The 72,089-nt window shown below is 44.5% G+C and overlaps 1 protein-coding gene across 4 annotated transcripts; it reads left to right on the top strand.

The window, feature by feature from the left end:
- Positions 1 to 30,843: 30,843 nt before the first annotated feature.
- Positions 30,844 to 48,897, top strand: AP1B1 (adaptor related protein complex 1 subunit beta 1). Of its 4 annotated transcripts, none has more exons than XM_072148455.1 (23): positions 30,844 to 31,002; positions 35,972 to 36,033; positions 36,123 to 36,228; positions 36,598 to 36,733; positions 38,125 to 38,370; positions 38,581 to 38,771; positions 38,847 to 39,068; positions 39,146 to 39,266; positions 39,352 to 39,447; positions 39,651 to 39,766; positions 39,995 to 40,160; positions 40,531 to 40,629; positions 40,802 to 41,061; positions 41,616 to 41,817; positions 42,193 to 42,213; positions 42,445 to 42,474; positions 42,646 to 42,780; positions 42,945 to 43,090; positions 43,339 to 43,468; positions 43,563 to 43,647; positions 45,557 to 45,643; positions 46,872 to 47,026; positions 48,441 to 48,897. In XM_072148455.1, exons 2-23 carry the CDS (start codon positions 35,997 to 35,999, stop codon positions 48,513 to 48,515), a joined length of 2,862 nt encoding a protein of 953 aa, XP_072004556.1. In that variant the 5' UTR covers positions 30,844 to 31,002; positions 35,972 to 35,996; the 3' UTR covers positions 48,516 to 48,897. The 4 variants fall into 4 exon arrangements, with proteins under 4 accessions (XP_072004556.1, XP_072004541.1, XP_072004564.1 ...); XM_072148440.1 differs by having other exon boundaries at positions 41,613 to 41,817; XM_072148448.1 differs by lacking the exon at positions 30,844 to 31,002 and adding an exon at positions 31,179 to 31,304 and having other exon boundaries at positions 41,613 to 41,817.
- The last annotated feature ends 23,192 nt before the right edge of the window (positions 48,898 to 72,089 follow it).

Below are 72,089 nucleotides of genomic sequence, written 5' to 3'. Positions count from 1 at the left end.
ATCGCTCCTACCAAATACTGCAATACTTCTGTATTGCAATATATGGCATTTTTGCGGCACATTCATTTCAATGAGCCACTCGCTCATTGTAACGAATCTGCAGAGGCCATGTAGCCTCGTGTCAAAAGAAGACCCGAGGCTACCATGGCAACCGATCGCCGCCCCCCGATGACGTTCGGGGGCACGGCGATCGAATTAAAGATGGCGGCGCCCTCGCGCCGCCGTTTTTTAAACGCCGCCGGTGACTTTGCTGGCGGCAATCACATGGTTAATGGCCGCGATCGGTGCAAGCACCGACTGCGGTTATTAACGGTGGGGGTTTTCTGCAAAATGCAAAAACCCCCACCTCAGCCAGTGAGCCCTCTTCATACATCCCTTACACCTCTGCGCCGTAGAGCTACAGCGCAGAGCGTTAAGGGGTTAAAGCAGGACTGTGCAATATTAAGAGGGGCCTGTGCTATATGAAGGTGCCTGTGCTATATTAAAGGGGGGCTGTGCTATATGCAGGGGGCTGTGCTATATTAAGGCAGGACTGTGCTATATTAAGAGGGGCCTGTGCTATATGAAGGTGCCTGTGCTATATTAAAGGGGGGCTGTGCTATATGCAGGTGGATGTGCTATATTTAGGGGGGATGTGCTACATTAAAGGTATGAGGTCTGAGCTTTATTAAAGGGGTTTGCCCACAAAAGAAAATTCTCAATTTTCAATCCCCTAGTGATTTTTTCTTTGTTTTATTGCAGTTTTAGCTCCTATCATTATCACAGTGATGGTCATTAAAAAATTCCAGAGTGAGGGTGGGGACTCTCTAAGCAGACCGTCATTATACCTCTGTGCTATGAAATGCTGTGTGCTGACAGTGTGATTAGATTATCAGGGTACAGGTTTATATACACCTTCATCTGGCTTCTGAACATTGTACTAGTATCAGACACATAGAAAGAGAGTTGAGATAGATCAGAGATGATGAGATTCATGAGATGCCTATTACACACAATGACAGTCTGCTATTCCACAACACACTACATCTGATGTGCCTTACTACCCCTCCCCAGATAAAGAATTTATCTGCCTGTAGCTTGTATTGTAGCTCTCCTCATGCTATGTGATGTGTTGTTTGCCTGCAGGAAGTCAGTGGGACACAATTACTTAGCCGGAGTTCACGAAAATGCCCTGTGCCGCGATTCACTACGATCGTGAGCCCGATATCCTGCATGTGTCGCTTTCCCGCTCAGGTCTGACAGAGTTCACCTTCTTCTTCCTGGTGTATGTAACGCCCCCCTCCCCCATTTTGTGTCGCATGAAAGCCTGTGCAGCTGCGCAAAAATATGATGCGTGCGACACAATCCCAGTGCAGCCACCTGTTAAATACCTGTCTTAGCTACACAAATCCCAAAAACCGTGAATAGTCCCACGAAAGTAAGATCCGCGACCCTTAGTTTTATTATTTTACCTAGTACGGTATATAGTTATTATAGGGGGATTGCATATAGTTATTATGTGGGTGGTGTAAATAGTTACTATAGGGGGCTGTATACAGGCAGTCCCCGGGTTACATACAAGTTCTGTAGGTTTGTTCTTAAGTTGAGTTTGTATGTAAGTCGCAACCGTATAATTTATTGTTGCAACCCCAGTCAACATTTTTTTGGTCTCTGTGACCACCAGATTTTAAAAATGTTGGATTCTCATTAGCACCAGGATTAACAATAAAGCTTCATTACAGACACCTGTAATAACTGTTAAAGTTGTTTATTGTAGCCTAGGACTATCCTAAGTACAGTAAATTACCAAAATCCAGAGGTCCGTTTGTAACTAGGGGTCGTATGTAAGTCAGGTGTTCTTAAGTAGGGGACCGCCTGTATACAGTTATTATAGGGCAACTGTTCAAAGTTATTATAGGGGACTGTATATAGTTATTATAGGAGGCTGTACAGGCGGTCCCCTACTTAAGAACACTCGACTTACATACGACCCCTAGTTACAAACGGACCCCTGGATATTGGTAATTTACTGTACTTTAGTCCTAGGCTACAATAAACAACTGTAACAGTTATCAGAGATGTCTGTAATGAAGATTTAGTGTTAATATTGATTCTTATGACAACCCAACATTTTTAAAATCCAATTGTCACAAAGACCAAAAAAGTTCTGGTTGGGATTACAATGATAAAATATACAGTTCCGACTTACATACAAACTCAACTTAAGAACAAACCTACAGACCCTATCTTGTATGTAACCCGGGGACTGCCTGTATATAGTTATTATAGGTGGGCTGTATATAATCATTGTAGGGTGCTGTATATAGTTATCATAGGGGCTGTGTAAAGTTATTATAGAGAGGCTGTATATAGTTTTAGGGGGTGTATATAGTTATTATGGGGGTCCAATATATAGTTATAAAGTTATATGGGGACTGTATATAGTTATTATAGGGGGACTGTATATAGTTATAGGGGGCTTTATATAGTTATAGGGGACTGCTTATAGTTATAATGGGAAGCTGTATATAGTTATTATGGGGGGTTTATATAGTTATTATGGGGGGTTTATATAGTTATTATAGGGAGGCTGTATTTAGTTTTTATAGGGGGCTGTATATAGTTATTGCGGGGGGGCTGTGCCTAGTGATTAGTGTATGGCTGTATTTAGTGATTGCTGGGGATCTGTATATAGTTATTGCTGGGGGGCTGTATATAGTGATTGCTGGGGGGCTGTATATAGTGATTTCTGGGGAGCTGTATATACTGATTACATGGAGCTGTATATAGTTATTGCTGGGGGGCTGTATATAGTGGATGCTGGGGGAGCTGTATATAGTGATTACTAGAAGCTGTATATATTGATTGCTGGAGGAGGTATATACAGTGATCGCTGGGGGAGTTGTATATAGTGATTACTGGGACCTGTATATAGTGATTGCTGGTATAGTGGTTTCTCGGGGAGCTCTATATAGTGGTTGCTGGGGGCTGTATATAGTGATTACTGGTAACTGTATATAGTGATTACTGGGAGCTGTATATAGTGATTGCTGGGGGGGGCTGTATATAGTGATTGCTGGGGGAGCTGTATACAGTGATTGCTGGGGGAGCTGTATACAGTGATTGCTGGGGGAGCTGTATACAGTGATTGCTGGGGGAGCTGTATATAATGATTACTGTGAGCTGTGTATAGTGATTACTGGGGGAGCTGTATATAGTGGTTTCTCGGGGAGCTCTATATAGTGGTTGCTGGGGAAGCTGTATACAGTGTTTACTGGGGGGCTGTACGCAGTGATTACTGGGAGCTGTATAGTGATTTCTTTGGGGCTGTATATAGTGATCGCTGGGGGAGATGTATATAGTGATTACTGGTAGCTGTATATAGTGATTGCTGTGGGGCTGTATATAGTTATTGCTGGGGGAGCTGTATATAATGATTACTGGGAGCTGTATATAGTGATTGCTGGTGGGGCTGTATATAGTGATCGCTGGGGGAACTGTATACAGTGATTGCTGGGGGAGCTGTATATAGTGATTACTGTGAGCTGTATATAGTGATTACTGGGGAGGCTGTATTTAATGGTTGCTGGGGTCTGTATATAGTGATTACTGGTAGCTGTATATAGTGATTACTGGGAACTGTATATAGTGATTGACGGGGGAGCTGTATATAGTGATTATGTGATTATAGTGATATCTAGTGGCATATTTATTCTATCAATTTGTAAGCAGCTTTACTGATATTGCTGATATTTTTTGTATTTTTTAGTTTAATATGCCATATTCATTCATTCAGCACAGTGTAAAAGTAAACTGCTACTTAAATAAAGACCTGCATTGTCCCTTTCCTCAATCTGTTTGAGTTTCTGTAGATTTTTGCTTGCTTACATCTATCATGTTGTATTGACTTTAAAGAACACCTGTCACCTGGCTGCAGGGGGCGTGGCTGCCAGCACCAGTAAGCACATGGAGGATACATTACACCATTATACTTCACATCATTATACAGGCTGTCAGTCAAGCATGGGGGTGTGGCTGTACCTCTCACTCATGCATTAGTTGGACAGCTTGAATATGATAATGACTCATTGGACATCTCACAGGTCATTTGCATACAGCTCTAGGACCTCATTGCTTAAGTTTACAGGCATGTAGAGGGACAATGAAGGGATAGAGCAATGTTTTTTAATGGCAGTTTATGAAAATATATTTAGTTTAGGGGGTAATTTTCCTGACGGGTTCTCTTTAAATGTCTTCAAACAAGTGCACGCCAGTCACATCATGGCTGCACTGTGTATTTCCACTCTTATAGTCTTTGCTCACCTTGCAAATCCTCCACAGCACTGTTTCCTGAAACTACTTGGTCCAGACAAAGAAACTGACTAACTACTTTTTATTAAATACTATATGGACAAAAGTATCAGGACTTCTAAGCACCATTTACAATAAATCAGGTATTTTGGGACATGGATATACCTACTGTGCCATGATGAAGAGTGGCAACCCTGAACACATTGGGCACATTTACTTACAAGGTCACTTGAGTTCACTGAAAGTGCATTGTCCGTCTATAATGCAGCACGGCGATTCACTAAAATCGTGCACCAGAAATCATGAATATGTCGCTTCCCTGCACTGGTCCGACAGAGTTCACCACCTTTTCTGTGGTGCATCTTTAATATAGGTCTGGACACAATTTAAAAGTAAAATACGACGCTTGGTCCGAATCAGTCGGACTGTCAGATGGCACACCCTCCAATTTGTGTAGCATGGAAGCCAGCGCAGCTGCACCACAGAAGGGTCACTTATGACACAATCTCAGTGCACACACTTGTGCAAGCAGCAGTCTCCAGAAGCAGGTCATTACAAAGAGGACAAATGCAGTACAGAAATGCAAGGCAGAGGGATAGTCTGAATAAAGGCAGACGGTCAAGATACCAGAATACAGAGATCAGAAATGAGCTGGCAGATTAGTCACTGGTAAAAAGAGATTTGTGGAAAACATTGTGAATCTGGAGGGGTAAAAGTGGGAGGTAAATGTAACCTGTAAGACACTGGATTAATGATTTATGTTATAGAATATATGACAAAAAAACATGGAGTTAACATCCCAGATGGAACATTGAGGCGCGGGTTCTTGGTAGACAACCATACCTGCTCTTCCAAAACATACTCACGAATGGCAGAATATTTTTCATTTGTCTGACATGTTTGTCTGTTTTGGGCTTTAGCTAGGTTCCAATAAGCCTGTTTGCACGGATGCTGATGATATCTTATGTTAACTTTTCTATTCTCTTTCAATTCAGCTCCTTGGCACAAGTCACTGCAGGTCCCTGATTGCATACAGAAGCTGCAGCGCAGATGTCACCAATGGTGTCACTTGAATGCTGCATCCTTAACCAATGAATAAGGAACTATAGCAACATAGAAAAGTTAGGAACATATTCTAAAGTTGAGGATTGAAGTTTGGTTGTCAGGAAATATAAACTCAAGTACAGACAAGTGTATAACATTTGCAAGAAATAACAAGATAGGGTGGATAATTGCCAGGGAGACTCCTCATAATGCATATTAAAGACATGCACATCCGCATATAATGGGTCGTAATTAACAGATCCATAATTTGTTATTCGCTGTGCCATTACCTCCTGTGTCATCGGCCCACTAACACGCGGGCGAATGTGGGCAGGAATAGGACCTTTTGCGTTACAGAAAGTTTGCTCATATACAAGGCTGTGAAACACCGGTTGTTGTCCCCAAACAATGTTTGTGAGCATGAGGCCAGATTTATACAAGAATTATGCAAGTTAATTTATAAATTAGAATACTTAATTGGCCCTGTCCTTGGGTACAGTCAGGGGGATCAAATCTCTTTCTAGGCTGCCAGCAGAATTATTAATGAAACTTGTGCTGGAAGTTTAGAAATACTTCACATAAGCTGCATTGACATGCTTTATGGTATGTATGTTCAAGGTCATACACTAAAATGAAGTTATCTTTCAATATAAGTCTTAAGGGTCATTACTCAGATTTGTGATCTGTCCAGTATAGTAGTCATTCATATAAAGACTTTTTACTTCTGCAGAAGATTCTTCAGTACTAATTCCTTAGTGACTATGCAAAGTCACTCAATGATTTATAAGGCACATGGCCAAGGGAATAGCAATTCTTTTCATGATTCTATTTTAAGATTCTTGTCTCTACCTAATCCATTCACATACCCTGACTTGTAAGGTGCTGTGATGCATAATACACGTCCTCCTCCCCTAATCCTGCAGCTGTCCGGTTCTCTGCATCACCACTGCAGCATTCTCATCACATACACACCCTTGCTGCATCCTGGCTCCTCATCTCACAGGAGCAGCTCTTGTTCTCAACCATCAAAAGATGATTTGCATCACTTAATCTTGTTACACTAATGAGGAAAACCTCGTCGCATACAACAAGGATGTGCCTGCCTTTTATGCAATAATAGCACAAAAGATACATCTTTATTTTTTCTCAGAATAACTCCATTGCTTTCAAAGATTTGTTTTAAAGGGGTTATCCGGGTTTGAAAATCTTTTTATGGCTGGGCTGGGGAGGGATGGTTAAACATAATAAACATGGACTTACCTCCTCCGGCGCCCTGTAAACAAACAGGGGCACGGAAGCCGCGCACAGGGAGCTTCCGGTCCGCGTTGTGGACGACTCCTCCCATCCGTCCCTATCTCTCAGCGTTGTAAGCGCTGGGAGATGGTGCGCGTGGGAGCATCCGGCCGGCCGGAAGCTCCCTGTGCGCCGGTGTAATGAAACCGGCGCACGGAGAAGACGGGCCGCGGCGCGGGACATCGGCAGCACCGGAGGAGGTAAGTACATGTTTATTATGTTTAAATAGCCCTCCCCAGCCCGGCCATAAAAAAAATTTTAAACCCGGATAACCCCTTTAAAGGAAACCTACCACTTGAAGTGGCAGGTTTCAGATGGAAATACCGAGCTCAGGGTGAGCTGGTGCCGGAGCTTATTTTTGTTAGTGTCTTAAACCGCGGTATCGTGGTTTAAAACACTTTTTAAACTTTATAGCCAGCGCAGGGAGGTACGCGCTCGGCGCTTACCATGCGCGCGGCTCTCCTTCACTTCCTATGTAGCCGCGCGCATGGTGTTAAAAAGTGTTTTAACCCCTTAAGGACGCAGGGTTTTTCGGCCGATTTCTCGCTCTCCAACTTCAAAAATCCATAACTTTTTCATTTTTCCGTGTAGAGACCTGTGTGAGGGCTTATTTTGTGCGTAACAAATTTTACTTTCCCGTGATGTTATTTATTTTAACATGCCGTGTACTGCGTAGCTGAAAAAAAATTCCAAATGTGGAAAAATTGAAAAAAAACGTCACGTGCGTCACGTTCTTGTGGGCTCAGTTTTTACGACTTTCACTCTTCGCTCCAAATAACACGCCTACTTTATTCTCTGGTTCGGTGCGATCGCGGTGATACCAAATTTATACAGGTTTTATTGTGTTTTAATACATTTTCAAAAATTAAACGAATGTGTACAAAAAAGAAAAAAAATTTTTGGCCATCTTCTGACGCTAATAACTTTTTCATACTTTGGCGCACAGAGATGTGTGAGGGGTCATTTTTTGCGAAATGAGGCGACGTTTTCATTGCTACCATTTTGAGGTCTGTGCGATATTTTGATCATTTTTTATTTCATTTTTTATGTTATGTAAAAAGGTGTAAAAGTCGCATTTCGGACATTTGGGCGCCATTTCCCGTCTCGGAGGTCACCGCCGGCCGTAACCGTTTTTATATTTTGATAGATCGGGCATTTTGGGACGCGGCGATACCTAATATGTTTGTGATTTTTACTGTTTATTATGTTTTATATCCGTTCTAGGGAAAGGGGGGTGATTTGAACTTTTAATATTTTATTAATTTTTTTTATTTTTTAAACTTTTTTTTTTCTTTTTTTTTTCACTATCTTTTAGACCATCTAGGGTACATTAACCCTAGATGGTCAGATCGCTGCTACCATATACTGCAATACTTCTGTATTGCAATATATGGCATTTTTGCAGCACATTCATTACAATGAGCCACTGGCTCATTGTAACGAATCTGCAGCTGCCAGATAGCCTCGTGTCAAAAGAAGACACGAGGCTACCATGGCAACCGATCGCCGCCCCCTGATGACGTTCGGGGGCGTGGCGATCGAAAAAAAGATGGCGGCGCCCGCGCGCCGCCGTCTTTTAAATGCCGCCGGCGACTTTGCCGGCGGCAACGGGGGGGTTAATAGCCGCGATCGGTGCTAGCACCGACCGCGGTTATTAGCGGTGGGGGTTTTATGCATTTTGCAAAAACCCCCACCTTTGTATGAAGAGGACTCAGCCCGTGAGCCCTCTTCATACACTCCTTATACCTCTGCGCCGTAGAGCTACGGCGCAGAGCGTTAAGGAGTTAAACCACGATACCGCGGTTTAAAACACTAACAAAAACAAGCTATGGCACCAGCTCAGCCTGAACTGGTGCCCGGTATTTCCATCTGAAACCTGCCACTTCAAGTGGTAGGTTACCTTTAAAGGAAAACTACGGTACCATCTGGAATCAACACAAGTAGATTCCCCAGTACGACTTAATGCAGGATCTGTGCTTTAAATTCACACATTCACATTTTTTCTATGTCCTTTAAATAGAGTTTTAAAATATGCAAATGAACTGTAAGTGCTTCAGAGGACATAACCAGAGCACCTGCAAGCCCTGGGGGAGGGGGGCTCTGGTTTTCACATGTCCCCCTGGAGGACTGCTTACATGCCCCCTTCCACATTCTTGATTCCTTCTAAAGCCGTTATCACTGGCCATGCATGCGCAGTATCTCCCATTCCATTGCTGGCAGAGTCTCCTTGAAGCCAGAGGCATAACGGAAGCTACTGTACATCACACAGGAAGATCTTGCACATTGACACATGAAGTGTTTTGATTTTGCTGTGACTATCCTGGAAACCTTCATGCAAATGGCCCAAATGGGTGTTCCCAGATGGTTTTGTGCAAGTTCCCACATGGTTGGTACAGGTTTCAAATTGCAAGACATTAGTCAGTTAAATATAGTTCAAAATTCAGAGAGATGAAGCAACTGGATACGCATATAGGATGGAGGAATGGGAGAGATATGTGCTTTCAAAAGAAATTAACCTTTTGGATTTAATGTTTAGATATCTCTGTTTTAAAGGGTTTTGCCCATAAAAGAAAATTCTCAAATCTCAGTCCACTAGTGATGTTTACATAATACAGATCTTTTTTCTCAATTGTATTGCTGCTTTAGCTCCTATAACTCAGTGATGGTCAGTGTAAGATTCCAGAGTGTGAGCGGAGACTCTCTAAGCAGACACATTATGATCCCTCTAGTTCTGTGTGCTAATTTAGCTTCTGAACATTGTACTAGTATCTGACACATAGAAAGAAAGATGATGAAATCCATGAGATGGTTTTACACATAATGACACTCTCAGCTATGCTGACTCACCTATAACACACACAGTTCTGCTATATACCTTTCTCCCCCTCCCCTGGATAAAGATCTTATCTGTATGCAGCTTGTAGCTTTAGGGCTCATTCACATGGCAAATTTGCAGCCACATGTATGTCCCCATAGATGGCAATAGCGGAACAGCACAGGCACCGATCCGGGCCGCACACCGCTAAAAAAATAGAGCATGCTCTATCTTTCTGTGTGTGTGCGGCCGTGTGCCGCTATTCTCTACGGAGGGAGGAGGGGTCACCTCCTCCTCCTCTCCAGCACACGGCGGTATGCCCGCACGGCAGGCATAACGCGTGTGAATGCATCCTTACTCTGCTCAAGCTGTCTTGTTGGGTATACCCCTTGAAGGAGCCTCTCCTTGAGAATGATGCACGATTTATGGGTTTTTAATTGATTTTCTTGTAATTATTATGGATTTGGATGGGATTTGACATTCATATTGTAACATTTTTGTAAGAGAAAATGATAAAACATAAAACATAAAAAGTATAATCAAAGCAGAGGAAAGATAGGTAAACTATAAGAGGTTGCCATTCTGGAGAACGTGCTGGAGCCCAACAATGATAGAGCTAGGGCAGATGCACAGGACAGTGAAAAATTTCTGTGTTACATCCATTGTTTAAACAGAGGCACACAGCCGTGATAATCGTAATGTATTTTCATGTATCACTGCTCATGGTCGTTATTAGTCTTAGACAAAACCAATTTTTCATAGATCACTCACAGACTTTATTGTATAGGGTTCCATGATAAATGGATGCCAAATTGATGCAAATTGGCAGTGAAAAAAAAACAGACAATGTGGTTTGTTATTCTTGGCTGATTTTTGCTTGACATACATGGTTTCCTTAGGGGCAGTACATATTTGCTTTCTCTATTAGACCACGCATATAAATTAGCATTTTTGTGTAAAAATATGGGTGTTCAGCTCAAAGTGGATTGACGATTTAAATGAACTAGTCTGAGATGGATATTTACTGAAAAAATACTTTCTCCAAGTCTTTGTCAATAAAGGTGACATTGCAGCCTGCAGCTACATATCTTGTAGAATACAGTACACTAAATCAATGTGTCACATTTGATTTTTTTTTTTCCCTTTTAGATCAGCTGAAATCGACCACTAATAAATAATTCAGCAGGACAATGCAATTGGTTAAATGACGTCGGAATAGCAGGTAAAACCTCTTGACAACGGCAGTCCCTGTCATTCAGAGATTTTCAAGGTTGTGGAAAAGTGAAAAGGCATTACATAAATACATTCAATTTTCAATGACTTAAGGGGGTGTTCCCATAAAGACGAGATTCTTAAATATACTCAGGATAACAAAATAACACATTCTCTAATTCACTGTTATCAACAGAAATACAGCATTTCACAGATAAAATTCCGACCTGTCGCTATCAGTCCTGGTGTTTACCAGGACCAACTGTAAATCTTCTGACTAGGGTAGAGCAGGGAGGATTCTTCTCATGAGTAGCTTCTCTTTTCTGCACACTACAGTGATCTCTGCCTCTAGCCCATCCTCCCTGCATTACAAGAGCAGCTCAGACACCACGAAATGACAGGAGCGTCCAGTTCATCTCAAGGGTGCTGATGGAGATTGCCAAGTACGTCACTCGACTATCTCCGTCAGCTCCATAGAGATGAATTGGGCAGCCTGCCATGCGCAACCTGCTGCTTCGGTCATCTGTGGTGTGACGAGGAGCATCGGACCTCTGTTCTTGTGATCCCTTCCATCACTGAGACACCCACCGATCAGAAAGTGGATAGTGCCAAAATTACTATGATGGGACAACCAGGTAATAGGCAATTCATTATTTCTAAGCAATATATAATAAAATTATCATATGAAACATATATTTAGAAGTATAAAATATGATATTCATTCCTTCAGGACTCATTCTTGCAAGAGCCATACTTTGTTTTCCTTTTCTGTCGACGTAGACAGGGGCGGACTGGCCATAGACTTTACTGGGAGACTTCCCGGTGGGCCCTTGCTCTGAGCAGCTGATGGGGTCGTTCTCTTCCTTCTCTTTACATTCACTTCTTATGCTCAGGCTCCTGCACTGCCCTCCCTCCCTGATGCATCCATATGATAAACTAACCTTATGATATGGATGCACAGCAGGGGTGGCAGTGCAGGAGCCTGTTCTCTCCTGCAGATGTCAGCCCTAGCACTGGGCTCCTCCCAGGCCCTGCCCATTACACAGGAGGCTACGGCCCCACAGCACAGCCCGGGCCGAGCAGCATGGAGGAAGAGGTTAGTGCTAGAGGGGTGTGTATGGGAGATGGGGCTGGTGCCTGCTGTGTGTGTGTATGGGAGATCGGGCTGGTGCCTGCTGTGTGTGTGTATGGGAGAGGGGGCTGGTGCCTGCTGTGTGTGTATGGGAGATCGGGCTGGTGCCTGCTGTGTGTGTGTATGGGAGAGGGGGCTGGTGCATGCTGTATGTGTGTATCGGAGATGGGGCTGGTGCCTGCTGTGTGTGTGTATGGGAGATGGGGCTGGTGCCTGCTGTATGTGTGTATGGGAGATCGGGCTGGTGCCTGCTGTGTGTGTGTATGGGAGATGGGGCTGGCGCCTGCTGTGTGTGTGTATGGGAGATGGGGCTGGCGCCTGCTGTGTGTGTGTATAGGAGATGGGGCTGGTGCATGCTGTGTGAGTATGGGAGATGGGGCTGGTGCCTGCTGTGTGTGTGTGTGGGGGAAGATGGGGCTGGTGCCTGCTGTGTGTGTGTATGGGAGATGGGGCTGGTGCATGCTGTGTGTGTGTATGGGAGATGGGGCTGGCGCCTGCTGTGTGTGTGGAGAGATGGGGCTGGTGCCTGCTGTGTGTGTGGGGAGATGGAGCTGGCGCCTGCTGTGTGTGTGTGTGGGAGATGGGGCTGGCACCTGCTGTGTGTGTGGGGAGATGGGGCTGGTGCCTGTTGTTTGTGTGTATGGGAGATGGGGGTGGCGCCTGCTGTGTGTGTGTGTGTGTGGGAGATGGGGCTGGCGCCTGCTGTGTGTGTGTGTGGGAGAGGTGGCTGGTGCATGCTGTGTGTGTGCATGGGAGATGGGGATGGTGCCTGCTGTATGTGTGTATGGGAGATGGGGCTGGTGTCTGCTGTGTGTGTGTATGGGAGATCGGGCTGGTGCCTGCTGTGTGTGTGTATGGGAGAGGGGGCTGGTGCATGCTGTGTGTGTATGGGAGAGGGGGCTGGTGCCTTCTGTGTGTGTGCATGGGAGATGGGGCTGGTGCCTGCTGTGTGTGTGTATGGGAGATGGGGCTGGTGCCTGCTGTGTGTGTATGGGAGATGGGACTGGTGCATGCTGTGTGTGTGTATGGGAGATGGGGCTGGCACCTGCTGTGTGTATGGGGAGATGGGGCTGGTGCCTGCTGTTTGTGTGTGTGGGGAGATGGGGCTGGTGCCTGCTGTGTGTGTATGGGAGATGGAGCTGGCGCCTGCTGTGTGTGTGTATGGGAGAGGTGGCTGGTGCATGCTGTGTGTGTGCATGGGAGATGGGGATGGTGCCTGCTGTATGTGTGTATGGGAGATGGGGCTGGTGTCTGCTGTGTGTGTGTATGGGAGATCGGGCTGGTGCCTGCTGTGTGTGTGTATGGGAGAGGGGGCTGGTGCATGCTGTGTGTGTATGGGAGAGGGGGCTGGTGCCTTCTGTGTGTGTGCATGGGAGATGGGGCTGGTGCCTGCTGTGTGTGTGTATGGGAGATGGGGCTGGTGCCTGCTGTGTGTGTATGGGAGATGGGACTGGTGCATGCTGTGTGTGTGTATGGGAGATGGGGCTGGCACCTGCTGTGTGTATGGGGAGATGGGGCTGGTGCCTGCTGTTTGTGTGTGTGGGGAGATGGGGCTGGTGCCTGCTGTGTGTGTATGGGAGATGGAGCTGGCGCCTGCTGTGTGTGTGTATGGGAGATGGGGCTGGCGCCTGCTGTGTGTGTGGGGAGAAGGGGCTGGTGCCTGCTGTGTATGTGTATGGGAGATGGGGCTGGCTCCTGCTGTGTGTGTGTAGGGGAGATGGGGCTGGCGCCTGCTGTGTGTGTGTGTGGGGAGATGGGGCTGGTGCCTGCTGTGTGTGTGTATGGGAGATGGGGCTGGCGCCTGCTGTGTGTGTGTGTGTGGGGAGATGGGGCTGGTGCCTGCTGTGTGTGTGTATGGGAGATGGGGCTGGCGCCTGCTGTGTGTATGGGAGATGGGGCTGGCGCCTGCTGTGTGTATGGGGAGATGGGGCTGGTGCATTCTGTGTGTTTGGGGCGATGGGGCTAGTGCCTGCTGTTTGTGTGCATGGGAGATGGGGCTGGTGCCTGCTGTGTGTGTGGGGAGATGGGGCTGGTGCCTGCTGTGTGTGTGTATGGGAGATGGGGCTGACGCCTGCTGTGTGTGGGGGGGGGAATGGGGGCTGGCGCATGCTTTGTGTGAGGGTGCGTTCACACGTTACGTTTTGGCCTGAGTTTTCATTGTGTTTGAAACGCATTACAACATGTAAACAGGTGATTTGCCTAATTACATTACTGTTTACATTTGTAAACGCAAATGCTAACAGTAACCTCCTCCTCAGCTGTTGTAATATGTTTCAAACGCAATGAAAACCCAGGCCAACACGCAACGTGTGAATGCGCCCTTAGCGTTTTAAATCCGTTTTGTAACTGAATCAAAACGCATCGGTGGCCCGCATTGTGATGCATGCATTTACATACAAAACACATATGCGATCGGCCGCTGGCCACCCCAGTGCGTCTTGATTCAGTTACAAAACGGAATCAAAACGCTAATGTGTGGCATCACCCTTGTTGTCGCTTATGGTTAGTTTACTCCGCCTACTTGTGATGGCCACGCCTAAAGTAAATTGTCCCCGCCTATATCATGGGACCATTTTTAATCTTTTTCCAGGGCCACTTTAAATTCCCAGTCCGCCCCTGGACATAGACATTTGAAGGCAAGTATGGATTCAGCAATATCATATGCTACATTATACAGTTCATTATGCATTATATATAATATTGTATTTTTTATGTTTTATTACTTACTGTATAAAAAAATATATAGTATATATAAAGTATATAGTAAAAATAATGTTTGTGTGTGTGAAGTGCTGTAGTTTCTATTTTATTACATTTTTAGGTAGTGAGGTGACCAAAAGATGATGTTTTATTTTTTGTCATTATGGTGTGTACTATACAGTATGTGATGCGTTCTCTTATATATTATAAGCCCTCAGCTTATAATATATATATATATATAATGGCAAAAGAGTCTGTTAGTTTTTTTTATGTTTTGAACAGAAAACTTGAACATTCGATCATTTGATTGCTGTACAATATAGTGCAATTATTTTGCAAATTTTCTTCTCTTCTTTAATATGCTGCTTTATGGCTTGTATGGAAATGACTGGGAGCTTTTATTAGTTTTTTAGTCATTTTTAACCCCCTTACTTCACACTTTTACTGTGTTTTAGCTCCTATCACTCAGTGATGGTCAGTGCAATATTCTAGATTGTGGGCAGAGACTTTCTATGAAGACACATTGGGATTGATTTACTTACCCGGCCCTGTCGCGATCCCACTGTGCGTTGTCCGACGAGGATTCGGGTCCGGCGTGATTCACTAAGACCATTCGTCCGAGTTCCTGCATGTGTCGCTTCTGCCCCGATGTCCGCTGGAGTTCATATGCTTCTTCCTGGTGCATGTGAGTGCTTGATCTTGCAACACATTTCCTTTTTTAAATTCCGCGGCTTTTCCGAATCCCCCGGCTTGTCCAATGGCCACGGCCCCGTTTTCTGTGGCATGCAAGCCAGTGCCGATGCGCCACAATCCGATCGTGTGCGCCAAAAACCCAGGGCAATTCAGGGCAAAAGAGAGATATTCGGGAAACCCGACGAAACCCGACGTTCAGACCCTTAGTAAATGAGCCCCATTATGATCCATCTAGTTCTGAGTTAAAATAACTGGTTAGATCATCAGGGTACAGGTTTATATACACTTTAATTTAGTATCTGAACTAGTATCTGACACATAGAAAAAAAAATGAGACAGATCAGAGATGATGAGATCCGTTATACGACTTTTACACACAATGACACAAGTCTCCCGTATCTCTGCTATACACAATTCTGGATCTAATGTGCCTTCCTGCTGTGCCTCCCCAGATCAATAACTTATCTTCCTGTAACTTTACACTCCTTACGCTGCTGTCAGCAGGAACTCAGTGTCTGTGTATCAAAGCAGGAAGTCAGTGTCTGTGAGCACTGTCCTGGAATAGGAAGGACTAGAGTGCAGAAAGTTGGAGACAGAAATCGGCAGTCCCCAATCCTAAGTCAGAAGTTATAGGGTCGTGTCTAGGGACAGCTGAAATTGTACACCAGGACTGATAGACACAGGTTGGTATTAAATATGTGAAATGCTGTATTTTTGTTAATAACAGTTATATATAGAATTAGAGAATGTGATATTTTGTTATCCTGAGTACATTTAAGAAACTTGTCTTTGTGGTAATACCCCTTTAAAAAAAAATGAATGGTGCCCTGGTAAAAAGACAGCATACTCTTAGATACCCCAGTCACATGTTGACAGGGGTTAACAGCTATGATTATCCATCGCTTATCATTGTGCACATCATGAGTAACAGTTAGCTAATAAATGATGCACTCTTTCCTCTGTGGCCCTGTATATGATGTGAGCAGCTCATTGTTTATGTGCTTTGACACTTTCATAATCTACTAACTCCAAGAATCCCCCTCCCTCCGGTATCTTACCCTGTTCACTCTCTTCCTTTCAGTCTGTCACAAAGGAAGAAGTGAGCAGGCTACTTTGCACTGCTCTCCCCACGACCTATATCAGTGACCCCATCCCTACACATATGGTACAGTCCCTAACCCAGTAAGCACTTCCACACCGTGCCCTCCACTGAAACTGCACTTTCCAAAGTCCCCAATGATGTCCTCACTGCTAAATCCAAAGATGATTATTCTCTTTCATTCTTCTGTATCTCTCTGCAGTATTTAAAGATGCTTCACTCCATTGGCCTTAAGGACGCTGCACTCTATTGGTTTTCTTTCTATGTCTCTGACCGCGCTTCTCTTCTTCCTCTTGCAGTCGGGGGTTCCTCAGGGCCCAGTCCTAGGCCTCTTCTCTTTTCCCGCTATACTGCCCCCCATTGAAAAAACCATAAACAGTTTTGGTTTTCAGTTTCATCCTTATCCTGATGATATCCAACTCTTTTTTTCTGAATGCACCATTACCCCAGCCTTAAGGCAGAAACAAGTGACTGGGGCTCATTTACTAAGGGTCGCGCTCACACTTTTGTCTGACTGTGCACAGTTCTCAGGGCTAAAACGGCTTGCCCAGGTATTTAAGTAGTGGGTGCGCTACAATTGTGGCGCATTTGAACCTCTTTGTGGTTCAGCAGCGCTGGCTTCCATGCAACACAAATTAGGGGGCGTGCCATCGGACAGTGTCGCAAGCCCTAGCACTTAGATGCACCACTAAAGAGATGGTGAACTCAGACCTGATGTCGAACCTGAGCGGGCAAGCGACACATGTATGATATCATGCGCACCATCTTAGTGAATCACTGACACTCCATACTAATTGGTCTTACTAAACTTTCTCCTTTACAGTCTATTCTTAATGCAGCAGCCAGAATTGCCTTTTAGTCCGGACGTTAACATGATGCCTCAAGTGTGTGCCATTCACTGCACTGGTTGCCTGTTTCCTTCTGAATACATCTCAAACTAATCACCCTCTTGCACAAAGCTCTCCATGGCCCTACCACTCCTCCCTCATCTCTTTCTACTGTCCACCTCTGCTCTGTGATCTGCCAGCAATCTAGGATTATTTTCCCTTCAGGACCCCTCCTGAGGGGCACCAATTCACTGGATTGCCCTAACCTGACTATCAGACTAATATCCAACCACCAAAACTTCAAACATGGTCTTAAATCTCATCGTCTATGTAATCCAGCAAACACTACATACCATTATACATTATACTATTCTGTAGTCCTATTCACCTTGGACTCTGTGTATGAGATGGCAGCTGATGAATTGTTCAAGCAGCAACATTAATTATTGATTTATTTATAGAATTATTTTATTTACTCAGATCCCTTATAAAGAATGTGTGGGCCATTATACAAGCATTGATACCTCATTTTCCCCTTTCCACATTTTAGGTGGGGAACTCTTGTGAGCAGGGGTCTCACTCCTATTGTTTCATATGACTATGCTATTACTCTGTAATGTCTTATTTTAATTGGATATGTACTATATGATCTGTGAAGTGCTATATTAATAAAGATTTATTATTATTTTTTCTTCTAATACAGGCCCTGGGAACATACATGTGACACAGACAGTAGGCCCTAATGCCCAGATGTCCATTCGTATTGTTTGTTACCTCCCTATGCCAAAGTCCAGCATGAAACAAGACACAATCAAACATGTCAACAACCCCGTCACAGCAGAGATAGCATGATAAAGAACCAAACTGGCGAAAAAGAAGAGTGATCTGAAGAATAGCCTAGATCAAAATACCAGAATTACAGCAAATAAGGCTCTCTCACAAGCAAAGAAGCAGGTCAATATAAACTTAAGCTGAATTTGAACCAAATAATCATACGGCTTCAGAACCTCTGCTCCAGGTGATTGGAACAGAGCTCCGTCAGTCACAGCAGTCAACTGTTGCTGGAATAGAGCAGATTACAGGAGGTTAAGGGTGTGGTGTGTGTATTCAAACATGCAAATAACATAAAGTGACAATAGTGTCTCCTTAGTCCTGCGGACCACTGTCCATGACCACTCCAGTAACCAGAATCTGATGTTAATCATTTTTGGGGCTGTTGCCTGCTGTTTGAGGTTCAAATAAGAGCTGTTAGTTGATTTGCACAACGTTGCCTCTGTCAGATCCCTGGATACGGCTGCTTACCACCATGGGCTTCACCCTCCACGGACATTTGTGGACATTTTCATATTTCCCCTATACAAAGTTAGCAACTTCTAACTTTATTTCACATACTGCACGATGATGTACTGTGTCTATATAAAACTGTATAAAGGGTTTAGGCTGGGTTCACACCACTTTTTATGTATGCACTAAGTGTATACGTTGGGAAAGCACCCGACATATACGCTTAGCCTATACAAATAGTGGTAGACCAAAGCACAGTTGTGCTATACCTCCTGTGTGCCAAAAAAAAAACAGGATGGAAAGACGAAGCAGGCTAGGTCTTTTTAACCTGCAGCCTGCAGCAATGCATGTGCTCAGCAGAGGTAAAGTACGGCTATCGGGAGTGGATGCAGCATATTGCACCTCTCCCCACAGCCCCCCTGAGCGACATATGCTCGATGATGTCATTGTCCATATTAGGACAGTGACATCACTGGGGTGACACCACGTTCATTGGCAGTAGCCAATCGCTGTCTGGTGCTGATGTACACTCTTCCCCCATCATTTAGGGAGGAGAGGCAACGTATTCAACTGTATAGGCATACTTTGGGAAATGTCTGTGCCATACGTTGTAGGGGCTTATCGGAATTCTCCTGATGGCAAAAAATGTGATGTGAACCCAGCCTAATGAACATTTGGTTACGTTTCTGACTTTATATCTGTAACTAAAGGCATGCTGATAAATAAAGTTTTTTTTTCTACAGGTAAAATAACATAATTTCTGCTTAGGTGAAGTAGCTACAGACGCTAGAATGTTTTTTTTTCTTTTTTATTATTTATTTATTTTATATTTTTATTACTGTCCCAATAGGGGACCAACACTAGGGATACCTTGATCCCTTATACAATATATTGCAGTACTTCTATACTGCAATGTATTCTGTCAGTATTACAGACTTCCATACATAGCAGTTACATAGGTCTTGTTTAGGACGTGCATGCTCGGCCTAATGCAGCAATGGCCTGCTAATTAGGACTAGCATTTTCGCCCTGTGTCACTAGGCAGTTCAATATGTGCACAAATACGCCCTAATGTTTCACGAATGAAGCAGCACTACTCTTTTTTTCATAAGCATACTTCCCAACCAAACCAAATTTAGCAAGATAATCCACAAGCAATCAACACAGATAGAATTCATAGCAATGATGCTGCCGAGAGCTATTACCTGTGGCCTAAACACCATCAAGCCAGCCTCTCCAGTCCTAGCCTTCAGCTGCATGCGCATACTGTTGTCCCCAGTGGGCCCAACAGTGAATCATGATACAATAATGCATAATACATTCCCAACAGTGAAACATGGTGGTGGCACCACTGTGCTATAGGGGTGTTTTTCAGCTGGAAATATGTATGCGGCCAAGTACAGAGATATTGCGGGTGAAAAAACCTCTTCCAGAGTGCTCTAGGCCTCAGACTGGGCCGAAGGTTCACCTTACAACTAGACAATGACCGTAAGCACACAGCTAAAATAGCAAAGCAGTGGCTTCACAATAACTCTGTGACCATTTTTGACTGGCCCAGCAAGAGCCTGACCTAAACCGGAGCATCTAGACTTGAAAATGGATTCACCATCTTACCATCAACTTTCACCATCCTACCTGAGGGAACCCAAAAAACTTGTTGCATGATTCCCAGAAGACAAAAGAAGACTTTTGCTGTCAAGATGAGGTGCAGAATGTACACTAATGAGCAGGGTCGGCCCCAGGTTTAAGTAGACCCCTAAGCGACAGAGCCTTGTTGCCGCCTTTGCAGTGAAGTGGCAGCATTAAAAATTTAGAAACAGTCTCCTGTTCCCTAAAATATTCCATAGTTTATCATCCCAAACAGCCCCCTCATGGTTATTTTAAGTAAACCCCCCTCACTCCATATGGATTCATTAGGTACACCCCCTCACCCCAAGAATTCCTTATGTACAGCCTTATGTGGGCTGCCCCAGCAGCTCTGGGCACCGGAACTTTCCCAGGTATGCCCAGTGCTGGCACCTGCCCTACTAATGAGCAAAAAAATAACTTTTTTGATCTTACCAATTGGCTGCAATGAAACAAAGAGTGAAAAATTTAAAGGGTTCTGTATACTTTCCGTACCCAAGGTAAATGGTAATTGAGGGGACCACAATATGAGGGGGAGCTGGGGTGGCTTGCAATGTCTGAGCCAATAGGTGTTCAATTTGGGGAGGAGCAGAATGTGGACCTTAGGGGCACAATGTAAGGGGAATAAAAGTTCACAGTCCGAAAAATTGGGGGGCATAGCTAAGGTCATTTTTGCTTTCCCAGTACATTTGTATTTCTAGTTATCCCTATGGAAGAAACTGTAACATACCTCCATTAAAGGACATCTACTGCACGGATTGCAAACCAAGCATTCTGACATACTGGTGTTCTTTTAGCTTCTTATACCCTTTTTTAAGTGTTTAAAATTATGTAAATAAGCATGAGGGGTTTTGGGCTTCATAGGTGTTAATGGAGCCTGGAGCTCCTCAGGCTCATTTGCTTAATGTTTAATTTAACCTACCATGTGGAATCTACCCTCAGAAGTAGATGTGATGGAAGATTCCTCTTGTCTGCCTCTGCCCTAATCTGTGATTTAATAATCCTGGAACCTCACCCGATTGTTAAAAACTTTATTTTCGTTTTATGCACATTAACTGCAGAGGCTAATGTGGCGTGTACTAGCCTGGCCGGGCAATGGGAGCTAAGGCTACTCCACACCCCAGTAGCCTCTGCAGTTAATTTACATATTACTAAAAAAAGTTTTTAACAAGTTAGGTGAGGTTCCAGGATTATTAAATTACAGATTAGGGCAGAGGCAGGAGGAATCTACCATCTACTTCTGATAGTAGATTCATCTTGAAAGGTTTCCTTTAAAACCTTTTAAAAAAAAAAACATAAAAAGAAGCATAAAGTAGAGCAGATGCTGCAGAGGGGACACACAGCAGTATGTCAGTGTGCTTGGTCTACAATCCTTGATACTGGTGGTAAATTTTCTTCAAAGTAAATGGAAAGGTATTGCATGATTTCCTTAATCAGAAGAAAATCTGTAAAGAAGCCATAGTGTTTAATTATAATGTGGCTTCTTTAACTATAATATACTAGATGTATATACTTTGTAAAGAACTGCTTGTGTTCTAGTGTGGAACTCTCTTTATACAAATATAAAGCCTTTCCTTATATCACAGGGTAAGAACATCACTACACAGAGACACAGACAGGGCTCTACGAGTGTCACAGGTCTGGAGCTATGGGTCCCTCTATAGGACAAGAGCTGAAAAGCCTAGAAAAGGATTAGGTACAAAATATAATAGACTGCTCAAATAATAAGCCCTTACGCCCCTTCTACACCCGCGAGTGTGATGCGATGAACTTGCATCACACTCGCAATGCATGGGCATCATGCGTTGCGAGTGTGATGCGAGTTCATCGCATCACACTCGCCAGTGTAGAAGGGGCCTAACTAACCCGAAGCTGGATTGGCCCCTTTTATACCACATAGTCCAAATATAAATAACCACACAGAAAACAATTGCTTAACCGTTCTGAATTGCGGGTTGACTTGGGGTCTGCCACAGATTTATTGAAACCATTAATAATTTAAGCATTTCTTTACATAATAACACCCTTTATGCCTTCCTTCTCTAAGGTCATGTAGTGCAGCCCTGAAAAACAGCCCGCTGAGACAAAAGTAAATGGAAAACAATATAAAAAGGTAGGGAAAACCGATGAAGAAAAGGGTGACTCTCTACTGTTTAGAGTATTTAAGCATGTGCTCACCTCCTGTATCGCCCACGTTACTAGCCCCGCCCACAGAACATGTCCCTCCCATTCATGAAGATGAGAGAGGGAAGAGCAACCTCGAATTTACGGGGGGCTCACACACTTTATTGTATTCTGACTGCTAGCCACCTTTGAGCAGTCATTAGCCCAACAGCTATATGCCTAAGGGCTATCAAAAACTAGCACACTGGGGTTGAAATAAAATAGACAACACAATAGGCAAAGTGCTTAAACAATGCATAAAATGTAAACAAAATTAAGATTGCCCTTACAAGGGCAATGTCCTTAGAGTTGAAATAAGGGAAATAGATGTACACATTACACAGCAACAAAGGGGCTGTCGTATCTATCTTGTAGAGGCCAACATGGATATCATTGTTAAGTACAGGGTATTCAGCCCATATGGCATTCAGGGGCTGGTGTGGTCCCCACAGATATCTATGCAGGCATCTTCTCCAATGGCAACTCCAATGCCACTTCTGCTGCCAGTGGAAGGATGTTCACCAAACAGTGCTGTCTTCTTAGTAGTAGGTACTGGATCTTCCACGGTCTGTGAGCTTCTTAGTTGAGCTTTTAAGCAGGAGGAGGGGATCAGGGGACAGAAGGCCTACTTGCCGCTTGGGTTGACACTTGCAGACGCACTGACCCCGCTGAAGCAATGCAGGACTTCCACTGGCCAAGGAAACAGAGATAAGGTATTGTAGCAAAATTTGAATCTTAGGGTTTCGTTGAATATCTTAACTCTTCACATTGTCTAGTGCCTATATGAGGCATTTACAGGTTAAATATTAAGCGCATCTGGTACATCATAATGTTTGATATCTCTTTTTTATTCTGGGACCTGTTATGTCAGTCCTCTTCATACATCCTTAATGGCACAGTGATGTACTATTCTGTCATGTGTCAAGTTGTGTTGGAGTTAAAATGTGTCACAGAGGTCACCAAAACAGTAATGTCCAAAAAGTGCAAGATTATTTAAACAAAGTCAATCAACAGCTTTCTTAAACATGGTGAAAAATGAATGCACAACATAAAGCTAAACCTCTTAGCTAATAAATGCAAGGTAACCCCTTCACTTGATACATGGGAGTAGTCAGACCACCCAACTCTCTGACTACTCCACTAAACAGGCCAACATCAAATGCATACAAGCAGCTACTCTACCACTGAATAAGTGTCAGAAACCTGAGGTTATTGACATAGATTACCAGCTTATTTCCCCAAGGCCAGGCAACTTGGTGACACGTATTGGTCGTCAGCCACGATAACGTGTGCCATGTCACATACCCCCTCATTTGCACTGGGCACCTTCAACCATCAAACAGTGCATTTCCATGTACTTTACCTAGTCTGTGTTCCAAATAAATCCTTAAACGCTGTAACGCATGAAACAAGCAAGTTATCCTGGCGTTATTCTTTTTTTTCCGTTTTCATCTGCAACACCCTCGCCGATGCAATGGCGAGGTAGGGTTTGCGAATAAGCCCCATAACATGTCACCACATCACACAGGGGACATTGCAGTGGTTAATCCTGCCTGGCAAAGCAGAAGTTAAATCTGTATATGATGTAGAAGTCCAGTGTCCAATGATCTGTGTTACATCCTGTGCTCTGTAAGCTGAGATGTGATTGGAGGAGCAGCCACCACCTGACCAAAGGGAGGTAATAAAACCTCTGGCCAGGAATGTTCTGGAGGTCTTTCTAGGGGGTTCTCTCAGAGAGATTCATGAGAAGACTAGAAGCCCTTGTAGACTTAGTGAGTGAGTGAGTAATCTCAGTCTAGCCCATACCAGAGCAGGAAGAGCCTAGCCCCTGCCTCTGAAGAGTGGAGCAAGAAGACTAGAGTTAGTGTAGTGAGGAAAAGGGGTATCATCTTACCTTTAAAGGTGATACCTGAAGCCCTACAGGACAAGCTGAAGCTTCCTACCAGGACACAGCTGCCTCCCAGCCTGCCCTCTACATCCAGGCTGGTGAACTATCTCCTGAGGCTCCCTCCAACTCACATCTCGGCACTCCATCTACCTGTTAAAGGCACGTTGCTGCGGTTCCTGCGGTTCAAATAAAGAACTGTAAGTTGTTTTCTTCAACTTCTGTCTCCGTCTGGTCCCTGCTAATACGGCTGCCTTCATCACCGGCACCCTGTCCATCACCCAGAGACTCACACTCGGGACATTAAGGGGTTGCCCCAGGGAGATCCGCTACAGCAGCCTCTCCCTCATCATTTCTTGCCAACACCACCCTGCTGGAGACCTTCCAGGCTAAAGGACAGCCCTCTGGTTCCCCCGTACCAAGCACCGTGACAATAGCGTGCTTAGGCCGCAACCGCCAGCCACTCCGGTACCGCGGGCCCCGGCTGTCTCCAGGCCTCACCTCAAGGGCTAGGCCCCGGTGGGGGATGTTGCACATCCACTTCAGTGGGGCACGATCAGAGACCAATTTGACCCTTTTGGTCAGTAGGCACTGTATGACCAGACAATCCTTTCCCACAATTGAATATTTTTTTTTGCTGGGAAAAGCTTCTGAATTAAATACATTACCGGGTGCTGTTCTCCATTTATATCCTGTATTGCAACCAACCCTACATTAGAAGCGTCTGTCTGCACTACACATTGGGTGTTACTGGCAGTCTATACAGGGCAAGTTTAAGCTTGATCACTTAACGATAACTGGGCAGCAATAGTGGCAAAGTCAGGGACTAACTGCTGTAACAGCCCCAAGAGTGCCCTCATTTGCTTTTTCAATAGGGAGTGTGGCCAACTTTGTTTATCTGGGGTTTAATTAACCCCTTCAGTACTCAGCTTATTTTGGCCTCTAGGACACAGGCTAATTTTTCAAATCTGCTCTGTGTCACTGTAAGTGGTTATAGCTTTGGAACGATATAAAATATCCAGGGGATTTTGAGATTGTTTTCTCATCACACATTGTACTTAAAATTAGTATAAAAATTTGGATGATATCTTTTGTGATTAGTTATGAAAAAAAATGAAATTTGGCAAGAATTAGGAAAATATGAAGGGTTTTATTAAGAGAGGGAGTAGTGGGCAGCGTCGGACTGGCCCACCGATTCCCGACACTTACACAAGTTGTGCCTGTGGTCAAGCGCTGGCAGACGCTGTTTCCGCCAGCACCAGATGACAGCGTACTGCCGATGTTGTCATGCTCGGCAGCGGCATCAGTTTGTGTAACGCTGGGAAGTGTGTAAAGAAGCATGCTGTACTATCGGAACGGGACAGTCAGCATCGGCAGGTAAGCAGAGGAACCCTGTAATGGAAGCGGTGCATGCGGGGGGGGGGTGTGGGCAGGTGTGTGCGGGCGGGTGGGTTGCTGTTGTGCGTGCAGGGGGGGGGGCCTGGAACGGATGCTGTGGGGAGAGGGGGACCCTGGCATGGATGCTGTGGTGGGAGGGGGACCCTGGAATGGATGCTGTGGGGGAGGGGGACCCTGGAATGGATGCTGTGGGGGGAGGGGGGCCCTGGAATGGCTACTGTGGGGGAAGGGGCCTCAGGGGGGCCCTTGAATGGTTACTGTGGGGAGAGCGGGGCCCTGGAATGGCTACTGTGGGGGGAGGGGGCTTTTGAATGGCTACTGTGGGGGGAGGGGGGCTCTGGAATGGCTACTGTGGGGGGAGGAGGGCCCTGGAATGGCTACTGTGGGGGGAGGAGGGCCCTGGAATGGCTACTGTGGGGGGAGGAGGGCCCTGGAATGGCTACTGTGGGGGGAGGAGGGCCCTGGAATGGCTACTGTGGGGGGAGGAGGGCCCTGTAATGGCTACTGTGGGTGGAGGGGGGCCCTGGAATGGCTACTGTGGGTGGAGGGGGGCCTGGAATGGCTACTGTAAGGGGGGGTGTCCTGGAATGGCTACTGTGGGGGGAAGGGGGGCCCTGGAATGGCTACTGTGGGGGAGAGGGCTTTGGAATGGCTACTGTGGTGGGTGGGGGTTGGGGAAGAAGAGGGAACCCTGTAATGGATTCTGTGAGGAGAGGGGGGCCCTAGAATGGATGCTTTTGGGGGTGGGGGAAGTAGCAGGACCCTGTAATGGGTTCTGTGGGGGAGGGAGACCCTGTAATGGATGCTGTGGGGGATGTGGGCCTTGTAATGGATGCTATGGATGGAGGGGGTTCTGGAATGGATGTGGCGGGGGCAGCGGAAGGGGAAAGTGCGGGCAGCTGGGGGGACCGGGGCTGTCGGGGGCCCTGGAATGGATTCTGTGGGTGGATGCGGCGGGGGAGTGGGGGCAGCCGTGGGGGCCGTGGAATAGATACTGTGGGGGGAGGGGGAAGGGAAGCCCTGGAATGGCTACTGTGGGGGTGTGGGAAGGGGATGGGACCCTGTAATGGATACTGTGGAGGAGGGGGTCCATGTAATGGATACTGTGGGGGAGGGGGTCCCTTTAATGGATACTGTGGGGGAGGGGGTCCCTGTAATGGATGCTGTGGGGGGAGGTGTAGCCCTGGATGGTAGCTGCAATGGGAAAGGGGCCCTGGAATGGATGCTGTGGGGGAGAGAGGGTCCTGGATGGAAGCTGTTGTGGGGCAGACTATAATGGCTGCAGTGTGGGGAAGGGGCCCTAAGACTTAAATGGCCTCTGTGGGGGTGATTTGACAATAATGGTTGCTGTGGGGGGATCTGCGACTATATTTGTTACTAAGGGGATCCTTGGCTATCTTGGCTACTTTGGGGGCACTGTTAAAGTTTTCACTTCTGTGGAAAAACTGTTACTATAGTGGCTACATTGGGGGCACTGTTATGTAATTGGCTACTGTTCGATACCTTATGTCCATAATGGTTATTTTGAGCTACAGCCGCAGCATATAGCCATACATGGCGCTACAGCCGCAGTACACAGCCCTACATGGAGCTACGGCTGCAGAACACAGCCATACATGGAGATACAGCAGCAGTACACAGCCATACATGGAGATACAGCAGCAATACACAGCCATACATGGAGATACAGCAGCAGTACACAGCCATACATGGAGATACAGCAGCAATACACAGCCATACATGGCGATACAGCAGCAGTACACAGCCATACATGGAGCTACAGCCACAGTACATAGCCATACATGGAGCTACAGCCACAGTACACAGCCGTACATGGAGATACAGCAGCAGTATACAGCCATACATGGAGCTACAGCCACAGTACACAGCCATAAGTGGAGATACAGCCACAGTACACAGCCATACATGGAGCAACGGCCGCAGTACACAGCCACACATGGAGTTACAGCACAGTACACAGCCATACATGGAGCTACAGCCACAGTACACAGCCATACATGGAGCTACAGCAGCAGTACACAGCCATACATGGAGATACAGCAGCAATACACAGCCATACATGGCGATACAGCAGCAGTACACAGCCATACATGGAGCTACAGCCACAGTACATAGCCATACATGGAGCTACAGCCACAGTACACAGCCATACACGGAGCTACAGCCACAGTACACAGCCATACATGGAGCTACAGCAGCAGTATACAGCCATACATGGAGCTACAGCCACAGTACACAGCCATATGTGGAGATACAGCCACAGTACACAGCCATACGTGGAGCAACGGTCGCAGTACACAGCCGCACATGGAGTTACAGCACAGTACACAGCCATACATGGAGCTACAGCCGCAGTACACAGCCATACATGGAGCTATAGCACAGTACACAGCCATACATGGAGCTACAGCAGCAGTACACAGCCATACATGGAGCTACAGCACAGTACACAGCCATACATGGAGCTACAGCACAGTACACAGCATGGAGTTCCAATCAGTACCTGTTTCAAAAGTGACCCATGATCAGGCGTATTTTTTATGTAATCTAAACCAAATAAAAGAAGGTGCAAATTTGTACAAAAAGGCCTTATACTACAACACATTTATCATCCAGATTTGTACATCGCGAAGCTGGATGACACCTGGTGCAGTATAAATCTGTCCGTCTACGCTGTCTACTTTGTAATGCTTCTGATAAATCTGCACCAACGTGACTCGGGTTCTGTAGTATTCTCTCTATTTATATGAAAGGTGGGCCCCCAAAAAGATTTTCTCTGGTGGGCCCAGGGTTCTCCAGTCCGACACTGGTGGTGGGACACAATATTGGGGTTTTTTGGGGACACGGTTACTATGTTGGCCACAGTGGGGGCACCATTAATGTTTTGGCTACTGTATGCACACTATTACTACAATGACTACTGTGATGGCATCATTATTACTGTGGGGACACAGTTACTATATTGGCGATGCTACTGTGAGGCCCCGTGCTTATATTGGCTATTGTTAGAGCACTGTTACCTTTACACCACTACAATACCCAATACAGTGGGGTCAGCATTTTAAAGTTTCCTACATTAAGTGAAGAACCTAAAATTGTTGTGTTTCTTAGACTGCAGAGACAAGTTGTGTCTGGTAGGAGCTGACATGGTGGTCTAGTTCAAAGTAGTAGATGAAAGAGAACTCCTCCAATTAGATGTCACCCGTAAGTCACCTGATGCTTTTATTAACCAGGAGCTGACAATTCTGCAGAATCTGTCCTGTGACCTTCATATATATCGCTACAGCCACATTACACAACCACAAATGGAGCTACTGTCACTACACAAGTCATTCATGTGGCCACAACCACACTTGGAGCTACAGCCACAGTACACAGCCATACATGGAGCTACCGCCACAGTATACAGCCATACATGGAGCTACAGCCACAGTACACAGCCATACATGGAGCTACAGCCACAGTACACAGCCATACATGGAGCTACAGCCACAGTACACAGCCATACATGGAGCTACAGCCACAGTACACAGCCATACATGGAGCTACAGCCACAGTACACAGCCATACATGGAGCTACAGCCACAGTACACAGCCATACATGGAGCTACAGCCACAGTACACAGCCATACATGGAGCTACAGCTGCAGTACACAGCCATACAGGGAGCTACAGCTGCAGTACACAGCCATACATGGAGCTAAGGCCACAGTACATGACCAATACATGGAGCTACAGCCACAGTACACAGCCTTACATGGAGATACAGCCACAGTACACAGCCATACATTGAGCTACAGCCACAGTACACAGCCATACATGGAGATACAGCTGCAGTACACAGCCCTACATGGAGCTACGGCTGCAGAACACAGCCATACATGGAGATACAGCAGCAGTACACAGCCATACATGGAGATACAGCAGCAATACACAGCCATACATGGAGATACAGCAGCAATACACAGCCATACATGGAGATACAGCAGCAGTACACAGCCATACATGGAGCTACAGGCACAGTACATAGCCATACATGGAGCTACAGCCACAGTACACAGCCATACATGGAGCTACAGCCACAGTACACAGCCATACATGGAGCTACAGCCACAGTACACAGCCATACATGGAGCTACAGCCACAGTACACAGCCATACATGGAGCTACAGCCACAGTACACAGCCATACATGGAGCTACAGCCTCAGTATACAGCCATACATGGAGCTACAGCTGCAGTACCCAGCCATACATGGAGCTACAGCCACAGTACACAGCCTTACATGGAGATACAGCCACAGTACACAGCCATACATTGAGCTACAGCCACAGTACACAGCCATACATGGAGATACAGCTGCAGTACACAGCCCTACATGGAGCTACGGCTGCAGAACACAGCCATACATGGAGATACAGCAGCAGTACACAGCCATACATGGAGATACAACAGCAATACACAGCCATACATGGAGATACAACAGCAATACACAGCCATACATGGAGATACAGCAGCAGTACACAGCCATACATGGAGCTACAGCCACAGTACACAGCCAGTAATCTAAACCAAATAAAAGAAGGTGCAAATTTGTACAAAAAGGCCTTATACTACAACACATTTATCATCCAGATTTGTACATCGCGAAGCTGGATGACACCTGGTGCAGTATAAATCTGTCCGTCTACGCTGTCTACTTTGTAATGCTTCTGATAAATCTGCACCAACGTGACTCGGGTTCTGTAGTATTCTCTCTATTTATATGAAAGGTGGGCCCCCAAAAAGATTTTCTCTGGTGGGCCCAGGGTTCTCCAGTCCGACACTAGTGGTGGGACACAATATTGGGGGGGGGGGGGGTTTACAATGTGAGGGTGCACAATAATGGGGAGCTGCTGGGGAGACACAATATCAGGTGTGCTAAATTGTAGTGGGAAGATGGGGGCACATTATCAGCAGGCTACAATGTGAGGAGTAGGGGACTACTATGTGACAGGGAGCTGGGGAAATACAACACGAGATGGAAGGCGCTTTAAGGTGCAAATTATACTGAGAATGCTCAAAGAGGCAGAAGTTTTGGAGGGAATGTACATAATGCGCTATGTGCACAGCATTTTCTGTCCCTCTTTGGCTGCTATGAAGGTTGGGAGGTATGTATTATTTCTTCTCCAGCCTCTTTCATCACATAAGTTGGAAAGTATACAAGAGCCTGCACACGTGGCCATTATGGCTGAGGTGTAACACACTGGTTGCCTATAATCATGGCTGGTAGCTATAGGCGGCCTCTACTATGCACCCTGGCACTGCATGTCATCTGCTCCTCCTTCATAATTCAGTTTCCAGGTTTCCATAGAAACTGCAGCTCTCAGACGTGGTAACCGGAAGTCCCCCTCATCGTCACTTCCGGGTGCAGGTGACAGCCATCTTTGCGGTGATCTCCCGGGAGGAGGAAGAAGATCCGCATACGCCTGACATCCAAGCAGCCCGGAGCCTTGGAGCGGTCACCGCGTCCTTTACACAGGTCAGGATCTCCGTTTAAGTACTTGTTTCGCGCTCCGCACATCTGCTCGCAGCGGGGCCGGAAGTGGGCGAGCAGCTGATGAATGAGGGGTGTGATTAACCCTCCCCGGGCTTCCGGGAAAAGAAGGGGTTAATGGCCCGTCACTGCGGACGTTGTCGGGTGCCGGAGCGGCTAGTGACATTGCCCTCTATAGACAGATGTGAGGGCGGCCATCTGCCACCTGTTGTCACCCTGCAACTGTCATTCTGCTGAGCTAGAGGACAAGCAATGCTGGGAGTTGTAGTGCTCTGAAGAGTAGACCTGTCAGTCATGTATTAATAATTGGCTGATCCATGTATCTGGCAGGACTTCGCATATCTAAACAGCAGTGCCCCATTGTCACTAGCACACAGGGCTTCAGTACTGTGATCTGTGCTGGTGTGAGTAGTGGCCCTAGGATCCCCAGTACTGGTTATTATACTGTTATCCCTGGGTTGTGACTATACTCTATATTACTCGTCATCTAGCGTCCGGAGGCAGCGGAGAGGAAAAACGGAAGAATCAGGGGTGTAACTTGAGGGGGTGCAGAGGTTGCGATCGCAATCGGGCCCTGGAGGCTTAGGGGCCCATAAGGTGTCACTTTCCCATATGAGAAGACTAGTACTATAAACCATACATTATAGTCGGGGGGCCTGGCACAGACTTTGCACTGGGGTTCTTCAGCTTCTAGTTACACCACTGGGAAGAATATAGGCGGAATGTATAGTCTCCATGTAGTCACTGGACTTCCTATCAAAGCAGTCCACAATGATGAGTCCTCCAAAGTTCCAATGCTTGTGAGATGTTTCATTACCTAAGTTTTGGGAAGATTTACCTGCTAAAGTTTTTGTATATAAGACAAAAGGAACTGCACACTCCTCAGCTTTAGTGGTGCTCAATGTGGGATTCTCAATCCAGTTTCATCCATTCAGAAGACATGGCACACACAAAATTGTTTCTTTCTTCTGTTTTATTTAAGTGATAATTTCACATGATATATCTTTCACTAAAAATATAAGATATGTGAGAATAAATGTAACAGATCAAAATTACATATATTACTTGCTAAAGTTGTCATACATTTTGAAACCATTTTGTGTGGACCTGGGTTTGCAGAATGATGGGTGTGTCCATATGTGTGAGACACACACAAGTAGATTCTGTAAAGTTAGATTAGAAAGTATTAGGTTAAAAACAAAACATATGTATGTGGTGGCCAGTTTCCAGAGACCGGACTCCAAGCATCACAGTGATATATGATGGACGGAGTTTCTGCTTCTCTGTGGAAGAATGATGTGCAGCTATGATGCTTGGAGTCCCGTATCCAGCACAGTGTTCAGTCCTTCAAATTTTAACACCCCACTGTCCGGAATTCACAAAAGAGCACTTTCATAATTTCCTATATTTTGCAGTAAACTGAGTGAAACCAACCAGAGATTTAAATAAATCCAGATCCTTATAGAACTGTCTAGTCTAACTTTGTTCTGTGTAACTTTTAGAGCAGGGACTGTGGAGTTGGCAAGCCAAACTTCTGACTCCATCTTTACAGCTCCAACTGGTCATTCTAGCAGATGTAAGATAAGTGCTGGCATTCCATCCAAGTGCTTTATTCCTATGATCTGTAACAGAGGGGCTTCACTACTGAGCATGTACATAAAGTGCAGCCACATCTGCACCCTGCTGACAGTCAAATGAGCACTTCCATATCTGATGCAGGCGCTCATTGGTGCAGGAGGTCAGGTAACGGTTAGTGCAGCTGAGAAGTCCTCACTGCTCTCAGGTCCTCTCCTGCTCCACTCTGTGCCCTGTTTCCTGATGCTGGTTGTATGCATGGGGTTACGGACTTAAAGCAGAATGGACCCAGGAGTGGTCAGTACTTGTCCTCTTCTCTTTACCCAGTTCTGCTCCATACCAGAGCAGCACATGGAGGAAAGAAGAAGCTGCAGTGGTGTGCAGGGAGTATAAAAGCCAGGAAAGGAGAGGATATATTTATTTTTCTCTGCTCTGGGGGTCTCCAGTATTTGTTGTTGTATTGTAGTTGTTGGTGCTTTTAGAGTACTGGTTAACAATGCGGAATGCAGACCCTTAAAGTTTGACCTTTGGACCAATTAATGTTCAACCCTTTCCTGAATTCTTAGATCAGGAATAGAACAGAATTTTTTTTAAAAAAGGCATAATTTTTATAATTTGCTATTTTAGAATGCATTAATAAATCTACCCCTATGTATCCAAATACAAAATACATGTAATTGTTTTAATCCTGAAGAAGAGCTTGGATAATGTTTCATATTCCATTAACACAATTGAGAGTTCTGTAAGAACCTTCAGCTGCCCTGCAGAATGTAACTTTTCAGTGTACAATGCAGCGCTAGGTATAAGGAACAAATACAGGCTCAGTATTATCTAAGTTACCGTATATACTCGAGTATAAGCCGACCCGAGTATAAGCCGAGGCCCCTAATTTTACCACAAAATACTGGGAAAACCTATTGACTCGAGTATAAGCCGAGGGTGGGAAATGCATTGGTCACACTCTCCCCAGTATATAGCCAGCCAGGCTCTGCCCCAGTGTATATAGCCAGCCAGGCTCTGCCCCAGTGTATATAGCCAGCCAGGCTCTGCCCCAGTGTATATAGCCAGCCAGCCCCTGCCCCAGTGTATATAGCCTGCCAGACCCTGCCCCAGTGTATATAGCCTGCCGCCCCTTCCAGACAGATCGCACAGAAGATATACAGGGGTCACCGGAAAGGTGAGTTTAGATATATTTATTTTTTTGACTCGAGTATAAGCCGAGTTTGGGGTTTTCAGCACATTTTTTGTGCTGAAAAACTAGGCTTATACTCGAGTATATAAGGTACTCAGGATTTTCTTTTTTTTTTTTTTTAATTAAATATTTTTATTAATTCAACATATCTTACAAAAATTGATTACATAATTAAATGCCTTTATCCCCACATTGCCTATCCAACCACCCCCTCCCCTCCAGCCAGGTCCAAAAAAATAAATAAATTAAAAATAAAAATAATAATTATATAAATAAATAAAAGGACCAACTAAAAAAACAAACTCACTCCTTTTCTAATAGCCATCTCCTATTCCATATCTGCCTTTTCCCCATATCAACATATTTGATCTCTTCAAATTTTTTAATGCATTCTAAATGTCTTTCCCACTCCTTTACATTTGGTGGTTCTTTAAGGATCCATTTTCTGACTATTCCATACCTTGCTGTAAATAACGCCCTTGCTAACCATTTGATTTCATATTGGTTCCCTTTTACTCCAGTTGAGTTACTCAATATCATTACATCCAGAGTATCTGGTATATCGATCTGGATGAGCTCTCTTATCTTTACATACACTGCTTCCCAAAAGGCTATAATCGGCTTACAATTCCAGAACATATGCAGCAGATCTACATTTTTCTCCTTACATTTACTACAATCTATTTATATCCCTTTTTTAAATTTACTAATCATCTTTGGACTATAATAGAGTCTGTAAACTATCTTGATCTGTATCAATTTAAAGGACTCTGGAAGTCCATCCAATTCTATATTACTATAACTATTATCCCATTGTGCCACATTCAGTGTACCCATTTCTTTCATCCACTTAGATTTGCTTATGTGTTCATTTGTAGTGTTCGACGATCTTATTATTCAATCTGTTCATGTTCCCCCATAGTAGTAATGGGAGTATATTTATTTAATGGTTATGATGCCAGTGAGAATGAAAATGTCTGTGACAAAGTTTTACAATACTCCAAATTTAACCTCCTCCTCAACATCTTCCGTTTATGTATCTTAGATTTGGCCGTATCACAGCCTGCACATTCAACCAGCCCAGGGATTGTGGGTAGATGGAGGGTGCTCTCAACAACCCCATTATTAAAGGCGGGGCAGAAAAAACTAAAATTGATTAACTGGTGGAAAACCTGTAGGGCAGGTATCACCACTTGTTTATGTGTACTCTATAGGAGTGTATACTAGGGTGGGCAATGGGCTTGGTCACTTGTTAAAAATGATGTCCCTTATGTTGGCAAGTTTGTAGCATTGTTTTGGGAGTATGAGTTGCCATTATTATAGCAGCTGTCCCTATGGAAACATTTATGGTTTATTCATCAAAAGACTTTTCCAACATTTTGGGAGTTTTAATTTGAGAGGCTGAATATTAGTATGAATTATATATTGGTTTGGAAGACCAATATCTATTTTGCAGTTTCCTAATGGTTAATAAATATGAACCGTTTTATTCATTTTTATACTATTTATTCTGAAAGTATTGTAAAAGCACATGTAGATAGATGTGAATTGCAACAGGGAACTTTTACCATGAGAACAGTGTGATGAAAGTTATACAGTGCTCCAGTGGCTCATTACTACACCAGGTTCAATGTGATTTAGAAGTGTCTCAAGTAAGAGTAAGTGACAGGAGAATACATTGGGTTTTTTTTTCTTTCTTTGCCTTTGCCCCAGCCGATTTGCACATACAGATTATAGTTCTCCCCTATAAGGTGACCTACTGTACATTTTACCTCCTAAGCTGCTACCAGTTACTTAGAACATAATGGGAATTTCATTTTAACTACACACGGTCTGTGTGTAATATATTCCACAGCTTTGTAATTATATTTTAATCCAATCGGTCAAGGTCCAGAGCAGGACTCTCCATCTAATATCTATAAATAGGACATGTACAATATCAGGCTCACAGTTAGGAAGACAGTTAATGCCTCAATCAGTAAGAACATTGATATTCTCCAACCTGGAATTGACGTACAATAAAATTTGGTGTTGGCTCATTCCTCCCCTCTGACCTTCCCCTTGTTTTCTTTCCTGTTGGATGTGGGGGTGGTGCAGTGTTGTTCCTTCCTGCAGCCTCAGCTGATATTTTGGTGGAAATATTCCCTATTTATCCGCTGACCCATTCTCTATCTCTTCTCCTAACAGCTAAGAGAGAAATCCCTGTGCCGATATGACGGACTCAAAGTATTTCACCACCACCAAGAAAGGTAAGATGTGGGGATCAGGGCACTCAGTCTTGTCTTGCTGCCTTGTCTGTAGCTGCTGCTAGAGCTATTTTTGTCCTTCACACCTACAGGTGAGATCTTTGAGCTAAAAGCAGAACTGAACAGCGATAAGAAGGAGAAGAAGAAGGAAGCTGTGAAGAAAGTCATTGCATCCATGACCGTTGGGAAGGATGTCAGGTGAGCGGGGGTGTAGGTTTTCACTTTGCCATGAAGCTGACAATAGCTGATGTGTGCGATTTTTGTTTGGTCCAGCAAAAAAATAAAATATACAGACCGAATAAGTAGAAAATTGGAAGGCTTTCACATCCTAACAAGCTGACTCTGCTATAATTCATATCAGGAAGCCATCCGCAATTGTGCTAAATCAGCTCTTTTTAAACACCCCTGTGACCTGCAGAAAGCATTTTCCTTTATAAGTTCTTGCTTATATATAAAAAGTGTGGCAATTTACAGCAGGCAGGGCGTAAGTGTATAATAATGGACTTCTCAGGTGAATGCATGGTATTGGATGTCACCACGTAACCGAATCTCTTCTTTTGGTTACAGTGCCCTGTTTCCTGATGTGGTGAACTGTATGCAGACTGATAACCTAGAACTGAAGAAGCTTGTCTATTTGTACCTGATGAACTATGCCAAGAGCCAGCCGGACATGGCCATCATGGCTGTAAACACGTTTGTCAAGGTGTGTGAAAGAGCAGCTCTGTTCACAGTTAATCTTCAAGCTTTGATTTGTTCAACAGGATTAAGTTTTTCTTAACTGTCTTCCTTTTATATGATCTATTGAATAACAAGGATTGTCGTTTAGTCGAGCCAACTGCATATTTCTTTGAGTGGGGAATTTGGCAGTTGCCTTGTTCACAAGAATGCCATGGATCACAAGAATGGGGGTCCGTTGTACGCCAGCTGGTCGGCCATGCACCCTGCTGCTCTACTCATCTCTATGGGTCTGACGGTGACAGCTGAGCGCTGTACACGGCTATCTCCCTCACAGTGAATGGAGCGGTAGCTTGCATGTTTGACCTACTGCTCCATTCTTTTGGGGTCCATTCTGCCCCCATTCTTGAGATCCATGGGGATGCCACCACTGAGTTCCCACCACGATCAGAAAGTAAGATGGGGGCTAACTTTTTGTGACTTGAAAACTTCTTTAAAAATCTTCTTTAATTCACTAATGTTGTCGGCTGTTTGACCTTATCGATCTCAGCTTTGTAGCCTTAAAAAAAACTTCTGTAAGACAATTTTATATCACAAGTATTCTGGTATTGTTCAGTAGCCTACAACATCTCTGTACATGCTTCATAGTAAAGAGCCCCCCGCTAAACAGTGAACATCTTAGATCTGTATTTGTTGTTACTTTTCTGTTATTTCCAGTCCAAATGTTGCTGATGTAGCATTTTTCACAATGGAAATAACATAAACATTCACTTCCTCCTTAACTTAAAGTTCTATAGAAGAAAAATATTTTGTTACACAGGCACTAGTTACCAATGTAGGACAGATGTCTCTGAGGATTTGTATAACTTGTATAATTGCTGAAAATGTGATTACTATAGACTGTAGTGGAAGTGAAGGGAGTAGTCACTAAGTAGATTTTGTATAGTGACTGTTTAACTTGACAGGTTCCAGGGTCCTTGGTTATGGAGCCTTGATGTAAGTTACTAGTTTTCCCTAGATCAAACGTTATGTGCTACATATCATCAAACATCAGCAGGGTTTCTTGTATGTTATCAATATAAAACATACCATAAAGACGTAATACTTTAGCACTGTACTGTATCCACCCTGAAATACTGATAACAGTAGTTTTATTTTTGTTTTATAACTGTGGTTATATTATATTTGTAGGCAAGAAATTGAACCTTAAAAATAGTTAGAAAATTTCCACTTATATAGAAGTAAAAAAAACAAACATAATTACCTCAGGGATCACCTACCACTTAATTCTCAGCACCAGCGCATTCACCTCCTGATCCATCTATTGCATCCTGATCGCTGATTGGCCACAGTCTCCTTTATTTCACACTTGTGATAGATTTCATTACTTTTCTTTTTTTTTTTTTTTTCTTCCCTCAGGACTGTGAAGACCCAAATCCACTGATCCGTGCACTAGCAGTGCGCACCATGGGCTGTATTCGCGTGGACAAAATCACAGAGTATCTATGTGAACCTTTGCGCAAGTGCTTGAAGGATGAGGACCCATATGTGCGCAAGACAGCGGCCGTGTGTGTTGCCAAACTGCATGACATAAATGCTCAGTTGGTGGAAGATCAAGGATTTCTTGATACGTTAAAAGACTTGATTTCTGACTCCAATCCTATGGTAAGGATATGAGCTTGTAGATTAATATATGAGGGGAAGTGTACTAGAAGAGAGAGCAGAGCGTTTACTATAGATTCTGGAAGTGGCCTCCATGCCTCTATTACTGTCAAAAGCCTTTTGAATTTTATGAATGTTACTTAGATGTGTAAAGCAATGAAGATTGTGGAGTGTTACTACTGACTGTAAATGTCTCGTAACTTTTCTCCCTAGGTTGTGGCTAATGCTGTAGCAGCTCTATCAGAGATTGCAGAGTCCCATCCGAGTAGTAACCTCCTAGACTTGAACCCACAGTCAATTAATAAGCTGCTGACTGCTCTGAATGAGTGCACCGAGTGGGGTCAGATCTTCATCCTGGATTGTTTGGCCAATTATGTTCCCAAAGATGATCGGGAAGCTCAAAGGTAAGCTGAAGGGGACTTTATTTATGAGTATTAAATTTTATCACACTGTACTTTGATACACTTGTCTCTCCATAGTGTATGTGAACGTGTTACACCACGACTTTCACATGCCAATTCAGCTGTGGTCCTCTCTGCGGTCAAGGTTCTTATGAAACTCATGGAACTTCTATCAAAAGATCTGGATTATTATGGGACATTGTTAAAGAAGTTGGCACCCCCTCTTGTCACATTGCTGTCTGCTGAACCGGAATTGCAGTATGTGGCCCTGCGCAACATTAACTTAATTGTGCAAAAACGGTAAGACTGTCATCCTAACCACAATTACAGATGCTTTACTATAGACATTCTGGTGCTTACTCTGTTCTGTCTTCCAGACCAGAGATCTTGAAGCATGAGATGAAAGTCTTCTTTGTTAAATATAATGATCCGATCTATGTTAAACTGGAGAAACTTGATATCATGATCAGACTGGCATCGCCTGCAAATATTGCCCAGGTTAGTGACTGTATTATGTGCATGTGACTTTTGTTTGGGGACTGAAATTCTTCTAGTTAATAAATATAATTTTGCTATTATTTAGGTTTTGGCTGAACTTAAGGAATACGCCACAGAGGTGGATGTGGATTTTGTGCGGAAGGCAGTAAGAGCAATTGGACGCTGTGCTATTAAAGTGGAGGTATGAATTGACTTTTGTCAAACATGCACTTTGGCAGCAAAATTATTTAATAGCTATTCATTGTTTATGTGATAATTGGTATATTTTTAGGGGTATGATTTATAGAATCTGCACCAACGATCAGACCTCCCTTTGAGTAGCAGTGCCCCCTGTAGGCACTGAGAAACAGACTTTAAATTGCGATTTATTACCTTCCCTTTCAGCAATCTGCAGAGCGCTGTGTCAGCACCCTGCTGGATCTTATTCAGACCAAGGTGAACTATGTGGTTCAGGAAGCCATTGTGGTGATAAAAGACATTTTCAGAAAATACCCAAACAAGTAGGTATTACTAAATGTTGTTGCATAAAGTCCAGATAGTATTGTCTTATTGCAGACTATTGTGTGTTTTATAATGTGTGTTCTTTTTTTTAATTATTATTTATTTTTCACTTTTTATGAGCAATGACTTAGAAGGAAGAAGGATAATACTTACTGTCCATATTGCCCTTACATTCACACACACAGGTAAAGCAATCGAAAATGAGATATTCTTTAATCTTTGCTTAGATACGAGAGCGTCATCTCCACACTATGTGAGAACTTGGATTCTCTGGACGAACCCGAGGCGAGGGCTGCCATGATTTGGATAGTAGGAGAGTATGCGGAGAGAATTGACAATGCTGATGAGCTGCTGGAGAGCTTCTTAGAAGGATTCCATGATGAGAGCACGCAGGTGAGTGACGCCCGGGCCACCTAAAACATAAGAAGCATAGATAATCTGTGCAAGCTACTCATGCATACATAATCTAATGATAAAGGCATTGTGCAGGCATGGGTGTGAAGAGAACATATTAGGTGGTCAGGTTATCTGGCCCATTGTGAGGATGTGCACACATCCTTTAATAAGAATTGGACATGTGCAGGAAATTCACTGGGTGTCATACAGTTTATCTTAAATATCTTAAAACTATTTTAATGCTACAGGCTCCGCTATAGAGGGATACGGTCAATATAGCTTGACATGATTGGAGTTGGAATAGACTGCACATGTGTGAAACCCCTTTTAATAGTATGAGCTGCTCAAATATTCATTTTTGTTTTAGGTCCAACTACAACTGCTTACAGCTATTGTGAAGCTGTTCTTAAAGAAACCAACAGAGACACAAGAGCTAGTACAGCAGGTTCTGAGCTTGGCAACTCAGGTTAGTATAATACAGATCTTATGGTCCATATGGTTACATTGCACTATTGTGGAGATCTTTTGTGTAATCATTATTACATGGCTGTCGAGATATGAAGAATTGGTCATGTTATGCAGCACAACTATTTACTGCTGTATTTATATAGTTATGTCCATCTCGCACTTTATCACAGGATTCGGACAATCCAGATCTTAGAGATCGTGGCTACATATACTGGCGCCTGCTCTCTACAGATCCTGTTGCTGCCAAAGAGGTGGTCCTGGCAGAAAAACCTTTAATCTCCGAAGAAACTGACCTCATTGAGCCCACTTTGCTGGAGGAACTGATCTGTTACATTGGTACATTGGCTTCGGTCTACCACAAGCCACCAAATGCTTTTGTAGAGGGAAGTCGTGGTGTTGTTCCCAAAAGGTTACCACCTCGGACTGGCTCGTGAGTATTGATAGCTTGACAAGTTTGTAAACGCTGGATGCACAGAATTTCTAAGGGGTGACTATTTTCATAGTGTAGATTTGAGGCATTTCTAGTATATAATGTTTCCTTTAATTTTAAGCTAACAAAGACCTGAGAAGGGTGGTCTTCATGATGTCACAGTGTGTGCCATACTGGCAAAATTTTAGTGCAGAGTAAGCCAAACCGTTTCTGGTGTAAACCTAGACCAGACCAATATCCTCAAGCATCATCCGTCACTAAAACAATAAAAACAGAAGCTTCAGTGGACTTTAAATGACTTCCCTTAGAGTGCATTTTTATCGCTTTGGTTTTCAGAGAAAATTGTACAGGAAAAGCAGCCAGACAATATATAATGTTCCCAAAGTACAAGTACATTTAAAAGACTAATAGAAGGTTTCAGTACCTTTCTAAGCTTGAATGAAAGCAACATTGTATATGGGAACTTATTAGAAGAAATTGTAATGCATACTATAGGGAATAGAATATTGAATATCAGTTCTATTACTAATTTACTTTCTCTTTGTGTACAGCAGTGAGAGTGCAGAGAGTCCAGATACAGTTACCACAGTACAGCCCCAGGTGGAAACGCACCCTTCAGTCATCCCATCTCAGGGAGATCTGCTGGGTGACCTCCTAAACCTTGATTTAGCACCACCAGTCAGTGGACCTCCGCTCACTACAAGTTCTGTACCCCTGGGCGGAGTGGATCTCTTGAGCGGTGGATTGGACACTTTGGTATGTTAATTATATGCAATCTTGTACTTGTACTTATATATTCATAGTACGGGACAGAATTGTGCGATAATTTTGATATGGTCTTAATGGGAGTGCGATTATCAGGGACACATCATGCACTGAGCGCATCCTCCTCTCTTTAAAAGATGTTATTATTAGCAGTCCCTTGCGCTTTGCTGTGGGTTTGTAATATTAAAGTAATTCATCTATCTTCCATAGTGATTGGGCTGATCATTTAATTTAATTTCTTTCTCTTTCTATCTATCAATGTTCTTCCCTGTGCTGCTCCTGCCTGCTGTTCTCCGGCTTTTATGTGTGTCTGCCTTTCTGGTTGCCTGTGCTCTGCCTCCCCTCCCATCTGCTTCAACTCCAAAGATTGTGGAAGACACAGAAGGGGTATGCTAGGGAGAACTACACAACTATACTGCATGGATTATTGGGGGTTGTTTTGAACCCCATAGGCCACCATTAGAATCGTCACCTAGTGTGGAGAATTACATTCATGGGACACACTTGCTAGGAATCATGGTCACATCTAGGGACTGGTAGTTCTGTGGACACCATTCAAGTGTGAATGTTTACATCAGAACTGTTCTTGTTTTTAAATAATTCTCTCTTGTGTTACAGCTTGGTGGTGACACTGGCCCAAACCTTTCTGTAAGTGTAATACTCTATCCCTTTATAACTAATGAACATTTTATATATCATTTGACTGATTGTTCTTCTTTTTTTCTTGTTCTATTGCCTGTATTTTATATTTTTCATGTAGTCATATAATTGCCAGATACTGTCTTATAAATAAATGTTTTGTCCGTTTCTCTCTTGCAGCTGCCTACTGGATTTATGGCTCCTCCAGTGGCCCCTGCCTCCCTTGGCCCACCACTCTCTGGAGGACTTGGTGACCTCTTTGACTTAGGGGGTGGTACAGGTGCAATTTTAGGGTCTTATGTGGCTCCAAAATCAGTAAGTGATGCATTTTCATCTGTTTTTCTTGCAATCAACCAAAATAAAATGGCAAATATTTCCACAAGGCTATTGGGCAAACTTTATGAATTGTATTCAAATTACCAATGGCAATCTCCTCGCCCTGCGTAGCTATTGACCACTCTTTTATTTTCTTATGACAGGTATGGTTACATGCAATGAAAGGCAAAGGCCTAGAAATTAGTGGTACATTTGCCAGAAGATCTGGTGCAGTTTTCATGGATTTGCAGTTTACCAATCGAGCCCTCCAGGTCATGACTGACTTTGCTATACAGTTCAATCGTAACAGGTATACTGCTGCACTAAAGCTGTATTTGCTAAACTGTTGCTTTTCTAATTTACTGTTGTTCCATGTGGTCATCGATCAAAGCGATGTACATAGGGTACCCAAAAGGGTTTTTGTTGCAAAACAATGCACTATATGTATAATGACATGTTTTTTTTCTCTATACATACAACAGTTTTTTTTGGTTATTAACCTATTTTTTTTTTGTATGTGCTACTAACCTTTTTTTCTTTTTTTTATTTTAATACAAGTTTTGGGCTGGCACCAGCTGCTCCACTACAGATTCTTACTCCCTTAGCCCCCAACCAGTCTACAGAAGTATCTCTTCCTTTAAATACAGTTGGATCTGTCATGAAAATGGAACCTCTAAATAATTTGCAGGTAAATAACCAGCAATTCCTGTTGGCCATTTTGTATATATCCGTTTTTCTGTGCCGTTTCAGTGGTGTGATGCAATGTATCTGTTTCCCTGCAGGTGGCAGTAAAGAACAACATTGATGTATTTTATTTCAGTGTTGTGTATCCTCTCCACATTCTGTTTGTGGAAGATGGAAAAATGGGTGAGTGTGCTCAGGGTCCGCTGTATATTACTTTCTCAGCCCAGCAGCCATGAATTAAGTCAATATGTTTTTTTTCCCCTACATTATACACAACACTGTCTGTGCCCTATCCATTATAGGGAGAGAGGATTGTAATTTTTTTTTAGGATTTTTTTTATACTGCTTCTGTATTTGTTGGCAAAAACCATATTGCCTACAAAATCTAAACACGATGATGACGGCCACTTTTTGTTTACAAGGATTATTTCTATGTAGTTACCCCCAACCAGAGATCGCGATAACGCCTCTACAAGCGTCTATGACGCTTGTAGAGGCCGATTTACCCTTCCAAAAAACCGCCAAGCGTATAAATACGCTTAGTGGTTATCTGCCGGCTGGGTGCTTGGCTGCCGGCGCTTGCTGCCCAGGATCGCAGCTCACGCCGCAACACTGGGCAACACCCACAATATAGTGCCGTCCCTCCTCTCCTGCCCAGCTATCTTGCGGCTCCGATGGAAAGTCATGTGACCGGAGCACAGGTCACATGACGTTCTACATCGGCCGCGGGCTGAAGCAGTGAGTAGCTCCGCCCATCCCCCCCATGGCCGTGTGCGACCGTGCACACAGAGTTATGAACAAGATTGGGCTGTCTATGTGACAGCCCAATCTTGTAGCCAGAGCAGCCCCTGTATACAGTGAGAGGCTGCAGGGAAGGTGCTATATGCATCCTCCCTGCATAACTCTGTATACAGATCACTGATAACAGTGATCCAATAGACTGTTACCATTAGGTCACTGTTATCTGTGATCTATATATAAGTTTAGCAGGGAACACATGCGACCTTGTAAAAAAAAAAAAAAAATGTAATTAAAAAAAAAACCAAAAAAATTACATTAAAAGTAAAAATTAAACAGTTTTAAAAAAGCGATATGTCCCCACGCCCCCCCCCCCCCCCCAAAAAAAATTTAATAAGTTTAGCGGTGTCACGCATCAGCCAGGTCTATGGGGGAGGGGGTCCTGGGGGTGGAGTGTCTGCGGCCAGCGTCAGCCCTGGCCCACTTTGTGGGTGGTGGGGTCTTGGGCCGGCGTCGGCTCTGGCCCTCTCTGTGGGTGGGGTCTGGGGCTCAGTGTCAGTGCAGGGCCGCTCTTTGGGTGGTGGGGGGATCTGGGGCCAGAGTGTGCCCTGGCCCGCTCTGTGGGTGGAGGGTTCTTGGGCCGGCATCAGCTCTGGCCCGCTCTGTGGGTGATGGTAGGGGTCTGGGGCTCAACGTCAACCCTGGCCCGCTCTGTGGGTGGTGGTGGGGGTCTGGGGCCAGCGTCAGCTCTGGCCCACTTTATGGGTGGAGGGGTCTTGGGCGGGCGTCAGCTCTGGCCCTCTCTGTGGGTGGGGTCTGGGGCGCAGCTTCAGCCTTGGGCAACTCTGTGGGTGGTTGGGGGTCTGGGGTCGGCCCCAAATAGTACTATAATTGTCCCAAGAAGCTACAAAAACAGGGGCTGTAACAAATTTTCTTCTATAAATAGACATCTACAATAATAATAATAATCTTTATTTATATAGCGCCATCATATTCTGTAGCGCTTTACAAATCATAGGGGACAAATACAAATATATTACATTACAAAGAACAAACAGTCATATGGAACAAAAGTTTATTAACACTATATACGACTAGGAGTTATATATTTGTATTACTGAAAATTTCATACTCCTCCTCGGCTGAGATTACTCCTCAAAAATGTTGAGAGGAGTATTATTACCCTTCTGGAAAAATGTTAGTGCGACCTCTGCCCCCAACCATGCTAAGTGTTCCTTTTCATATAGATAAAATAAAAACACAAAGAAGGCTATATTCCAGACTGTGTTTACGTAGAGGAAGGGCCAGGTTCTGGGCAGAGGGCAGAAACTCACTAGTTTCTTTTTATGAACAGAGAGACAGATGTTTTTGGCTACATGGAAAGACATCCCTAATGAGAATGAGGCCCAGTTCCAGGTCAGAGATTGTCCTCCAAGTCCAGGTAAGGGTTATCAAAGCTTATCAAACAAAAAGCACTGGTTTACTCAGTTTTCAAGAGACTGCGCTCTGTGGTTTCTCCAGGAACCCAGGGGTGTTAAAAAGAGAATGGCATCCCTGTTGCGGCTCCCACAGGTTTTCCAGAATACCTGAATTCCTGCAAAACCTCTTAAGGTCGCCTGCCCCTGAAAATGAAAAACACATTGGGGCAGATTTATCAAGCGTCTGAAAGTCAGAATATTTCTAGTTGCCCATGGCAACCAATCACAGCTCAGCTTTCATTTTACCAGTGCTCATGAATATTTTAAAGGGGAGCTGTGTTTGGTTGCCATGGGCAACTAGAAATATTCTGACTTTCAGACAGCTTGATAAATCTGCCCCATTGTGAGGAATTTATCATACGCAGGTGCTATGTGCGCCAGCATATGTTGCGAGCACCATCAGATACATCTGGAGTCTCCGGCCTCCTGATGTGTCCGGTGGCTGACTTGTGCTGGCAAACAATTCTATGCCAGGCTTAGCCTAGTGGTGGAATTGCGCCATAACCTGCAAACATTCAGCCATAAATGGTCACAGGTCAGCTCCACAACCACTTGGCGTGGAGTTTTGTTAAAGAGTGCCTGTGTCTTATAGTTCGAAGTTTAGGAGGATCCGGCACTGCTAGACCCTCCTGACCACTAACATGGAGATCGGGCGAAATGCCATGTTACCGCTTCACCCGAACTCCTATAGAGAAGTGCTTCCTGGTGTCCTGACTAACGCACAAGACCTGGAGTGATGTCAAAAGCATGTGACTGGTCACATGCTTCCTGCTGCACTCAAGGTCCTCATGCTGCCAGGAATGGGGCAAAAAAAGTTGCTGGCTGACAAAGGGTAAGAAGAAGAGGGATGTGTTCCTGTCTCTGTGTATGGCAGTGTCCAGTGTGTTTTTGTCTCTGTGTATGGCTGTGCCCAGTGTTTGGATGGCTAAATCTGGGCTGTGTCTTATTGTAAGGTTCGTCTTTATTGTCCCAAAAATACGGTAATCACGATCACTGGCGGATCACTAGTTAGTGTGAATACTTTAGGGCATTTATGCCAGAAAATTGACGTACAAGCCCCAAAGAATAGTACTTTATAAACAATTGGTCAGGATGTCTGCTACATTTTAATATTGGAGGGCCAGTATTTTAATTGTCATTGGTAAAGGATCTTTTACCATATTTTACAATCCATATTTTACAATTTCACAGACGCCGTCAGCAACAAGCTGCAGGCCAGCAATGTCTTCACAGTGGCGCGACGTACAGTGGAAGGTCAGGACATGTTGTACCAGTCTGTGAAACTCACAAATGGAATCTGGGTACTAGCAGAACTGAGGATGCAGCCTGGAAGCTCTAGTTGTGCAGTAAGTATTTGGTATTATGTCACAAGGTGATTTGTAAATTGTTCTTCGTTCTCTTAGCATGGGATAATAAGTAGATGACTGCTTTCCTATGAATATTCATTGTTGGGCACTGCCCTGTGTAAATATGCTGGTGAACATCCAGTATATGTGCACACATCTATAAAGCAGTTATAAAGATTATTGGTAAACGGCAGCTGGTGACAGTAATGTAAACTGTAGGGAATGATTGAGCATAATGATTATTGGTCTCCATAAAGTGCAGTTTTTCCATATCTTAAAAGTATAAATTATTGTCAGTCAACGTGTCAATATAGGTGATCAGTGCTTCTTACAGGAGAAAAGATATAATGTGGATTCCATATTATTATTTACTGGCTTCCATATTACTGATTTTTATCTAATTGTATTAAGTATTCATAACCTGAGTCTTATAGGAAGTTCTTTTCTTGTAAAGGCACTAAGTATTTTCAGTTAATCGACTCTCCAAGGCTTTTACGTACATAGTGAGCATGGCGCTGAATGCACGGACCACACTGTAAATCCTATATCAAAGACCAATTATCTTAAAGATATTTCTTTTACTGACAACTGCAGCCAAAAATGGGATAGTGACCAATCATTATTATACATAAATACTAAATGGCTCCTTTCTGCAAAGTGCCTCCTGCTGGCAGCACATTATAGAGCAAGATTAGCAGATTGTACATAGTATTGTAGCTGCATGTTGTATGTTATAGAGCAGAAGAAGCAGAGGACATATATCTGCTCTTTGACTTGCAGAGCGGTCGCTATCTTCTCAGCACCTCCTCTTCTATAATATTCTGACTATAGATTTCACATGGTGTCCTAACTAATCTGTACCTTTTCCTATTGCACACCGCTTGCAGATTATTTTCATGGTGACCAGTTTCCTTTAACTTGATGGTGATATTTCATGTACTTAGGCTTAACACCAGGCCTGGCATGTGGTTATTAATTGCAAAACATGGTTAAGCTGGATAGTCTCTTAAGTTTTGCAATAAGATTCCATTTCAACTAACAAGCTAGGCTAGTCTCCTGGTACCAGCTGATATTGATGACCTACCCTGTGAATAGATTTTCAATATCATTATCAAATCTTAAAACCCTTTAAGATAAGATAATCCTTTAATAGTCCCACAGTGAGGAAATTTACAGTGTTACAGCAGCAGGGAGAGAACAGAGAGTGCAGTTCAAACAATGACAGAACAATAATATTAGGTTTTATTTTTTCTATTGATCCAAATTCAATCTGCATTCGCTATTCCTAAGCCTCCAGAGCTGAAATCTACCTCTTCTTGACTCACTCAGCCTGTGAACAGTGTTTTGTAGAGCTCTGTGCAGTAGCAATCTGAATTACCGTCATGAATACATCTGTATTTGTTTCTGTTCACAGCTATCTCTGAAGTGTCGGGCACCTGAAGTCTCCCCATTCATCTTCCAAGCCATTGAGCTAGTGCTGAAGAACTGAGCCTCCCTCTGCACCAGCTGTATGACGATCACCAGCCTTCCTGTACAAGGCTTGGCATACGGGAAAGAGGCCTTGTGCGCATGTGTCTGCTACTTTTATAATCGGGATAAATGAATATGGACCAAAAAAAATAAATAGTGTTGATTTTATTCTCTTACTCCCAAAGTTGCTCCTATCCTGCCTTCGTTTTAAACCCTCTGCTGCCATGTGGGCAGCACAAGGGTTAAACTGTTAACTCCTTTCATGAGTATGTGGGTAGGTGCTACCCCTTTTTATGGTAGGTGCTGTAGTGGTTCTGCTGGATCCTGTTAATTTAAACAATAAAGACCTTGGATAAAAATGTACATACGGTAATAAAAACTTTGATATGTGTGAGCCTCAACATTATGGAGGATTTGTTCTCTTGTTTGTGAAACCACCTAATAAGGGCAAAGTAATGGGTTAATGGATTCTATATTTACTATTAACAAGCAGAGGTCATCCAATTATGCTACTGTTTTTATTGTTACGAGAAATCCATCAAGCAGTTGTCTATTACCAGTTATCGTTTCATCTATCACATCCTAACCATCATTTTACTACTGAAAGGGGTGTGTTTTTTACAGTAGGGGTTCTACATTTCCCCCAGTGTTTGTTGTGTTTTTTCTATCACATTGTAAAACACATTGTGGGGAATTTATTCCCATCCACTGGTGCATGGCATTATGGATCTAAGATGCTCCGATCTCTTAATAGATCTGGATTGAATATCCACCAACTTGGGCCTGTTTACACCTGATTTGACCTATTGAAGATTTCAGCTATAGTATAGTAAATGCAGCAGACAGGCCTGGGTGTCAACACTGGGGTCAAACATGATCTACACAGGTCTAACTTAGTAGATCCGAATTGGATTTCCACCAAGAAGCCATAGCATCTTGGTCCCGCACCCTTAAACTGGCGGGGATGGGACTTTGTAAATTTCGTGTAGTGCTCTCTGTTTAGTGTGAGGCTTCTTTGTAGCAACAATTAGCTCTGAATGATGAGCTATCATAAATATCCTGTAGACTATAGTGGGGCAGTTTATGCAAACTCATACAACCCCTTTATAAAAAGATATATATTTTTTACACTACCAAACAGTGGGGTCTGTGGTACCAAACCCAGGGCCAACTGGAGCTTCTCTTAAAGTGACATAAATGGGAAATGACAAATATGCTATTTTGGCTTTGGTTACCACATATTACTAGCTGCTCTTCTACCTAAATATTTTCAGCCATGAACACGTGTAGGCAGCTGGCAGCCTGTCCCTAGCCTGGAGCAATGTACTTTTTAGACTTGTGACCCTCCCTTTCATCATCATGACAGTAATTATAATGGATGTATTACATATGTCTCTGCTTGTTTACTGCACATTATATAACATGGATTAGATCAGTTCTGTTTTTATCCCATTAAAGGTAACCAGGTCACTTTCCCTTACTGAAACTTGGAGCTGTAGTCTCTTTGGCCAAACTAATAATGGAGCAAAATCACTATATATTTTAGCTTTTTAATTTACTGGGCACTTGGATGGCACCTATGAGGAATACAGGGTAGAGATTGAAGGGAACAAGACTGTTCTTAAAGGGAACCAAGAACAGGCATGATAAACCCAACCACACACACATTGCCTTTCTTGAAAACTGCAGTGCAGGCATCTCTGCTTAGATCTCCGTCCTCCTACTAGTTAAATTGTTCTCCAAACTTTTTCTGCCTTTGCCTGTGATGGTGAGAAGACCTGCAGTTTCCCCACACAGTGCTCACTGCTATATACAACTTTCAATTAGAGGGACAGCATTCTGGTAAGAACGGGGAGAGGACTTCTGCTATACTCAAGCCAAGATTTGAAAAGACACTGAGCTGTCACTCAAAAAAGAAGGTGTGGTTCATTGGCAGCTTGGAGAAAACTTGACTCTTCTTTTCAGAATTTGACTCTTCTCTACTCATTTCAGAAAAACAGCTGTTATTAAGGTACAGTGTCCCAGTGGCTGATACATTTAGGTGATATGTACCTGTATATGCAATAACTGTTACATACAGACATTAAAGGAGTTGGCCCAGGAAAGAAAATTCTCAAATTTCAATCCCCTAGTGATGTTTACATAATAAAGATAATTTTAACCCCTTAGCGCTCTGCGCCGTAGCTGTACTGCGCTGAGTCCCGCGAATAGCGCTCAGCGCAGTACAGCTACTGCGCAGAGACGATGCCGGTTCAGCGCTGTATAGCAGCCGAACCGGCATCGTTAGCCACGGGATTTCAACGGTAATCTGCCGTTGACATCCCCGGCTAACACCCGCGGTCGGAGTGGGCTCCGATCGCGGGTGTTTAACCCGTTAAATGCCGCGGTCAACGCAACCGCGGCATTTAACATGCCTTCTGGGGGTCTTTACCCCACGATCGCCCCCCCCCCGCACCGTTTTCGGGGGGGCCGATCGCTGTTTTGGCACCTCTGGGGTCCGATCGGGACCCCAGAGAAGCCTGGAGGGTTTACCTTTAAGATGGCGTCTGTGACGTCATCTTAAAGGCAAAGTGTCAGCCTATGCATCTGCATAGGCTGGCACTGATAATACCCTGCAATACATTAGTATTGCAGAGTATTATCAAGAACAAGCAATCAGATGATTGCTTGTTCATATCCCATGGTGGATCATGTAAAAAAATGTAAAAAAAATGTTTTTCAATAAAAAAATACCTTTATAAATCACTAAAAATGCCCATAAACCCCAAAACACATAAAGAGACATATAACACTCAAAAAAGTCTAAATCATAACACAAACCCCACATATATAGTATCACCGCGTCCGTAACAATCCATAGAATAAAACTAAATAACTATCGAACCCATATGATGAACGCCGTAAAAAAAAAACGTTAAAAACCCGCCAAAAATTATGATTTTTACCTATTATATCCCACTAAAAATGCAATAAAAAGTGATCAACAAAACATATGTACTCCAGAATGATATTATTGCAAAGAACAACATGTCCCTCAAAAAACAAGCCATCAACCAGCTCTGTAGCCAAAAACGTAATAATGTTATGCCACTTGGAAGACGGCGATGCAAAAATGATAGATTTTTCCCCACATTAGGGTTTTATTTGGCAAATTTAGTAAAACATAAGAAAAAATATTCATGTCTGGTATCCCTGTAATCGTATCGACCCATAGAATAAAGATAACAGGATTATTAGGCTATACGGTGAACACAAAAAAAAAAAAAAGTAAAAAATCCAGTACAGAATTGATGCTTTTCTACTCATGACCTCAAAAAAAGTTCCAAAATTTTCAACAATAGGTGATACCAACCCCAAAATGGTAACACTGGAAAAAGCATCTCGTCCCGCAAAAAAAATGCCGTCACATGGCCCAAATAACGGAAAAGCGAAAATGTTATAGCCTTCAAAAGGGGGCAACGAGAAAACTAAAATCCTGGCAGCTGCAGGGTGCTCCTTCCCTTCTGCGCCTTGCTGTGCCCCCATAACACAAGTAATGTCCACATGTGGGGGGTCGCTGCACTCAGGAGAAATTGTAGAACAAATTTTATGGTGAGTTTTCTCTTTTTATCTTTTGGAAATGTGTAAATTTTAGGGCTAAATGAACGTATAACCGACAAAATTTGACCATTCTAAATTTCACCGCCATTTTGATTCAATTACTATGAAGATCTCAAGGGGTTAACAATCTTTGTAAATGCTGTTTCTGATAGTTTGAGGGGTGCAGATTTGAAAATGGGTTGGTTATATAGGGGTTTTTGTTGCTAAATATGTAAAATTTGATTTCAAACAGTATTTATCCCCAAAATAGTCAATTCCGAAAATACGGAAAATCGCTATTTGATTTGTAGGCCGCGTGACATCAAAATAAATTATCCAAACATTTCAAAAATTATGAAAATGTAAAGTAGACAAATGGGAAATGTTATTCTGCAAGTTATTTAGGTGGTAAATTTATCTGCCTGAAAACGCGGTGATTTTGAATTTCGAAAATGGCAAATTTTTCTAAAAATTCATCATTTTTTTCTTTTTTTTGTAAATAAACGCAAAACGTATCAGCCAAAATTTACCACTAAAATGAAGTACAACATGTGGGGAAAAAACAATCTCAGAATCGCTTTGATAAGTAACAGTGTTCAAAAGTTATAACCATATAAAGAGAGTCAAATTTCAAAAAAAAGTTGCGAGCCTTAACCTGCAAACAGGCTGCGTCCTTAAGGGGTTAAACCCCTTTACTCTAAGCAGACACTTCATGATATCTCTAGTTCTGTGAGCTGACAATGTGGTTCGATTATCAGGGTAAAGGTTTATATACACTTTCATTTACCTTCTGAACATTCACTAGTAACTGACACACTAGTAATTCACTAGTAACAAGATAAAGATACATGAGATGCATATTATACATGACATTCTCAGCTGTACTATTGCAGGCATAACATACTCCGCGCTGCTATATCTCATCTATAATACATACTGTCAGATATTCTGTGCCTACCCCAGATAAAGATTTTCTGTGTTTCGCTTTACTCTCCTCATGCGTTGGCAGGAAGTGTGTGTGTGTAGGTTAAAATTAGATCTGTGAAATGCTGTATTTTTGTTAATAACAGTGAATTAAAGAATGTGTTATTTTGTTGTCCTGAGGACATTTAAAAACCCCTTACCGACATGCGTAATACTACATCACATGCCGGGTGAGGGTACATGGAGAGGGCATAGACTAAGCAGTGGGGATGTGCATGAAAATGGCCAAAAAAGAATAATCATGAAATATACTATCAAATAACTTCTTACCTTATTGAAATATAGTAGCACTATCATAAAAACATTTAAAAACATATGGCCACATGTGCCATACCGCAATGCATAGGTACATCGAATACACGTAGTATGCTAACAACCCCCTCATGGGCTGAGCCCTTTCCATAGCCGGTAAGTCTGGCGAAGCTGGCGGCAGTTTCAAAAAGCGGCGATCTGTTGCCATGACAGCCTTGGGTCTTCCAAAGACCCAAGGCTGCTTCGTGTTAACCCTTTCATTACAATGTGCTATCAGCACATTGGAATGAATGAGGAGCAAAATCCCCATATACTGCCATACTGTAGTATGGCAGTATATGGAAGGGTGGATCAGATAACCTAGGGAGTCTGAAAAATAGTAAAAATAAAAAAAGTTTAAAAAATATATATAAGGGGGGCGTGGCTTGGCGATGGCGGAGTAAGTCGCACTGACTGCGAGCTCCCGGCCATTCCCGCCAATCACACGCGATACAGAGCGCTAAGAGCCCCGATCGCACCATGGTCCACAGGAGGGGACCGAGGAGGACCACGGCACCCCCAACAGCCGACCCGGGAGCCATAACCAAGTTCCTCAGGGCAGCGGAGCTGCCTGAGGACGCGGCGCACGAGGCGCCCAAGATGGCGGCCGCGACCGCCCGACTTCCTCACACCGCAGCGCCATGTGCTCAGCAGGAGCTGAGTGTAATGGAGGAGTCAGCCCCGCAGTCTCCGGGCACCACGGTGAGTGCCCCTTCAGAGGGGCATCATGAAGAATACCCCCCACTATCGGGGAGCAGAGGAGAAGTACCTCCATCCCAGGCCTCCCCTACATTAATATGGCCTTCCACTCCCCACAGGGCCCTACCTCCCACCCCCACTGCAAGCCAAGGGGGCAATGTTTCCCCATCCCAGGGGGCAAGTGTCTCCCAACAAGAATGGGACTGGAAGGCGCATATACGTGCCATGCCTACCAGGCATGAAATTAACAACCTTTTTTCAAGGCTGGAGGAATCTCATAAAAGGGACATTGCTGGTTTGCAGAAAGAAATACATCACATTGGCCACAGGGTGGCAGAAGCGGAGTCTGCCCAGGAGAAAATTCTAGATCAATTGGACACTCACTCACAAGTTCTACAGGAACATGCATCCCATATCTCTAGTATTTTGACACACCTGGAAGATATTGAGAACAGACACCGCCGTAACAATCTAAGGATTAGAGGCGTAAATGAAGACGTGGAACCATCTAAACTTGAGGAGTGGGCCCAAGCGTTTTTTGCAGAGATCTTAAACCAACCTTCTGCCTCTCCAATTGAGCTGGATCGTATCCATCGCACATTGGGCCCTAAGCCGGCGGCTTCTGAGCGCCCTAGAGATATCCTATGCCGAGTCCATTTCTTCAAGGAAAAAGAGGAGATACTTCGTCGTGCAAGGGAGCTCAAGGACATCACGTTCCGTGGATCCAAAATTATTGTTCTCCCAGACTTAGCGAGGAGAACCCTTCAACTGCGGAGGGCCTTGCGTCCTCTATTGACGGAATTGCAATCCAGGGACATCCCGTATAGATGGGGCTACCCGTTTCAACTGATTGCCAAGAAAAATGGGAAGTCGGCTGTATTCAGATCTCTCGGAGACCTCCCGAAATTTCTGGGGACGTTCGAGCTGCCACAGATAGCCTTACCTGAGTGGCCTATAATCAACTCGGCCCCGGTTCAACCGCCGAGAGAGAGGTGGCAGGAAACACGCAGAAGAGGCTCAGACCGAGCTACGAGTCACTCTACCGGAACCTGAACGGTTTTTCTTTGTATACTTATCTATTTGATAGGGTTACCTGTTATGCTTTCCTTACTAAGCTGTTATAATCTATTTCACATGGTTTATAATAATACCTGTACTCCTCGTTTTATCACAGGCTGCGATGCCTTTGGGAGTGTAGCAGGGGCTTTTATAATCTTTAATTATTTGAAATTCTATTTCTGAAGCGCTTAATATGTTTTTTCTTGTATTATGAACATACTGTTTTTTTTGGCGGAGATGTGCCGGGAGACTCGCCCCCCATTGATCTCCTCGTCTCCCCCTTAGGGTTGCGGTGCTGGACATCGCCTTGGCTTTTTATGCCTTTTCTTAGATTTACCAGGCTCACTAGGGGCCTGGGTTGTACATTTTCTCATGTATGTTATGTTTGTCATGTTTGTTTACCCCTTTCTTCCCTCCCCGTTCTTTCCTGGTCTAACCTCCTCCCTTCCCCCACTACATTATCTACACATGATCTAAGCTCCCCTTTACCTAAACTATGGCGGTATTAACTTTCTGTACATACAATGCCAGGGGTCTAAATAAACCGGAGAAACGAAGCCAAATATTGTACCGTCTCCATAAGAGACGAGTTTTGGTAGCAATGTTTCAAGAGACTCACTTTAAAGTGGACGGCATTCCCAAATTACACAATAAGTATTACCCTGTATGGCACCACTGCCCTCACCCCTCTAGGAAGGCTTGTGGAGTGTCCATAGCTTTTCACAAGTCATTCCATCCGACCATATTGGCCACAGAGGTAGACACGGAAGGCCGTTACATATTTCTTAAAATTGACTTACTGGGAAATGTTTTCACACTTGCTAATGTTTATTTTCCAAACCAGGGCCAGGTGTCTTTTGGCGTGGGTGTTTTGAAAAAATTGGCTGTTTTTGCTGAAGGATCTGCATTGATTCTAGGAGGCGATTTCAACGTCCCTCTTGACCCTGCACTGGACTCTTCCACAGGTAGGTCCTCACTTTCCCACCTGGCACTACGTAGGCTGAGACGCTCATTATTAAACCTCAAATTAGTAGACATGTGGAGGGTGCTTCACCCGGGAGTCAGAGACTATAGCCATCACTCTCAAGCACATAATAGCTACGGCCGCCTAGATTACCTCTTCGTATCACACCAACTGTTAGATCGGGGCCCTAAGAGTTCTATTGATTCCGCCCTCTGGTCAGACCATGCCCCTGTGTACGGGTGGCTAGGCCATTTGGGTAAACGCACAAAGGAATTTTCCTGGAGATTAAATGACAACCTACTAAACGATGCCCTATGCGAAGCGGAGGTCCGGGATGTAATCAAGGACTTTATATCCTCAAGTCAGACCCAACTTCTTACAATACCAGTTAGATGGGAGATTTTAAAGGGATCCATCCGAGGGGTGTTTATGGCACATGGGGCACGACTTAAAAAGGAAAATTCTGCAAAACTGAGCTCCTTATTCTCAGAATTGGGTTCTAAAGAAACCGCTAATAAATCCTCTCCAACTGATCTTTTAAAGACGGAAATCTCAACTATTAGACACAAGATCCTCCAAATATTAGATAAAAAAAATATATATATAAAAAAAACGTAAAAATTCTAATCACCCCCCTTTCCCTAGAACTGATATAAATAAACAGTAAAAATCGTAAACACGTTAGGTATGGACGCATCCGAAAATGCCCTCTCTATCAAAATATTATAACCGGTTTTCACTGCATTTAACCCTGTAACGGAAAATAGCACCCAAAGTATGTTTTATTGTTATCTGGGTCAGAAAACTCCTTTCTAATCATATGTTTGCAAAATGAGCAATCCCCACAGGGGTATGACCCTGCTGTGCGGGGGCAGCCATGTTGGATTGGTAGTCCGTTTTTCGGTGTAGTGACTATGGACTAGTAGGTTTTTTAGGTTCTTCCCTCTTCTATATGTTATTGAGGGGTATGTGGTTAGGGCTGGTCGTATGTCCTCAACAACAGTTAAGAATAGAATTTTTGTATTTTGGCCAGTATTTTTGTAGAACATCCACTACTTGTTTGGTATACCCGTCAAAGGTACCAATACACCTAATGGGCCCCTGTGTTTGTCGTTTTGCTTCATTACTTAGAAGGCTTTCACGGGTTGTGAGTTTCGCCTTACGGTAGGCCCTATGTAAGGTTCTCATCGGGTAGCCTCTTGTAATAAAACGTGAGTATAAATCACTACATTCCTTCTCAAAATCGGAGTCCGTTGAGCAATTTCTTCTCGCCCGGAGGTACTGGCCTACCGGTATTCCTCTTTTCAAGGGGGCAGGATGTAAGCTCTTCCAGCTATGTTATTTGTTACGGCCTCTCTCCTAAAGATCACTGTTTGCAGTGCCCCTTGTTCATCTATTCTAATATTCAGGTCCAAAAAGCAGATATGTTCGTGATGAAGTGCATCCCTATGGGGTTTTTATTGAGACTGTCTACCAACTGTTTAAACATGTCTCTGCTCCCATAGGATCAGGACGTCGTCGATGTACCTTCCCCAGTATGTGATGAAGTGTGAGAATTGTGCCAGTTCTTCAGTAAAAACAAAATTAGATTCAAACCACCCAAGGAATATGTCTGCATAGGTTGGTGCACAAATGGTTCCATTGGCGGCACCCTTCATCTGATGGTAGAAGGTACCGCCAAAGAGGCAGGAGGAATTGAAGGAGTGAAATCAAAAAATTGTTGTGTCTTCTGAATTGGACACCCTGTGTTTAAGTAATAGGTTACCGCTTTAAGTCCTGTGTATTGTTGTATGTTACTATACAAGGCCTCCACGTCCAGTCTTGCCAGGTAAGTATTTCGTGTGACAGTTATTCCCTGTAGCTTGGTGATCACATCTTTTGTGTCCCGGAGGTATGATGGCAGTGATGTCACAAATGGGCGTAACAGCTTGTCTATGTATTCACTTATGCCTTGTGTGAGGCAATCAGTGCCGGAGGCTATTGGTCTTCCAGGGATGGGTTTCGTTTTTTTGTTCACTTTTGGTAAAGCATAGAATGTTAGTATTGTTAGCTTTTTAGTGAATAAGTACTTAAATTCATCCTTAGATATTAGGTTCTCCTCCAGAGCTCCCTTTAGAACGTCTAATAGTTCCTGCACAAAGCCATCAGTTGAATCGCTTTCCAGCTGTTTATAGGTGTTTTTATCAGCCAGGAAGCGTTTAACCATTTTGACATAGTCCTGCCTGTCCATCATTACCGTGTTCCCCCCTTATCTGAGGGTTAAAATATTATCTTGTCCAAGGCAATAAGTTCATCCAATGCTTTACGTTTGTCGCTACTCAGAAAAAATCAAACCCAATAAAAAACTGATATCAGTTTTTTATTGGGTTTGATTTTTTCCAAATCCCTAGTTACCATGTTTCAATTAGCGGGTATTGGAAGAACAAGGGGGTACTCCTACATTTCGGTTTGAGGTTAGTTAACGGTGGAGTAATGTCACTTGGTGTAACTTGATTTTCCTGTGCCAGTTCAGTAAGCAGTTGTTCGACCCTCTCATCCCTTACTGAGGGGTCTGTCTCTAACTGTGTATGGTGTTTATGTAATGCAACCTTTCAGGCAAAGAGGTTCACTTCTTTGATTCATGTGAATCTATCTATGCAGGGTGAAGAAAAGGTCCTTCCGTAACACAGTTGCATCTCACTAAGCTGGTATCTTCATAAGTTGAACACCAATTTGTCCTTTTGGTTCTGCAGAACAACATCGTCCTCTACTTCCCGTTCTAGGCCCATTTTTCTATGCCCCTCAGGGACATATTGGGTGCTACCCTTAAAAAAGGAACCGACGGGGGGAGAGTAGGGTGTGATTGTTGGAGGTTTCTGTTTGGACCTGCATGCCAGGAGGCCTAAAGTCACGTCCCTTTCCCAGTATGGGAGGTATGAGAGGGGCGCATAACTAGCACCCCCGAACGACAGACATCTCGTCCTAGCACTTTGGGCTGCTAATTATAAGTTTCAACATCGCCGTGATCCAAATCAAGAGAAGCGTAGGTATTTGTAGTTTAATATGTCTACCAGCTAGTGGTAGCTTTCCTATAAAAGGCTATAATGACCGAGGCGGTTTTAGGCAATTTTCATACTTATTGGTTTAACTGCTATAACTTCTTTTTTTGTGCAGTAAGTAAAAAAAAATTGTGACCCATAGGGATCAAACTTAAAAAAATGTTTCAAAAACTGGAGAAAGATTTTTATTTTTTTGTAATTTGTAGTATTTTTGGAGCTGTGTTAGAGTTAGCTGGGAGCCCGCAGAGTAGACTGCTGTAGTAGGCCAAACCGGAAGATGCTGAGGGCAAGGTCTATCAATTTTGCTGACACCTTGTTGAGGAAGGATTTGATTGAAGATATCAATCCCTATTAGGTGACCTTCAAAGTCACTTATAAGTAGTTGCAAAAGCTCACTCAAAAATGCAGTTAGTAGATATTGTCAACACATAACATGTCTATTATGAATAAAGTTCATGAGTCCACTTTCGGGCTCATTCACATGGCCGTCTGCGGGGACGTACATGTGGCCGCATGTACGCCCCCATAGATGGCAATAGCGCCGCAGCGCAGATACGGTGCCACACATGTGTAGTACCGATCCGGCCTGCACACCGCAATAAGATAGAGCATGCTCTATCTTTCGGTGTGTGTGCGGCCGTGCGCCGCTATTTTCTATGGAAGGAGGAGGGGTCACCTCTAGAGATGAGCGAACATACTCGTCCGAGCTTGATGCTCGATCGAGCATTAGCGTACTCGTAACTGCTCGTTGCTCGGACGAGTATTTCGCCCGCTCGAGAAAATGGCAGCTCCCGCCGTTTTGCTTTTTGGCGGCCAGAAACAGAGCCAATCACAAGCCAGGAGACTCTGCACTCCACCCAGCATGACGTGGTACCCTTACACGTAGATAGCAGTGGTTGGCTGGCCAGATCAGGTGACCCTGGGATAGACTAGCCGCTGCCCGCGCTGCTCGGATCATTCTCTGTCTGGATGCCGCTAGGGAGAGAGCTGCTGCTGCTCAGGGAAAGCGTTAGGGTGTTCTATTAGCTTACTGTTAGGCAGGAGTGATTCTAAAAGAACCCAACAGCCCTTCTTAGGGCTACAATAACGTTATAATTTTTTTTTTTTTTATTTGCAGCTAGTACCATATTGTGAGGAATTAGCAGGGGGACTTGCTACCGTTGTGTTTAGCTCTTAGTGACACACATATCCACCTCAAACACCAAAGTGGGAAAATTTATTAGGGGTTTGAGTAGAATTAGGCACAGTCTGCCAGTTTCTTTTTATTTTACGTTTATTTTTTTCATAACTCAGCGTCATCTCATCTGGCATAGTAGTGTGCTGTAATACTTGGCTAGAAAATAGCCATAGGAGAATACAAACGTCTTAATTACGCCTACAGTAGCGTTATATATATTTGATTTCTGGTTGATCTGCTGGTGGCTGTACTTGCTGCAGTGCATCTACTATCAAATTGGGAGCAATTTGGAGTCAGACTTGCGACCACTGTGTTTTAGTGACGCACATATCCATCGCAAAGACCGAAGTGGGAAAATTTATTAGGGCCCGGGGTTGTATTTCAATTAGGCACAGTCTGCCAGTTTCTTTTTATTTTACGTTTATTTTTTTCATAACTCAGCGTCATCTCATCTGGCATAGTAGTGTGCTGTAATACTTGGCTAGAAAATAGCCATAGGAGAATACAAACGTCTTAATTACGCCTACAGTAGCGTTATATATATTTGATTTCTGGTTGATCTGCTGGTGGCTGTACTTGCTGCAGTGCATCTACTATCAAATTGGGAGCAATTTGGAGTCAGACTTGCGACCACTGTGTTTTAGTGACGCACATATCCATCGCAAAGACCGAAGTGGGAAAATTTATTAGGGCCCGGGGTTGTATTTCAATTAGGCACAGTCTGCCAGTTTCTTTTTATTTTACGTTTATTTTTTTCATAACTCAGCGTCATCTCATCTGGCATAGTAGTGTGCTGTAATACTTGGCTAGAAAATAGCCATAGGAGAATACAAACGTCTTAATTACGCCTACAGTAGCGTTATATATATTTGATTTCTGGTTGATCTGCTGGTGGCTGTACTTGCTGCAGTGCATCTACTATCAAATTGGGAGCAATTTGGAGTCAGACTTGCGACCACTGTGTTTTAGTGACGCACATATCCATCGCAAAGACCGAAGTGGGAAAATTTATTAGGGCCCGGGGTTGTATTTCAATTAGGCACAGTCTGCCAGTTTCTTTTTATTTTACGTTTATTTTTTTCATAACTCAGCGTCATCTCATCTGGCATAGTAGTGTGCTGTAATACTTGGCTAGAAAATAGCCATAGGAGAATACAAACGTCTTAATTACGCCTACAGTAGTGTTATATATATTTGATTTCTGGTTGATCTGCTGGTGGCTGTACTTGCTGCAGTGCATCTACTATCAAATTGGGAGCAATTTGGAGTCAGACTTGCGACCACTGTGTTTTAGTGACGCACATATCCATCGCAAAGACCGAAGTGGGAAAATTTATTAGGGCCCGGGGTTGTATTTCAATTAGGCACAGTCTGCCATTTCCTTTTTTATTTTACGTTTATTTTTTTCATAACTCAGCGTCATCTCATCTGGCATAGTAGTGTGCTGTAATACTTGGCTAGAAAATAGCCATAGGAGAATACAAACGTCTTAATTACGCCTACAGTAGCGTTATATATATTTGATTTCTGGTTGATCTGCTGGTGGCTGTACTTGCTGCAGTGCATCTACTATCAAATTGGGAGCAATTTGGAGTCAGACTTGCGACCACTGTGTTTTAGTGACGCACATATCCATCGCAAAGACCGAAGTGGGAAAATTTATTAGGGCCCGGGGTTGTATTTCAACTAGGCACAGTCTGCCATTTCCTTTTTTATTTTACGTTTATTTTTTTCATAACTCAGCGTCATCTCATCTGGCATAGTAGTGTGCTGTAATACTTGGCTAGAAAATAGCCATAGGAGAATACAAACGTCTTAATTACGCCTACAGTAGCGTTATATATATTTGATTTCTGGTTGATCTGCTGGTGGCTGTACTTGCTGCAGTGCATCTACTATCAAATTGGGAGCAATTTGGAGTCAGACTTGCGACCACTGTGTTTTAGTGACGCACATATCCATCGCAAAGACCGAAGTGGGAAAATTTATTAGGGCCCGGGGTTGTATTTCAATTAGGCACAGTCTGCCATTTCCTTTTTTATTTTACGTTTATTTTTTTCATAACTCAGCGTCATCTCATCTGGCATAGTAGTGTGCTGTAATACTTGGCTAGAAAATAGCCATAGGAGAATACAAACGTCTTAATTACGCCTACAGTAGCGTTATATATATTTGATTTCTGGTTGATCTGCTGGTGGCTGTACTTGCTGCAGTGCATCTACTATCAAATTGGGAGCAATTTGGAGTCAGACTTGCGACCACTGTGTTTTAGTGACGCACATATCCATCGCAAAGACCGAAGTGGGAAAATTTATTAGGGCCCGGGGTTGTATTTCAACTAGGCACAGTCTGCCATTTCCTTTTTTATTTTACGTTTATTTTTTTCATAACTCAGCGTCATCTCATCTGGCATAGTAGTGTGCTGTAATACTTGGCTAGAAAATAGCCATAGCAATAGGATAGCATCGTTTGGTTTTAAAAACTAAAAAACACAAAAAAAAAAAAAAAAAGTTAAAAAAAAAATACAAGTTATAACTCTCATTTTCAAAATGTTTAACCCGAGGGCTAGGGGTAGAGGACGAGGGCGGGGACGTGGGCGTCCAACTACTGCAGGGGTCAGAGGCCGTGGTCCTGGGCGGGGTGAGACACCAGGGGAGCAGGGGAACGCCGCAGAGCTACACTCCCTAGGTTCATGTCTGAAGTTACTGGGAATCGTGGTAGAGCACTGTTGAGGCCAGAACAGTGCGAACAGGTGATGTTGTGGATTGCCGACAATGCTTCGAGCAATTTGTCCACCAGTCAGTCTTCCACGCAGTCCACCCATGTCACCGAAATCGGCACTCCTCCAGCTCCTGCACCTCAGCCTCCTCCCCCCCAGTCTGCCCCCTCCCAGCAAAATTTGCCATTTGAACCGGCATACTCTGAGGAACTGTTTTCTGGACCCTTCCCACAGTCACAAACCACTTGTCCGGTTGCTGATGAGCAATTTTCCGATGCCCAGGTTTTCCACCAGTCGCAGTCTGTGGGTGATGATGACCTTGTTGACGTAGTGGAAGAAGTGTGTAAAGAGGTGTCCGACGATGAGGAGACACGGTTGTCAGACAGTGGGGAAGTTGTTGTCAGGGCAGGAAGTCCGAGGGGGGAGCAGACTGAGGGATCGGAGGATGATGAGGTGACAGACCCAAGCTGGGTTGAGAGGCCGGGTGAACACAGTGCTTCTGAGACGGAGGAGAGTCCTCGACCAGAACAGGTTGGAAGAGGCAGTGGTGGGGCCAGACGGAGAGGCAGGGCCAGAGCTGGTGCATCAGCGCCAAATGTGTCAACTAGTGAAGCTCCCGTGGCGAGGGCTCCTGCGGCGAGGGCTAGATTTTCAGAAGTCTGGAGGTTCTTTAAGGAAACACCGGATGACCGACGGACTGTGGTGTGCCACATTTGCCAAACCAGGATCAGCAGGGGTTCCACCACTACTAGCTTAACTACCACCAGTATGCGCAGGCATATGAATGCTAAACACCCCACTCAGTGGCAACAAGCGCGTTCACCTCCGGCCGTGCACATCACTGCTCCTTCCCCTGTGTCAGCTGATAGTCAGCCCCCTGCCCAGGACCCTGCCACAAAAACCCCATCGTCACCTCCACGATCCTCCACAGCATCCACCAGCGTTCAGCTCTCCATACCCCAGACGCTGCAGCGGAAACGCAAATATAGTGCAACCCACCCGCACGCCCAAGCCCTTAATGTGCACATCTCCAGATTGCTAAGCCTGGAGATGCTGCCCTATAGGCTAGTAGAGACCGAGGCCTTTCGCAGCCTCATGGCGGCGGCCGCCCCTCGGTATTCGGTCCCCAGCCGCCACTACTTTTCCCGATGTGCCGTCCCAGCCCTGCACCAGCACGTGTCAGACAACATAATCCGTGCCCTGACCAACGCCGTTTCTGACAAGGTCCACCTGACCACGGACACGTGGACGAGTGCTGCCGGGCAGGGCCACTATATATCTCTGACGGCACATTGGGTTAACTTGGTGGAGGCTGGGACCGAGTGTGACCCTGCGGCTGGTCATATACTGCCGACGCCGAGGATTGCGGGGCCTACCTCGGTCCAGGTGTTTGAGGCCTACTATGCCTCCTCCTCCTCCCACCCCTCCTCCACCTCCTCCTCCGAACGACCATCCGTGGGCATGGCGCCATCAGTCGGTAGCTCTAGGCACAGCAGCAGTGCCGTCGCTAAGCGACAGCAGGCGGTGCTCAAACTGCTGAGCCTAGGCGATAAAAGGCACACCGCCCAAGAACTATTACAGGGCATCACGGCGCAGACTGATCTGTGGCTGGCACCGCTGAACCTGAAGCCAGGCATGGTTGTGTGTGACAACGGCCGTAACCTGGTGGCGGCTCTGCAACTCGGCAGACTGACACATGTGCCATGCCTGGCCCATGTGTTAAATCTGATAGTTCAGCGTTTCCTCAAGACATACCCCAATCTGTCTGATTTGCTCACGAAGGTGCGCCGCATCTGTGCGCATTTCAGGAAGTCCAGCACAGATGCTGCCACTCTCAGGGCAGCGCAGCGCCGCCTCCAACTGCCCGCTCACCGACTGTTGTGCGACGTGCCCACGAGGTGGAATTCAACACTGACCATGTTATCCAGAGTTTACCAGCAGCGCCGAGCGATTGTAGACTGCCAGATGTCAACTTCCACCAGAACTGGTAGTCAGGTCAGTCAGCTTCCTCAAGTCTACAATGAGGAGTGGACGTGGATGTCTGATATCTGTCAGGTGCTGAGTAACTTTGAGGAGTCAACACAGATGGTCAGTGGTGATGCCGCCATCATCAGCCTCACCATCCCGCTGCTTGGCCTGTTGAAAAACTCTCTGGTCAGCATGAAGTCGGAAGCTTTGCGCTCCTCACAAGAGACAGGGGAAGAAGATTCCCTTGTTGATAGCCAAAGCACCCTTAGGTCTGTTTCTCAGCGCATATCGGAGGAGGTGGAGGTGGAGGAGGATGAGGAGGAAGAGGAGGAGAATGTTGGCGAGACACAAGAGGGGACCATTGTTGAGTCCTACACTGTTGAGCGTGTATGGGCAGAAGAAGAGGAGTTGGAGGAGGAGGAAATGGACAGTCAGGCCAGTGAGGGGAGTGAATTCTTACGCGTTGGTACTCTGGCGCATATGGCAGATTTCATGCTAGGCTGCCTATCCCGTGACCCTCGCGTTCAAAGAATTTATTCCAGCACCGATTACTGGGTGTTCACTCTCCTGGACCCACGGTACAAGCAAAATCTTTCCACTCTCATCCCTGGAGAGGAAAGGAGTGTGAGAATGCATGAATACCAGCAGGCCCTGGTGCACAAGCTGAAACAGTATTTCCCTTCTGACAGCGCTAGCGGCAGAGTGCGTAGTTCTGCGGGACAAGTAGCGAGGGAGAGTAGGCGAGCAGGCAGCTTGTCCAGCACTGGCAAGGGTACGCTTTACAAGGCTTTTGCCAGCTTTATGTCACCCCAGCAAGACACTGTCACCTGTCCCCAGTCTCGGCAGAGTAGGGCTGATCTTTACAGAAAGATGGTGAGGGAGTACGTAGCTGACCATACCATCGTCCTAAATGATCACACAGCTCCCTACAACTACTGGGTTTCAAAGCTGGACATGTGGCACGAACTGGCGCTCTACGCCTTGGAGGTTCTTGCCTGCCCTGCCGCTAGCGTCTTGTCAGAGCGGGTTTTCAGTGCAGCTGGTGGCATCATCACCGATAAGCGTACACGCCTGTCGACTGACAGCGCTGACAGGCTGACGCTTATCAAGATGAATAAAGCATGGATTTCTCCTAATTTCAAATCTCCAGCAGGTGAAGGAAGCTCAACCTGAATAATTTATCCACTCCTCCTCCTCCTCATTTTCCTCCTTCTCCTCCTCTTTCTACAGTAAAGCAGAGGAAACTGGCTGTTTTTTGACAGGGCCCACTGGCTCTAGGTATAGTACTTTATGCATTTAATTTTTCTGGAGGGCCACCGACACGGTCCTCTGTTTTAAACAATTTTTGGGAGTGCCACATACAGGCACTCAATCTATTCAATTTTTCTGGAGGGCCACCTTTCCGGTCCTCTGTTTTAAACAATTTTTTGGGACTGCCACATACAGGCACTCAATCTATTCCATTTTTCTGGAGGGCCACCTACCTGCTCCTCTGGTTTAAAAACTTTTTTGGACTGCCACATACAGGCACTCAATCTATTCCATTTTTCTGGAGGGCCACCTACCTGCTCCTCTGGTTTAAAAACTTTTTTGGACTGCCACATACAGGCACTCAATCTATTCCATTTTTCTGGAGGGCCACCTACCTGCTCCTCTGGTTTGAAAAATTTTTTGGACTGCCACATACAGGCACTCAATCTATTCCATTTTTCTGGAGGGCCACCTACCTGCTCCTCTGGTTTGAAAAATTTTTTGGACTGCCACATACAGGCACTCAATCTATTCCATTTTTCTGGAGGGCCACCTACCTGCTCCTCTGGTTTGAAAAATTTTTTGGACTGCCACATACAGGCACTCAATCTATTCCATTTTTCTGGAGGGCCACCTACCTGCTCCTCTGGTTTGAAAAATTTTTTGGACTGCCACATACAGGCACTCAATCTATTCCATTTTTCTGGAGGGCCACCTACCTGCTCCTCTGGTTTGAAAAATTTTTTGGACTGCCACATACAGGCACTCAATCTATTCCATTTTTCTGGAGGGCCACCTACCTGCTCCTCTGGTTTGAAAAATTTTTTGGACTGCCACATACAGGCACTATCCAAATTGAATTGTCTCCATAGCAGCCTCCACACGTTGTCTCCATTGCTACCTCCAAAAGTCGTCCATATAGCTGCCTCCATACATCGTCCCTTTATCAAACGAGGTTTGTCAGGCCGAAATATGGGTTGTTTTCATGGATTCCACATCAAAGTTGTTAACTTTGTCGCCACCCTGCTGTGTTATCCACAAAATACACTGGCAAACTTTTACCATTTACGGATATTATTTCAGCGCTTCTTGCGCATCTGTTTACATTCCCCTCACCCGCCATATCCTAAACTTATAAGAACGCTACTACACTTGATCTTATACAAAAGGTTCTTAGAAGTGCTGTTTGGGGAGTAGCCTAGAGACAGGGGCTTGGATTGGCGAAAGCTCGCCTAGCAGCGGAGCGCCAGCTCCATGCGCATCATGCGCTTCTTGCGCATCTGTTTACATTCCCCTCACCCGCCATATCCCAAACTTATAAGAACGCTACTACACTTAACTTGGTGCAGGCTGGGACCGAGTCTGACCCTGGGGCTGGTCATATACTGCCGACGCAGAGGATTGCGGGGCCTACCTCGGTCCAGGTCTCAAAGGCCTACTATACCTCCAAATCCTCCCACCCCTCCTCCACCTCCTCCTCCTCCGAATTACCATCCGTGGGCATGGCGCCATCAGTCGGTAGCTCTAGGCACAGCAGCAGTGCCGTTGCTAAGCGACAGCAGGCGGTGCTCAAACTGCTGAGCCTAGGTGATAAAAGGCACACCGCCCAAGAGCTATTGCAGGGCATTCCACATCAAACTTGTTAACTTTGTCGCCACCCTGCTGTGTAAGCCACAAAATATACTGGAAAACTTTTTTCATTTACGGATATTATTTCAGCGCTTCTTGCGCAGATGTTTACATTCCCCTCACCCGCCATATCCCAAACTTATAAGAACGCTACTACACTTGATCTTATCCGAAAGGTTCTTAGAAGTGCTGTTTGGGGAGTAGCCTAGAGACAGGGGCTTGGATTGGCGAAAGCTCGCCTGGCAGCGGAGCGCCAGCTCCATGCCAAGAACCAACTAACATAGTTTTAACTGCAGCACCTTTAATCTACTACTAGTTCACTGCCTCCATACATCGTCCCCTTATCAAACGAGCTGTGTCAGGCAGAATTTTGGATTGTTTTCATGGCTTCCATGTTAACTTTGTCGCCACCCTGCTGTGTAATCCACAAAATATACTGGCAAACTTTTATCATGTACCAATATTATTTGAGCGCTTCTTGCTCACCTCCTTTGGTTCCTCTCTGCTACCCATTGGTTTGAAGCCTGAGTCCATTTAGGGTATGTCGCCATGCCACTCTCTAGCCTTCCGCTGCTGCCGCTGCCTCTGCATGCCGTCCCCTATAGTGTCAGGGTCAATTATTGGATGTTTTAGATGCTATCTAGCTTCATTCTGTCACTCTGTCATGGCCATGCTGTTGCCCATAATTTTGGCATAATGGTGCATTTAAGCAGCCTCAGAGGCATCCATGCATGCTGCCCCTGCTGTTTCCTGTCCATTTCCGTGGTGTTTCCATCCTTTTCTGAGGTTCCCAGGTGTTTGGCCAAGCTTCCCTGTGCAGAGCCTTGGTCCCCTTGAAAAATGCTCGAGTCTCCCATTGACTTCAATGGGGCTCGTTACTCGAAACGAGCACTCGAGCATCGGGAAAAGTTCGTCTCGAATAACGAGTACCCGAGCATTTTAGTGCTCGCTCATCTCTAGTCACCTCCTCTCGGGCATACCGCGTGTGAATGGATCCTTATATTGAATGGCACTTCTCGTTTCTGGCTTCTGTATCTACTTTGTGTGTGTTGTCAGATGATCTGCCACTGGGATGCAGTTTACTGCTGCAGCCAATGTCTTGGCTCAGCTGTGACCAATATGTTAACTATTTTTGCCGGACAACCTATAATGTTACAGGCTGGGATCATATTAATAATTCCTTTATTTATAGAGTGCACACAGAGCCTGCCAAATCAGTCCCTGTCCCCATGGGGATCACAATCTAATCAACCTACCAGTATATTTTGGAGTGTTGGAGGAAACCCACGCAAACATGGGGAGAACATACAAACTCTTTGCAGATGTTGACCCTGGGACTTGAACCCAGGACCCCAGCACTGCAAAGCTGTAATGCTAACAACTAAGCCACTGTGGCAGGAGAAGACTTTTATGTGTGTTTTTATTGCAGATTTACATGCTGCTTTAAACCAATGGTACTGCATCACATGTTTGAAACATCCCCTTAAGACCCATGTCACTTGTGCACAAGCATCCCTGGTTGTGTTTGAAAGTTTGAATGCAGAAATAAAGACCATCAATTGTAATAGATCCTTTCACATGATGTTGACATGTGAGTCTCACGACGTTATTGAGCTATTTTTTTCATACCTATCAGTAAGACATGAGGATCTGTGCTCCGTCAAACTCAGTTAACCTCTCACCTGTCATTTTGGCTATGGGTAGTGATCCCTGTCATCTTGATAGTGGGCCTACCCTACTCAATGCGATGAGGCTTTCTATGGACTACTGGTTATGTTGGGTTCACTATCTGCCTTACCCTATCCTGAACAATATGATGTTCACTAGACTTGATTTTGATTATAGTCCCACTCTTCAGACCTTCATAATGTCATAAACTATTGTTTATTTGTTTACTCTAGCTTTGTCTGTTTGTTTTTAAATTGCTGCTAATTTAATTAATCTGCTATATATATATATATATATATATATATATATATATATATATATATAAATATATACACACTCACCGGCCACTTTATTAGGTACACCTGTCCAACTGCTCGTTAACACTTAATTTCTAATCAGCCAATCACATGGCGGCAACTCAGTGCATTTAGGCATGTAGACATGGTCAAGACAATCTCCTGCAGTTCAAACCGAGCATCAGTGTGGGAAAGAAAGGTGATTTAAGTGCCTTTGAACGTGGCACGGTTGTTGGTGCCAGAAGGGCTGGTCTGAGTATTTCAGAAACTGCTGATCTACTGGGATTTTGATGCACAACCATCTCTAGGGTTTACACAGAATGGTCCGAAAAAGAAAAAACATCCAGTGAGCGGCAGTTCTGTGGGCGGAAATGCCTTGTTGATGCCAGAGGTCAGAGGAGAATGGGCAGACTGGTTCGAGCTGATAGAAAGGCAACAGTGACTCAAATCACCACCCGTTACAACCAAGGTAGGCAGAAGAGCATCTCTGAACGCACAGTACGTCAAACTTTGAGGCAGACGGGCTACAGCAGCAGAAGACCACTCCGGGTGCCACTCCTTTCAGCTAAGAACAGGAAACTGCGGCTACAATTTGCACAAGCTCATCAAAATTGGACAGTAGAAGAATGGAAAAATGTTGCCTGGTCTGATGAGTCTCGATTTCTGCTGTGACATTCGGATGGTAGGGTCAGAATTTGGCGTCAACAACATGAAAGCATGGATCCATCCTGCCTTGTATCAACAGTTCAGGCTGGTGGTGGTGGTGTCATGGTGTGGGGAATATTTTCTTGGCACTCTTTGGGCCCCTTGGTACCAATTGAGCATCGTTGCAATGCCACACAGAGTATTGTTGCTGACCATGTCCATGTCCCTTTATGACCACAATGTACCCAACATCTGATGGCTACTTTCAGCAGGATAATGCGCCACGAAGCTGGAATCATCTCAGACTGGTTTCTTGAACATGACAATGAGTTCACTGTACTCAAATGGCCTCCACAGTCACCAGATCTCAATCCAATAGAGCATGGGATGTGGTGGAACGGGAGATTCGCATCATGGATGTGCAGCCGACAAATCTGCGGCAACTGTGTGATGCCATCATGTCAATACGGACCAAAATCTGTGAGGAATGCTTCCAGCACCTTGTTGAATCTATGCCACGAAGAAATGAGGCAGTTCTGAAGGCAAAAGGGGGTCCAACCCGTTACTAGCCGGTGAGTGTATATATATATACATTTCTTTAAGACAGTTGTCCCTGGATATGACCACCACCGCACTCATGGGTGAATTGGGCAGCGCCTGAATCACCCACCACAAGTACAGACTTGCCATAAGTACATCCCAGCACAGAGCTGCGACCCAGCAGAAGACCCAGGAGAAGAGGAGACTGCAGCGGCATGGGGACAGGGAGGTGAGTATTAGTTTTATTTTTTTTTTTACTGTCAACATCATAAACATTTACTGTAAAACTATGAAGGGCAGCATTTAATTAGCTTTTGGGGGCTTTATATAAAATTAAGGGGGCTGTATATAAACTGTGGTGGGTTTCAAAACATACAGTATATACAGTATTTATATTTTTATTTATTTATATGCATATATTTTATTAATAATAATTAGAGGTTCCTCTATGTAAGCAATGTTATCAAGGTTACATTGCAGTGTGGAGATGAAGTTGAAGAATCTGGTGGCAAATATAAACCATGACTGGGACAAGTTGTAATGAAGTACTTTTCCTGTTGGATCAGATTGTCTCCTGAAAGGTACTAGATGCCATAGATTTTTCTTCCAACAGGCGAATCGAGCAATAGCCCTGGGTGCAACCCAGTGGAAGAAAAGGGGGTGCCAACAGCCTCCCACTGCCACAGTAAAAAAAAAAAAGTACTCACCTTCCGCCACTTCCCATGACTTGTCATCTCCCCTCTTGTTCAGCAGTAGTCGACCCAGCTCTGTGATCTCGTCCAGTGCGCACACTATGACATCATACTGTGGGCACTGGCAGAGAACAAAGAGGTGGGTCCCGCTACTGCCAAAAAAGAGGGGAGACGACGAGCTGCGGGGAGTGCTGGAAGGTGTGTAATTCGTTTTTTTTTTATGTGCTGGGCCTGCAGCGTGCTGGCTACCCATAAACTGGCGGGAGGGCTGCAGTGTGCTGGCATCCTATTTACCAGTGAGGGGTAAGGGCTGTTTCAGTGTGCTGGCTACCTATATACAGGAAAGGAGTGAGGGGGGCTTCAGTGTGCTGGCTACAGATATACTGGGGAAGAA

Source organism: Engystomops pustulosus, chromosome 1, assembly GCF_040894005.1.
Source record: "Engystomops pustulosus chromosome 1, aEngPut4.maternal, whole genome shotgun sequence".
NCBI classification, from domain to species: Eukaryota; Metazoa; Chordata; class Amphibia; order Anura; family Leptodactylidae; genus Engystomops; species Engystomops pustulosus.
This window is presented reverse-complemented; position numbering and strand designations above follow the sequence as displayed.

Excerpts from the sequence above, each read along its gene's own strand:
- AP1B1 (XM_072148440.1), top strand. The coding sequence starts at position 35,997 with ATGACGGACTCAAAGTATTTCACCACCACCAAGAAAG. Across the intron at positions 43,469-43,562 it reads AACCTCTAAATAATTTGCAG|GTGGCAGTAAAGAACAACAT; the intron begins GTAAATAACCAG and ends GTTTCCCTGCAG. Across the intron at positions 47,027-48,440 it reads CTGGAAGCTCTAGTTGTGCA|CTATCTCTGAAGTGTCGGGC; the intron begins GTAAGTATTTGG and ends TTCTGTTCACAG.